This window comes from Ruditapes philippinarum, unplaced genomic scaffold, assembly GCF_026571515.1.
Source record: "Ruditapes philippinarum isolate M1 unplaced genomic scaffold, ASM2657151v2 ctg3252_1_1_1_1, whole genome shotgun sequence".
Lineage (NCBI taxonomy): Eukaryota > Metazoa > Mollusca > Bivalvia > Venerida > Veneridae > Ruditapes > Ruditapes philippinarum.
Genome location: NW_026851837.1, coordinates 38322 through 110410, shown reverse-complemented (window position 1 = coordinate 110410; position 72089 = coordinate 38322). Strand labels below are relative to the sequence as shown.

General features: G+C 33.9%; 5 protein-coding genes and 1 long non-coding RNA gene across 7 annotated transcripts in view; 3 read left to right on the top strand and 3 right to left on the bottom strand.

Annotated features, from left to right (window-relative positions):
- The window catches only part of LOC132741014 (RNA-splicing ligase RtcB homolog), a 29750-nt gene extending 16588 nt beyond the window's left edge, over positions 1-13162 (bottom strand). Inside the window, 2 exon segments of the mRNA XM_060729093.1 lie at positions 902-1017; positions 13090-13162. Coding sequence (XP_060585076.1) covers positions 902-997 — 96 coding nt within the window. The 5' untranslated portion in view covers positions 998-1017; positions 13090-13162.
- Positions 5500-9036, top strand: LOC132741063 (uncharacterized). Its single transcript, XM_060729151.1, has 2 exons — positions 5500-6431; positions 6769-9036. The coding sequence occupies exon 2, from the start codon at positions 6809-6811 to the stop codon at positions 8588-8590; it is 1782 nt and encodes a 593-aa protein (XP_060585134.1). The 5' UTR covers positions 5500-6431; positions 6769-6808; the 3' UTR covers positions 8591-9036.
- Positions 13163-40456: 27294 nt separating the features above from the next.
- LOC132741073 (protein qua-1-like) lies at positions 40457-40970 on the bottom strand. The gene is made up of 2 exons (XM_060729161.1): positions 40784-40970; positions 40457-40698 (listed from the first exon to the last, which is right to left on the bottom strand). The coding sequence occupies exons 1-2, from the start codon at positions 40968-40970 to the stop codon at positions 40457-40459; spliced, it is 429 nt and encodes a 142-aa protein (XP_060585144.1).
- Positions 40971-42679: 1709 nt separating this feature from the next.
- LOC132741051 (kelch-like protein 10) lies at positions 42680-48792 on the top strand. Its single transcript, XM_060729140.1, has 4 exons — positions 42680-43991; positions 46379-46570; positions 47209-47328; positions 47952-48792. Exons 1-4 carry the CDS (start codon positions 42707-42709, stop codon positions 48242-48244), a joined length of 1890 nt encoding a protein of 629 aa, XP_060585123.1. The 5' UTR covers positions 42680-42706; the 3' UTR covers positions 48245-48792.
- A 1375-nt stretch (positions 48793-50167) lies between these two features.
- Positions 50168-58034, bottom strand: LOC132741032 (protein SPEC3-like). 2 transcript variants are annotated; one of them, XM_060729114.1, is made up of 4 exons: positions 57852-58034; positions 56421-56608; positions 54339-54524; positions 50168-51944 (listed from the first exon to the last, which is right to left on the bottom strand). In XM_060729114.1, exons 2-4 carry the CDS (start codon positions 56551-56553, stop codon positions 51568-51570), a joined length of 696 nt encoding a protein of 231 aa, XP_060585097.1. In that variant the 5' UTR covers positions 56554-56608; positions 57852-58034; the 3' UTR covers positions 50168-51567. The 2 variants fall into 2 exon arrangements, with proteins under 2 accessions (XP_060585097.1, XP_060585104.1); XM_060729121.1 differs by having other exon boundaries at positions 56421-56603.
- A 303-nt stretch (positions 58035-58337) lies between these two features.
- LOC132741047 (uncharacterized) lies at positions 58338-67469 on the top strand. The gene is made up of 4 exons (XR_009627234.1): positions 58338-58455; positions 64219-64336; positions 65666-65769; positions 67297-67469. It is a non-coding gene; the product is annotated as an uncharacterized LOC132741047 (long non-coding RNA).
- The last annotated feature ends 4620 nt before the right edge of the window (positions 67470-72089 follow it).

The following is a 72089-nucleotide window of genomic DNA, read 5'->3' as shown; positions in this document are numbered from 1 at the left end:
CGTGATATCCCTTAATAACAGATTTAATAGACACAAGCATAGGTGTTGCCATAATTCAATATGTTTTGTGTATAAGATATGTATACATGTATAAAAAATAACCATTCTGAGATGCCAAAACTCACGCGCCTATTTCATTACGTCAGCAAGGTCAACGTGCGTGGTTCAATGTATTGGGGCCCAACATGGGATATTAGTTCTGATTAAAATTTTTTTGAACAATAGATGATTGTCTTTTTATATCAAAATCCCACATCAATCCCTTTAGGAACATATATGCTTGTGTCAGTAAAATCGGTCAGAACTATTCTTACTTTTTTTTAACAATTATATTGGCGGGTAAAAAATGCATAATGATCGGACTCAAAATATTCCATTGACTTTTTGAATTGTATAGAACATCCCAGATTACAGAGTAAATTGGTAACCTTACATAAATATTTCGTTGGGAAAAATCATAATATTTTTGCAGTCAAAATGCGTGAGGCTCATTTTTCATCCCGTGCTCGGATACCGGACTCTACATGCACGGTATTAAAGTGCGGAAAAGAACAGACTTAAGCCGTAATGTTACGATACCGAAATCGACTTTAGCGTTGTCTGCAATTATAAATCAACATCCGCTCTATCTTCGGAGTTCTTTTTATAGTTATGAGGGGTGAGTGGATTTATAAAGCCTTGCTTAGAAAATTAGATTGTCTTATGAAGATGCGTCTCCAATTAACGCCCATCCCCAACTTTCGAAAAGTCTATGATTCTAATAAAAGCCCGGGCGCTAAATAGAATTATTACGGTATATGTCATTTAACCCGAGCCTGCAGCATTTGTGTAATGCAAACTTAATCACTCTTTAATAATACAAGCTAAAACAAGATATATGTAACTAAACTTATTGACTTACATTCATGTTGTCTACAAAGCCTTTCTTTATTCTCCATGCACAGTTTCCAACCTTCTCCAGATACTTCAGTTCATCCTGGTAAGTCCTTACTACCATTTTGTCGTCTCAAAAAGTTGCTGTCAAAGAAATAATTTCAACTATTAATCAGCCCACAATATATTATAATGGTTATTAAGGTATGTTATAAAATTAGAAATTCTGTTTGCTGTTATGTTTTATCATGCAACTGCTATGGTAACTGCCCGATAACACTTGCCTGATAATTATTTTTGATATCAGGTCAGTAACCTAATAACAAAAATAAGCCCCGCCCATTTTAACGGACTTTTTTCAATTGCTTATATTCTTATTTTCATCAGCATGTGAATTCCACAATGTAATCTCATACCCTTACAAGTCTTGAATCAAGACGCGATATTTATTTTTTAATTATTTCGATTTCTATTACGAATAAATTAGATAGCGAATAGTTTTAGCACCAACTAAATGAAGTGACGTCATAATTTATATTGCAAATGACATCATCGATGTTCACGTCATATTATACATGTAATCATAACAAACAGGCTGGACGATTTTATTTGAGAACTTGTAACTGTTTACTTTATTTTGCCGGATTATTATTTAATAAATGAACAAATTGTTTTGTTTAAAAAATAAGACACATGTTTGTGTAGCTTGTGTTTGATTGCCGATTTGACTTTTCTTTGATGAACTTTTGAATTTGACAATTCAAGACAAATATTGCAGTAAAGTTTAGTTTATCATCAAACTTTATGTGATTCTAAGTGGATTTTTGGATGGATGTTTAAATTAAAGGTAAGAATTTTATCGTATTAGGCCTACATTCTGTTGCATCTTTTATCCGAGTCGAAAGAAAAAATGGCGGCCATTTACAAATTCTAAGTTTCAGGGGTGGAGGAATTTGTTTTCAAGAATTATTTCTTTGAACAAAAATCACCCTATTCGCTATTTAAAAAAAGATTTTTTTGTAATTTTTACAGTTATTATGTAATACATGATAAATAGAAAAACATGCTACTGTCTTTTGATATCAATTTTATCAGGCTCAGCTGATATGGGCAGAAAGGGCTCGGCAAGCCTCGCCCTTTCTAGCCCATATCAGCCTCGCCTGATAAAATTGATATCAAAAGACAGTAGCATGTTATTCTCTATGTAACAGATTTTCTTTAATGTAGATTATTTACTACATGTACTTTTTGGTAGCTATTAAAAACATTATTTAGTATTTATTCTTGCTATTCAGTGGTTTATAGAAATAAATCAGTGATATAAAACTGGTAATTTCACTGTTTGAAACAGTGAAATTACCACTTTGATAATTTCACTGTTTTGAATTTAAGCCCCTTACGTTGTTTCAGTGAAATACCAGCGTTCACAGTACTGGGTACCAACTTAATGACGTGACGTCGTAAATGACGTCACGTTGTATTATTATTTGGCGTGCTTTTCATTCAGTATTAGATTTAATGTCTTTTTAAAACGTTTCTTTGCATCTTACACTGAACTTAACAAATATCCTCTATATATTTCACCTTGTGAACACCAAAAGTTCATATTTCACTCGTGGCTGCGCCACTCGTGATATATACCTTTTGGTGCTCACTCGGTGAAATATATTCCGATCTAACACTGAACTAAACAAATATCCTCTATATGTATTATATAGAATTGAGAAAGATACATGTAAGACTGAAATCGAATAATGTATTATAAATACATCAGAAAAAGTTCAGAAAAAGTTGTGCAATCCAGATGGAAAACAAATAAATTGTTGATAAAGGTAAAGCACTGACGGCACCAATGTAGATTGGTACAATAAAGTGGTCAGTCCCAAAGTTTCATAAATTCATACATTTTTAAATAAAAATGTTTTTATATAGTCTATTTAGTTTAAAACCTTTGCTAAAAGCAAACTTCAAATAAATTTTATATTAACCAATCAACATCAGTAGTGAATAATACAAGAGCATTAATTTTATGATAGATAACATGTGTTGCCTGATGACAACCAATTGTATGTTGTAGCTACTGTGTAGCAGGAGACACAAAATATATAAACAGGCCAAAACACTTTTTAATTCAAGGGCCATAACACTATAAACAAGCAATTATCATAGTATTGCAAGCAATCCATAAGTCCCCTACCGGTAAGAGCCCAAGCAACATTCTGAAGGGCCATTGGCCATTCACTTATGTTCCTATTTTAAGTAAATTTGTTGAAAAAGTTCTTTAAAAGTGATCACAGGAAACAGTTTTTATGTACAGACAGACGGACTGAAGGACACTCTAAAGTTATTTTTTAAACATCCCTGTTATCAAAATATAACATATTAAAAATCCTATCATGATTGAAGAAGTTGGAGTAAAAATTACCAATTTCTCAAAAAAAAAAGTTCAAAAGGGGCATAATTCTGGAAATAGTCTTGCTAGAGTATTGAACACTCACAAATGTTGAGTGATAATAAGAAACATTTATATGAAGTTTGAAGTAGATACATTCAGAAAAAGAGGTTATTAAAATAACAATGTTTTTTCATGAAAATTTTAAGTTCAAGGGAGGTAATTCTGATAAATTTGTGCTAGAGTTGTAAACCTTGTCACATATGATGTGGTTGATTACAAGCAACTTATATTTAAAGTTTGAAGAAAATACCTTAAGAAATAAAATACTTATAGTGAAAAAACTTAAAAACTTAAGAATCAGAAATCTTGAAATTCAGTCTATTTGTTGCCATAGCAACCAGAATTTTCAACATAGGAAGAAAAGAAAAAGACGTGCATAATCTCCATACTGCCATCTATCCATATATCAAGTTTCATTAAAATATTTTCAGTACTTTTTGCGTTATCGCGGGATCCAGTTTTGTGGACGGACGGACTGACGGACGGACAGACGGACGGACTGACGGACAGGACAGACGGACGGAGGGTAAACCTAAAGTCCCCTCCGGTAAACCGGTAGGGGACTAACAAGAGCTGTCCGTAAGACAGCGCGCTCGACTTTTTTATTGCTTGCCAATAAAAAAAGTTTTTGCAGTAAAAGGCAATACAAGAATCTCTGTATTTTTAAAGTGAACAATGGCCATGAGCATTAAGATATTTAGTGAAGAATTATTTTACTGAATTGTGTGATACCCTTGAACACTGCAGCAAAGTTTGAAATGTTTAAGTCAAAAGAGGGCTGGTAAGAAAGAAAAAAAAACTGAGTTGAGCCTTAAATAAATTTAATAGTATTAAACCCACTTTGAGAGAATAAGGTATTTTTACGTCACTCAGAACACCTTGGTAAAAACTTAACCAAGATTCTAAGTCGATAAAAGGCCTTAATTTTTAAAACAAATCCTTGACAGAGTTACCTTCTCTTGCGTACAGATGGGGGTAATGATGTGAAATAGCATTAAAAGTTTCAAAGCAATATCTCAAAGGGTTAAGGCAATAAGTGGATTTTACCCATATTCAATGTATTTTCTAAGTCAAAAAGGGGCATAATTCTGTCAAAAACCTTGACAGAGTTATGTCCTCTTGTCTGTTGATGAAGGTCGTGATGGTAAACAAGTATGGTCAGTTTCAAAGCAATACCTCAAATGGTTTTGAAATAAAGTGAGGTGGTACAAAAAACTTAACCAAGCTCAATACACTTTCTAAGTCAAAAAAGGGCCATAATTCTGTCAAAAACCTTGACAGAGTTATGTACTCTTGTCTGTAGATGGAGGTTATGATGGTGAACAAGTATGGTAAGTTTCAAAGCCATACTTGTAATACTTCTGAAATAAAGTGGGGTGGTACGAAAAACTTAACCAAGGTGTGACGCCAACGCCGACGCCGACGCCGACGCCGGGGCGAGTAGGATAGCTCCCCTTTTCATAGAAAAGTCGAGCTAAAAATCATTCAACTGGAAAACCCGTTAAATATGTGCAAGAACTTGAGATACCGATCAATCCTGTAAAGTTTCATTGAAATTGCTTGAGAGAAGTCGTCAGGACAAAACCTTAAAAAGATATAAAAAAAAATCATTAAAGGGCCATAACTCAACAAGAGCTGTCACAGGAGCCAGCAAAGCTCGACTAATAAAATACTGGACGCAGTAAGTGAAGGAGGACAAAACTATGAAAGAAAATCAATTATGTATAATTATGTATTAAGTTATAGTAAAAAAACATTTGTTAACATAAATTCCAAGATCAAGGGGAATAATTCTAGAAATTGTCACACTAGAGTTATGAACCTTGTCACACAACATGTGTGTAATGATAAGAAATATATATTTCAAGTTTGAAGTAGATACCTTAAAAAGTAAAGAAGTTATAATATTTCTTAAAGAAAATCCTAAGTTCAAAGAGAGATAAATCTGTAAATATTGCTTCAAGAGTTATGAACATTGTCACATAAAATGTAATTGATGATAAGGAATAAGTATTTGAAGTTTGAGGCAGATACCTTTAAATCTAAAAAAGTTATAGTAAAAAATAATATTTTTTAAGCAAAAATTCTAAGTTCAAGGGGAGATAAATCTGAAAATATTGGTGCTAGAGTTATGAACCTTGTCACATAAGATGGGGATGATGATAAGGTACATATATTTGAAGTATGAGCAAATAAAGAAGTAACAGTAAAAAATAGTATTTTTTGAGGAAAATTCTAAGTTCAAGGGGAGATAAATCTGAAAATATTGGTGCTAGAGTTATGAACCTTGTCACATAAGATGAGGATGATGATAAGGTACATATATTTGAAGTATGAGGTTGATCCCTTAACAAATAAAGAAGTAACAGTAAAAAATAGTATTTTTTGAGGAAAATTCTAAGTTCAAGGGGAGATAAATCTGAAAATATTGGTGTTAGAGTTATGAACCTTGTCACATAAGATGTGGTTGATGGTAAGGAACATATATTTGAAGTTTGAAGTTGATACCTTAAGAAATGACAAAGTTATAGTGAAAAATATTTTACTGCACCAAAACTTTAATCTGAAATCTGGACGCGGACGCCGACGCCGGGGCGAGTAGGACAGCTCTCCATATACTTCGTATAGTCGAGCTAAAAATCATTGACCCAGAAAATGTAAATGATAGGCACAACAAAACTTGGTACCGATCATTCATGAACTGCACCAGTAGTTTTTAAAGAGTAGTCTGCTACAATTATGTCAAGGTTATAATTTATACCACTTTCCAATTTTACCTGGGGTCAACCTTTAACATTGTCAGTTACCTATGGTAAATAATTATGTTCTGTTCACACTACATTATCTATATACCTTCATAAATCTTTAACTTTTAATATTAGGATCAGTCTAATATGTTAAAGAATTCCCCCGGAAGAAATATTCAGTGTAAATATGCTTCACAGTAACAGATCTATTTTACCCAAATGTTTTAAGGAGATGGTAAACATAAAAGATTTGCAACATGTAATTAAATAACATTTGATCGTCCCAGTAAAATCGTAAATTTATTGAGATAAGAAATTTTCTTTCGATTTCAAATCAATCAAGTTTTGTTGTCAAGGTAGGTGCTTTTTTTCTTAACATTTATATTCCATTTTTTTCTTAAAGAAACATTATTATATGAATCAATTATTTTTCTTAATTAAGTTGAATACAACTGTTTAAATATTTAAATACTTTTACATCAGATAACAATATATACAATGTACATATATTTGTATTTGACAAGTTTAATCTTGTAAATTTGGATATTAGACTACTCTGAATGGGATCCTTGCAGTTTTTAGAAAATTCATGTCAGAAAATTTAAAAGTTTTATGTCAGAAAATATGACACTATAAAAATCACTCTAAACTAAATATTTAAACATTTCAATCATATTTTTTAAACATTTTCAGCATTAATTTTACTGGTCAATCTAAACCATAGAAGTTCATCATGGGAAATTCAAAAACCAAAGAAAAAACTGGCTGTGGGAATTGCTCTAAGATAAGGAGGGTACTAAATGTTTCCGAGTTACAAATTGGCCAACATATCTGTGAACCTGGGAGGAAAAAATGTACCTACAAGGAAAATAGACACAGTCTGAAAGCTCAATACTTTCATCATGCTATAATTGGTGAAATAAAACACCGTAACGATTACAAAGTTACGCTTGTCCTAATACACTATACTGATGTAACCGGATTGAAGAAGGGGTCAATAAAAATAACAGAGGAGAAAAGAGATCTGAAATATGATGAAATATACATTGTCCAGTATACATATCCAAAATATTCTGCTGAGAAAATAGTACAAAGAGCCAAAAAAGAAACAAAAAGAGAAGTAGAACAGGAGACCTATTACGAACAAGAAGAACACAGATATACCTTTGGGAATTATAATCTTTTTGTAAGCAATTGTGAACATTTTGCAACTTGGTGCGTTCTGGGAAATAAGGAGTCTTTCCAAATTGATCAGAAATGGAGGGTTTATTTGTTTCCTTTTAAGATAAGTTCAGGAGTGGCAGGGATCCTTTCACAGCTTCTCCTAGAAATATTAAGATTTTTTGCTTCTTTTGTATCTGACAAAAATATGTATGGACCTGGTTTTTCAATTTTTGTCATTGGAGCATTTTATTTAGTACTTCTATTTGGCAGATACCGCCACCTTTACAATAAATACTGGAACTACAGAAGGGTATGTCAACATTGTTATGAAGAAAAACAGAGCATCTTAGCAATAAAACTATTTTGGTTCATATTATCTGGAATTTTATTTTATTTTATCACAGATGCCTGTGCGCCACGGTTCCCGGCATGGCCAGTGACAATAATACTACATGTGATATTCACCTTGCTTAGCATTTTTTTCCGTCGGTTATATGGAGAACTAAAATCCCCGTTTCTGCGTTGGTCTACTAGAGTCAAACAATTGTCAGAAATTAAAAGAGGTCACGTCATAACATTTAGACATTTTGGATTTCAACACTTTGCCCTTATCACAAAAATTCACTCAGAAACAAGTGAAATATCCATAGTTCACTATAAAGGATTTTTCAACATCAAACTGACCAGAGACAAAATCTGTTTGTGTAAAAAATCAATTAGGCGACTAAGACTGACAAAACTTTCAACATATAAAACAAACAAAAGAATCTCAAGGATTGAAAGCAGGTTGGGTGAGAGAAAATGGCATTGGCGTTGTAATAGGTCTGACCATGTATGTTATTGGGCATCAATTAAACAGAAACATTGGGAATATTATAAACCAGTACACAGCAACGAGACATTAGATCAAACAGAGGAGGACTATGTTAAAAAGAGTTCACTGGAAGTTGAAACTATTGTTGTCAACCTTAGAACTGAAATCGAAGAAGGTGATGTGATAGAATATTATATCAACAGTAGAAAAAAAGAACATGGAACAGGGATCATTACTGAATTGAAGAATACACATGAAAGCGAAAATGGAAATGATCGCATCTTTACACTTGTTGTGGTTACACAGAAACATAGAATTGCTGAAGAGGCTGAGATCACTGTAGATTTGAACACAGATACTATTAAGGTAAAAAAGTTTCATCCAGTGCACTGTCGTAGCATGCAGGAACGAAAAAAACAGGCGAAAAGGGCTCAAGAAAACAGAGAGCAACACAAAGAATTCAACATCATGAAATTTTGTGTTTTAAGGGAAAAACAAACAAAAGAGCAAAAAGACATTGAAAAGAAAGAAAAGTGATTAACTTTTGATTCATGTGATTAAACCTATTAAAACAAAAGAGCTAGCCTTTACTCAGGAGTTTATGGAGTTCATGAGCTTTTAAATTCACTTGACATGCATAATTTGATAAAACACATCATTTACACTTTTATAATCTGTAACCTGTTCTATTAAGTCTTTGTTAGACTCTGTAAAATTATCATCAGAATATCAGACTTACAAAAGACTAGTTGTGGGTAGTTACAGAGATGCAAATATACAAGAAGTATGTCACCAAAGACCGCATGTACCTACTGTGTGTGAATGTCTCAGAATATGTTGTGTAATCCCAGTAATCAGTGTTGCTTGTGAGTGAGGGTTTTCAACCCAGACTCCAGATTGAGAACCAACCTCAATAATGTAACTGAGAATATCTGAGGATGGGCCATCCCTAAAAAATTTCAATATTGAAAAGGATGTCATAGCCTGAAAAAAAGTAAGAAAAATGTTGAGCAAATTGACTGTTGTTGATGAAATTCAGTGACTGAAGTGTTTGTTAATTTAATGTAAGAACTATATTAAGTATGCTGTACTTGACTACTATGTGCTCATGATATGTGTTGTTGAGATCTAATGATTGTTTCATCATTGTTATATAAAATCTATAAGTGATGCTGTGCTTGATTATAATAATATGGGTATGATGTATTTTGTTGAGGATTCATTGAAATTGTATTTAATAATTTAATTTAATATTTAATATATATGTATCATAGAGATGTTTAAGAACACATTTTCTTCATTTTATATGCCATACATATTTTTAGCTTGATTTGATGAGATGTTACACGGAAGTATCACTTCTCCGTAAATTTCAAAACTTCTCCCTATTTTTCCTGAAGGGAGAAGTGACTTCTCCCTAAATTTTCAGTCCAAGGTAGTCCCTGGTATACAAACAGAAACAAGATTGCATTTGTAAAAAATGCTATGCCACTGCATAAAAACAACACTAAAATAGTAATGTAGGAACACATTTTTTTTGTTTTGACCCAAGGGCTTTAATTTGAATAATCTTGCTAAAGGTTCACTACACAATGTTTACTGCAAAATGTCTCACCTCTAGCCTTTGTCAATCCGAGAAGGTGATTTTTTAAAGTTTTTGCTATATACATGTAAGGAAAACCTATGACCCCGGGGCAGGGCTAGTTTAGACACTAGAGGCAAAATTTGAACAACTTTGGTAGAGTACCTATAGATGATATCATATACCAAATATCAAAGCTCTAAGCCTTGTACCTTCAGACAATAAGATTTTTTAATTTTTTACTATATGTACATAGTGAAAATCAATGACCCCCGGGGATGGGGACAATTTTGACCCCAGGGCTATAATTTGTTCAATCTTGCTAGAGGTTCACTACACAATGTTTCACGCAAAATATCTAACCTCTAGCCTTTGTCAATTTAGAGAAGATGATTTTTTAAGTTTTTACTATATACATATGATGAAAACCTATGACCCCCGGGACAGGGCTAATTTTGACACTAGAGGCAAAAATTGAACAACTTTGGTAGAGTACCTATAGATAATAACACATACCAAATATCAAACCTCTAAGCCTGGTACCTTCAGACAAGAAGGTATTTTAAGTTTTTACTATATGTACATATAGTGAAAATCAATGACCCCCAGGGCGGGGCCGATTTGGACCCCAGGGATATAATTTGAACAATCTTGGTAGAGGTCTACCAGACAATGCCTTATGCAAAATATCTAAGCTCTAGGCCTTTTGGGTCTTTACAAGAAGATTTTTCAAATTTATTCTTATAATTCCTTTTGGTTGCCATGGCAACCAGAATTCTGCATGGAATGAAATTCTTTGAACAACTTTGGAAAGCCTTCACCCAAGGAACAATCCTGCCAAGTTTGGTTGAAATTGGACTAGTGGTTTTTCACAAGAAGATTTTTTAAGTTCACTATATAATCTATATAACACACACACACACACACACACAGGTGAATCGCTATATGCCACCGCATCGCAGATGCTGCGGCGGCATAAAAAACAAAACAAAATCATAAGCATACCAGCTCCTCCTTGTACCATTCTGTTAAGATGTATCAACAGGAATTCATGTGCTGTAACATGTGACAAGTGTCAAAGATTGCATCATATTAAATGTGGAAACACAGGTATGATTTGTTTTAGAAATTAAGTATTATACTTACTTTGGTAAAAAGTAATTGTGAAAATGATTTAATAATTATGCTTTTTTAATATGTTAATTGTTTGTTTCTGACCTACATACATAAACTACATAATACAAAAAAATATTATTTATAAAAAAACATGCTTTGTTTAAGGTTAAAACATACTTTTTTGTATTATTCAGGTATCTCCGAGCAAGACTATGATGCAGTCATATAAGGAAATCTTGACTTTTGTTTCATTTGTGCGATTTGTTGTTTCGAGGACGAGTCTATCATCTATTGATGTAGAACCAATGGCAATCGACGATTGTGAAAATGTGACGTTAAGTAAAAGCCATCTGGACGTGCTAGAAACACTCTGTAACTCAACTGTCTCCATGTTAGAAGTGAGTGATTATGTTGGCGCCGACAACACAGATACATTTCACGTTCCAAGACCAGAGAGAGATATTGAACTTGACTCAGTAGAGAGTGATATTCTGGTACATATGATACAGTTGTGGAGGTACCATCAACCTCAGAAGTGACTTACCAAGTAATATAGAATGGTACAGAAAGAGGGAAGTGGAAATTGGTTACATCAGATGGTTATTCCTAAGTTATTAAAATAGAAAATTCAAGTCTAGCATTGTAGAATGGCAGTGTAGTGTAAGCAGAAAGGACTTAAAAGTGTAGCGCAACTGTTAAGCAAAACAGATATGTTTCAACCATAAAGTGGTGGTCACAGTCATTCATCCAAATGTGGACTGAGCATGTCAGCTCAAGTGAAAAAGAAGGGCTTTTTTATCACCAATATATTCATTTACACTGATTTCAATACTCACAAATTTTCTACATCAAAATCAAAAGCTGTAATTACAAATACTTGTGAAGAACGTGACACTCACAGATTCACTACAATTAAGACGTAAATCAACCAGAAGCCTCCCAGACCTCATGCATATCCCGATAATTATGGTCCTGTATAAAAATGTTGTATATATGTATCTATGTATGTATGGTTGATCCTGCCAGTAGTCATATGCTTGTCTCAAAGATTAAGTCATTTTGGTAATAAAATATGTTTGTTTTCATGATTTTTCTATTCAATAAAAGCTGTTTTTAGTATAATTTTCCAGTTTATCTATATAATTAATGAATGTTAACTAATTTACAATGTGTTATGTAATTTTAGTAATAAAATATGTTTGTTTTCAGTTGTTTATATTCAATAAAAGCTGTTTTTAGTATAAATTTCCAGTTAACATGGAGAAGTCAAAGGCTTTGGCTTGCCCGGCTATAGACTTCATTTGTATATTTAAAAGGAAATCAAATAAAAAAAAATTAAAGAATACATAGAATTCTATACCTATCAATGAAATTTTATGTGTAAGTTCTAGTTGGGCACCGCCATTTTCAAAGTAACTCAAAGATAATAGGCGGGGTATTCCAATAACAAAACAGTCGCAACCTTTCCAATAAATAGTAATCGTAGTGTTCAGAGTGAAAACGGAAGCGGTCATTGGTGCATTAAATACCAAATGACTCCTTTAAAAGGATAAATGAACGCTTTTTTAACCAACTTCACTATTCATAGGCTTTGCCTAATTTCATAATAATTTATTATTAATGTGATTAACGGAGATTAACTGATTTAAAATGTGTTTTGGATTTTTAGTAATAAAACAATATGTTTGTTTTCATGTGTTTTTATTAATTAAAAGCTGTTTTTAGTATTATTTTCAAAATTAAATGATATAATTACTTAACGAATGAAATACAAAATGGAAAAAAAGGATTTCATCAACAGTTTGAAAATAGGCGTGATAAAGACTAAAGTTTGCATTTGAACATTGTGGACAGTGTCAAATTGTTACTTAACTGTGGTGAATAGTTATTAATTTGTGGTGAATCGTTACTGTGGCGAATTGTTACATTACCCTTCCTTGGATTCATATTAAAAGAATAAATTTACACAGTATCAGTTCACAGGCTAAAGCCTAAATCATTGAACTTGATTGAAGGCTTATCTTGTGTTGTTTGGGTTTGTTCATCATAATCTAAGTCTCTTGTAATTTTGTTTTCGGAAAACACTTAATGAAAAAAACAATTACAAAAAAAAATGTGTAGGCAAGTTAACGTAAAGCCAGATCGACTTGGGACCGGAGTGTAGTTGGCGCCTGGTTTGAATGTTTCCTATCCGAAAACTCTTCCTTTTAGCTTCAATAATAAATGGTTTGTACATCTAGGAAAGAAAAAATATTGCCTTGACAACCGGTTATTTTCTTAGCATATGTCCTTTTGTTTAATTTAAAGGACTTGAGCACTAACTGTAAATTCAACTTACCTAAATATTATAGAAAATGTGCTGATAATGCGCAAATGCCGACTGCGGCACCGGTGTTCGTAAGAAAGTAAAAGTCGTAGAAATTACAATCGATACGACTGGGACATTGTATATTCGTATGTAATCATATGTCCCATACGGTGTGTTTTTGGCCACGGTATAGTTAAGTCATGGGAACGAGTAACTATGTCGTGGCCACGAGTTACTAAGTCGTGGGCACGAGATAGTTAAGTCGTGGGAACGAGATACTATGTCGTGGTCACGACACGAGATACTATGTCGTGGCCACGAGTTACTAAGTCGTGGCCACGAGACAATTAAGTCGAGGCCACGAGATACTATGTCGTGGCCACGCCACGAGATACTATGTCGTGGCCACGAGTTACTAAGTCATGGGAACGAGATAATAAAGTCGTGCGCACGAGATAATTAACCAATCAGATTACACTATGATTTTTTTAAACTTAGAAAAAATTCTGTTTAAAGTTTCACATGCAACATTTATCAGTGCATGTTCACTTTAAACTTAATACATGTCTTAGGATCACCTTCTAACGTCCATAAATCAGACATTAATTTTGACTAAGTTATAGCCCTTTCAGGCTGATCAGTTTGTACGTACAATGGCCTGTTAACCTTGTTTATACGATAACTTGAGAAGGAATTAGTCCTGGTTTATTTCATTTGGTAGGGAAAATGATTATACCCATGGACAGTAGATAGCCCATAAGTATGTTTGAGGTCAAGGTAAACATTACACTTCATGTAAAATCCTTGTCAAGGGGCAGGACGTGAAGTGGTTGCACACTTGGTTCAAGCGAGCGAATTGGTTGCAAACTTGACAAAATGGCGAACACGGCGTGATTTTTTGAAACGGGTGAACGAATTTTTGCCAGGCAAGTGGGTTTCTTTGTTATTTTGAAATTCATTAGTATGTCTATTCCATAATGCAATATATATGCCACACTCGGTTAAAGGTTTCAGCATCCTAGATTCTGTTTTGATGAAGTTATTGAAGATATAAACTGATCATGTAGATATTTTAAAATTTGACATGTGACTGTTCGGGTTGGTTTTTCTCCTAATTTATTCGAATTTGTAAGTTTTGAACTGCATTTAACAATAACAAAATATGTTTCTGTCAATGCTGTACAAATGGTTTAGTTCGCAAGTCCGAAGATAACGTTCAATACACAAAAATATCTTGTTCAAGCACATTTTGGTTGCAGACTTATACTTCAAGCATTTTTGGTTGCAAACTTTTGTGTCAATAATGTGGCATGCATATTTTTAGCGAGGAATAACTAATCATTTTTTTTTAAATAATTAGCAATATTAAGGCAATTAAACCCGTTCATCTAATAAGAAATATATATACAAATTGTGCATGCGTGCAGATATATCCTAACACAGGGTCTTTCAAATAGATATAAAACACAATATGCTAAATTGAAGTTCAGTTGTGTTTATCTTCATCATTTTTTCTCCTCGATATACTTCTTTTCTTTTTACAAAGTCTTAGGACTTTTTTTATATCTTGGCATGACTAACTGTAAAGGAAAAGAAGAAAAAAATAGCAACAAACAGCTTTCATTATTGTTATATATCACCCTGTGTTAGGATATATCTGCACGCATGCACAATTTGTATATATATTTCTTATTAGATGAACGGGTATAATTGCCTTAATATTGCTAATTATTTTAAAAAAAATTATTAGTTATTCCTCGCTAAAAATATGCATGCCACATTATTGACACAAAAGTTTGCAACCAAAAATGCTTGAAGTATAAGTCTGCAACCAAAATGTGCTTGAACAAGATATTTTTGTGTATTGAACGTTATCTTCGGACTTGCGAACTAAACCATTTGTACAGCATTGACAGAAACATATTTTGTTATTGTTAAATGCAGTTCAAAACTTACAAATTCGAATAAATTAGGAGAAAAACCGACCAGAACAGTCACATGTCAAATTTCAAAATATCTACATGATCAGTTTATATCTTCAATAACTTCGTCAAAACAGAATCTAGGATGCTGAAACCTTTAACCGAGTGTGGCATATATATTGCATTATGGAATAGACATACTAATGAACTTCAAAATAACAAAGAAACCCACTTGCCTGGCAAAAATTCGTTCACCCGTTTCAAAAAATCACGCCGTGTTCGCCATTTTGTCAAGTTTGCAACCAATTCGCTCGCTTGAACCAAGTGTGCAACCACTTCACGTCCTGCCCCTTGCTTGTATGATGAATGATTAAGAAGGAATAAGCCATGGTTTATATCACCTAAAAGATCATTGCACCTTATCAGTAGATGACATCTAATCATTTTGAGGCAATTGGGTCAAAAATCTATCTATCTATCTCTAGATACTGCCAACCCTCTTACGGGTGTTATAGGCAGGGATTTAGTGCACGTCGGATTGTTAGTAAAAGGTGAAAAGAAAAGTCCAAACATTAGCATGCTTGGAAGGTGAGACTGAAAATGTATTCTAGTCATGGTTAAAATGTTAATAGTGAAACAAGATGATAAGTGATAAAATAGTTTAAAAACACTGGGAGTAAGACTAGTACTGTAAAACCCACCACTGCCTGTTTGAACTGACTCAAGTTGGGCAGGGTGACAATGTTACTAGGAAGTTTATTCCATAGTATAATGCTATGAGGGAAGAAAGAGTATTTATGGTAGTCGGAGGATACCTGTATTTAGCGTAGGGATAAGGGGTGCATATGTCTGGTTAATCTATGTGGGGTTTGAACATATGGTGGGAGATTAATTGCAACTAAGTTATGGTATATTTATAAAACATTATCAGTCTACAGTCCAATCTGCGATGTTCAAGGGATCGCCAGCCCAGTTCTTCCTGCATCGCTGTGAGAGTAGAGTGAGGGGAAGTAATCCATTTTAACCCATCTTATCGCACGTCTCTGGATCTAGTCCGAAATATTTAGCATTTGTAACAGACTCTAGGACTTGGCCATGGAGCATATATTTGTGTTTAATTATGGTTTTATTTTGGTGATATGGATGACTTTGCATTTTGAAGGGTTAAACTCCATGTCCGACTGCTTCTCCCACAGAACCATATTGTCTAGATCATGTTGGACAGTTGGGGGGTCTGAGGAGGAATTGATGGTTAAGTATACAGCAGTGTCGTCTGCAAATAATCTGATTGGGATTTTAGGACAGAAGATGGTAGCTTGTTGATATATAGAAGGAAACAGAGGGCCATAGGACTGAGCCTTGGGGCACTCCAGAGGTAACTGGAACTTCAGATGAGGAGTCACTATCCACAACTACTGTCTGTCTACGGCCAATAAGGAAGGACTGTATCCAGTTTAGAATTTGAGGACAAACACCATGTTCTTGAAGGGTATCTAAGAGTTTAAGATGGTTTACTTTATCGAAAGCTTTAGAGAAGTCAAGTAGTATGAGATCTGTTTGTTTGCCATTTGAAAGAGTTTTCACAAGGTAATCAGTAAGTTCAATGAGCTGTGTCTCACATGATCGTCTTTCTCTGAATCCGTGCTGAAGATCATAGAGTATGTTGTGGGTGGTAAAGTGTGAGGATAGTTGAGAGGCAACTATGTTTAAGGATTCTGTATTTATCTATTTTACAGAGGATGCAAGTAAGAAGAAATTGGGCGATAGTTTGCTGGATCACTTGTATCACCTTTTTTGTAGACAGGGCATACGTTTGCACTGGTCCAGTCATTGGATATATTACCGGTGGTCAGGGATTTTTGGAAGAGAACTGCAACGATGTCAACAATCTCTTCTCTCAGCTCCTTCAGGACAATTGGTGTAATGTTGTCAGGGCGGCAGCTTTGTTGGCATTGAGGTTGGCGAGGAGCTTTAGTACACATGCCCTACTGACTGATGATGATGTCATTTATTTATGGGTACTGACAATACTTTTTGTGGGATCCATGAGTCTCAGTTTTTGTATGCATTGATCTTTAAGTGTGAGTGGTATAATTGGTGACAAAACTGATTGAAATTGTTTGTTAAGAATGTTTGCTTTTTCAGTGTTATTAATTTTGAGAGAACCTGAATTTTGATCTTTTAATGGAGACACACTTTGTGAATCTGGTTTAGAGTTTTTTTATAAGTGTGTATAGTTTTTTGGTACAGACTTTAATTACTTTGTGTGTTAGTTTTATCATCATCATCTGCAAGGTCCAGGATGTTTTCTAAGTAAGACTCATATGATTGTTTAATTCTGGCTTTTATTTGCGATTTATTTTTTTTAAATTTTAGCCATTGATCATGGTCATATTTATTTTTTATTTGTTTTTGGTTTTTTAATATTTTTGTAGAGCTGGTCTCTTTTATGTATTAATTTTTTTAATGGATTTTGTTATCCAGGGCAAAGATGGTTTAGCTGTAATTCTTTTAGTGGGTATGAATTTTGATATGCCATCCTCAAGTGTGTGTTTGAACTGCGCCAAAGTTCTTCAACAGATAATGATTCAGCTTTTTGAAGTATTTCAGATGTTGAGGTTTTAATGAAAGTTTTCAACTCAGTCCAATTTGCCTTTTATACTGGGTCACAATGACGCTAATTGTAAAATCATTTTACCAATCAATAACTTGTATAAATGGCACTTTTACAGGCAGGTGAAGTAGAGGCATCCTTGTACTATAGCACATGTCTAGTTAGTTAGGAAAATTTATATAAATATTGTTATCTGATTGGGTAATTTTTCTTAGTAACTCGTGGCCACGACATAGTATCTCGTTCCCACGACTTAACTATCTCGTGCACACGACTTAATAACTCGTAGCCACGACATTGTATCTCGTTCCCACGACTTTACTATCTTCGTGGCCACGACTTAGTAACTCGTGGCCACGACATAGTATCTTGTGACCACCAGATAATTAAAAATATACACATGTCACCTTTGTACCACCGTAGTCCCAGGTTTAGGATAGATTCTATAATTATAAGAAAACAATTTGTTTCAGACTTCAAGTGCCTTTTTTCAAAACATTGATTTATATCTGGCACGTACCTTTTTTCTATTTTTACATCCCTGCTGTACATTATTGTAGAACGTGTTTACAAAACTTTCAATTTAGTTATAAAATTTATTTACATAAATTTAAATAAGTATTATATTGTTTCCACAATTTCATGGTCGATTTTCGGAAGAAAAATAACACAGAATGTTGCTGTCATTTAACAGGCATGAATATTGTACGTAAACAAAATAATATGTTCTAGAACAAAATATGCCTAACAAAAATACATCAACAAATTATATCAAAGTTGTAAATAAATCTGGAATAAATCATGTTTTCCGATTTATTAATACAAACTGTTTATGATTCACTAAATAAATCATTAATAAATTGAGGATTTACTGGAAAATTAAGCCCCCATTTATTATAGATTTTTTACAAAATTTAGATTTATAAACCATTCATTACCAACATGAATTGTGATATAGTCAATACAATATATTACAAAATCATTACACTTGTATTGTACTTAAATGTATACAATTTGTTTATGATTTATTGGAAATATAACTTTTTTTCCAAATTCATTTAATACAATTTATTACAAATTCATTACACTTTAATTAAGATATAACACACAAGTTATTCATGATTCATAAAAAACAGAGATTTTCTAGGATTTATCCAATACAAATTATCACAAATTCATTGTACAGTAAAAACCCGCTTTTATTGATAAAAACAACTGAACTTTCATGAACTAGAACCTATCGACTGAACAAATCAACTTTTTAAAAATCATTTTTTTAATTTTCATTTTTCTCACTACCGAACTTGTTTGGAACCAGCCACTGGAAAACAAATAGTTTCCGAAATTGGTAAAATGAATAGCTCAAGCTACTGGCAGCAACAGAGAAACATCTGAGAAAGTATACTGTATGAGTTTTTGGCTCCGTCCACTTTCATATATTTATTTTTCATAGTTGTTTTTTTCACAAATATTATATACTAGTATATTTGACTGATATAGCACCATATATTTCATTAGTAAAATTAAATAAAATTTTATACAAATATCTGATAACTAATTATTTAAACTTTAAACAAACAGACTTTCATTCAAATAACTGTTTAAAATCTTATTTCACATACGACTCATAATACAAAACAATGATTTATACCTAGCCAACTAAAGATCTAAACAATTTATGAGACTGCAACAACAAAAATCTTCGAAATATAAAACATAATGTATCAAATTACCAATGATATAATTCATAAATATGAGTACTTCACAAAAAAATGTATGAAAAAAAAAAACAAACATGTTTGTATATTTCCGTAAGAAGGAATGGCGCATGCAGGAAATCATTGCTTAACACAGCAGCATATATATTGTCTCGGAACATTCCATTCTGTTTACGCACATTTTTATGTGTGGTTCTATGTAACAACTCATCATCATCATCATCATCATCATCTTCAGTAATCGCCTCACTCTTCATAGAGCATAATCGCGATGAAACTAAAACTATGTGTACATGCGCAGCAATTGGGTTCCTCTTTACAGTGAAAAGTAGTTTATTTACATCTTCTTAAACTGGTAAAAACTGGCAATGTGTCTAGTTGGCGGTAGTGTGTTTCATCAGCGCCGACTTGAACCCTCCAAGGTTGGTTTCTCAACAACTTGTATGGGTAGGCGATTCCAGAGGATGATGGTGGCCGGAAAGAAGCTGTTCTGGTACACAGATTTCCTACATGTGAGCTTGCTGAGTTGCTGTGGGTTACCTTTCGATGTTCTTGCATTACGTAGCGGGGGATCTGGTGTGACATCTACAAGGTCATGCTTGATCTTGTAGAGCATGGTGACTCTTGCCATGTACCGTCTCCAGTGAGCTTACCATCTCTGTGACACTGCTCTGGTGAGGTTCTTACGCGAATCGGTCACATAATAATAGAAGAAACATAATTTTATCATATTTATTGTGGGTTTAAAAAGAATCATTAGATTGTACTTTAGAAAGTTGTATTGCACATAATACTCGAAAGAGGGTGTTGCAGTATAAATAGATAGATATATTTCATATGCATAACTTTATTAAGTGAAATATGTACTACATGTATTAGTCCCATATTTCTTTTTTCTATCAATATCCAGTGAGTGATGTACATTGTACATTCTATATAGCATCATCAACATATCGCTGTTAAAACCGTATAATAATTTTCCGACAAATAATTATTAATATAACGAGAATCATTAAAGTATAAATGATGTCAAAAAGAAATAAATTTGTTTTTAATCGGTAATTAATATTTTCTTTTTAAGATGATTCGTTTTTCAATTGAGCTTCAGAGCAAATATTTATTTTCTCCCAGACATAGTAATTCCATATACCAGAGGCTTCAACTGATTTGTATTTTTACTTTCAAAGGACTGTAAATATACTTGTTTCACATAGCAAGTATAAAAAATCAGGAAGTTGAGAAATAACATCAACAAATGTGCATCATTTTTTGTAGTTTTGATGCAGCAAACGGATATATTTAGCAGCAGGTGAAACGAAAATTGGCTTAAAGTGCGTATGGAAAATAACGAAAATATAAAAAAAGTCTAGACTTAATATTACCGTTTAAGCCAATTAAATGGAAAAATGTAAAATGCGTGGAATTTAATTGATAGGAAGAAAATTATTTGGATATTAAACGCCTTATTCTTTCCACTTGCCATGTTAAGAATTGATATTATTTATGATTCTTAAATAAGCAATTAAAGTAATGAAAAGATAAACCAAATTTGAAAATATATATAGCTCTGTTTTCTCCCTCAAATTTGACGTCTTTGTAAAGGTTTGTCATTACTTATAGTTAAGTTATATCAAAATTCAAGCAAGTATCTTTTACAAAAAAATGAAAATTACATATGGCGCAGATGGTGTATTAGTAAAGATTAAATTTATTGTTGCTAAGTAAATTAATTAAGTTTAAGCACTTCACCAATTTTAAAACGTGCTTTCGAAACTTAATATAATATGTCTGAATGTATTTTTGTAATTAAACTTCAGAAATTGCCTGTAATGGTATTATGATAAAGATCTTTATACTGGTAAAATCCAACCTGCATGGTTACACGAAGAATTCCAATTATTAGTTACTTGCCAATATTGCTGACAATACCGATTTTCTAAGATGACGCATTGGTATGGAGCTGTTTATTGGTCGAGTGGTATTTTAATTTTATTGACCAAGTTATTTTACAATAAATTTATTAATGATTAAATAAGATACTTGAGTAAGATACTTGAGTAAGAATAGTCCACCTCAAATGCATATGTTAAACTATTTGTTTTAAAATGATGTGCGTTTTTTTTTTAATTCCATACGTATTACAAACCATCATTAATTATGCCTTATTAATTAACTTATGCTTTAACTGAAAATATGGTATGTTCTTATTATTTACATTTACGTTAATAAACATTCCTGCTGAAATTGAACAGACTACTAGCTCTACTCAAACCTATATGAGCCGCGTCACGACAAAACCAACGACCAGCATGGATCCATACCAGCATGCGCCTTTACGCAGTCTGATCAGGGTCCATGCTGTTCGCTAGCAGTTTCTCTACTAGCAATAGGGCTTGTAAAATCCTGAACAGATTGCGCGGATGCGCAGGCTGGTCTGGATCCATGCTGGTCGCAAACCCATTACGTTGGTTTTGTCATGACGCGGCTCATATGTTAGTTTTGGACTGTTAATAAATCTCTTAGAAAAACTAAATCTGTAGAAAATTTGGAATCGTTAAAAAACTAAACGTCGAATATACAAAAAAGCTAAAAGAAAAGCACGGTCTGGGTTTAATGGAAAACAGAAAAAAACTACAAAATTTAGCCAAGCACCAGCCTCAAAGGTTTTAGCAAGAAATACAAAACATTAAAAACAAAAAATCGAGAGCTGGAGATATTTCTAAAGAGCATTTTTTCCAATCTTTTTAAAACATTATTTGAGGATGAATTTAACCAGAAAAGCTTAGCTGAAAATGTTATTGATCAACTTGATAAAGAATTAAGTATTGATGAGATAAACTTAGCCATTTCTTGTTTGAAAGTTCAACAAAGCATGGTTCAAATAGCGCATTGAATTGTTCAATTGTTGATAATATTTTTTCTCCATATGTTAACAGATTTCCTAAAACATAAAAATACCAATCTCTTTTAGAAAACAACAACAACAACCGGTTGTAATTTGATTTTCGGAAAGGTGAACTACTCGATTTTTCTAGAGTTTACCGACTCGCCGAGAAGTTGGAGACAGAGCATAATCGTCATTGCATGTACATCAGCACTTTTTTAAAGGTTCATTTCATTTGTGGTAAATATGTTCTAAGATTATATGGCTTAGTATTTATAAACGGCTGTAAGCATATATTAGAAACGACCGTTTATATTCGGCCATATAACATGTCAGACATCTTTAAAATTAATAACTAATTTATATCACGGTAGCATTGCTTTATTTGAAGAAAAACTTCATAAATCGATTATAGCTAAGTATATAGGTTATATGAATGTCACAATTATCCGGTAAAATCATTATTATATGATCTTAAAATAGCTGCAATCTCATTGGTCAAAACATTAGTGAACTGAACTATTTATGAAATCATATTCACTGGTTGAAGCACCATATTCACTGCCTTAATTGGATTTTCCCAATTTAAAAATAGATTGAGACTCATATTCCGTTAACTATTAATTACGCATTAATTAAAAATAATTATTGCGTCGCCGCGGTCAATATGTCATTTGCCGGTGAATATCACAGCATATTCAATGGTTTACTAATCAATGATTGTATAATGATACGCACATGACGTGTTATTAATAAATTTTTGATACTACACGATTTTATATGGCTCTATATAAACGGGCCTAGCGGCTCGGGCTATATTGCAAACGACCGTTTATATCCTAACACAGGGTGATATATAACAATATATGCTAAATTGAAGTTCAGTTGTATTTATCTTCATCATTTTTTCTCCTCGATATACTTCTTTTCTTTTTACAAAGTCTTAGGACTTTTTTTATACCTTAGCATGACTAACTGTAAAGGAAAAGAAAAAGAAAATAGCAACAAACAGCTTTCATTATTGTTATATATCACCCTGTGTTAGGATATATCTGCACGCATGCACAATTTGTATATATATTTCTTATTAGATGAACGGGTATAATTGCCTTAATATTGCTTATAATTTAAAAAAAAATGATTAGTTATTCCTCGCTAAAAATATGCATGCCACATTATTGACACAAAAGTTTGCAACCAAAAATGCTTGAAGTATAAGTCTGCAACCAAAATGTGCTTGAACAAGATATTTTTGTGTATTGAACGTTATCTTCGGACTTGCGAACTAAACCATTTGTACAGCATTGACAGAAACATATTTTGTTATTGTTAAATGCAGTTCAAAACTTACAAATTCGGATAAATTAGGAGAAAAACCAACCCGAACAGTCACATGTCAAATTTTAAAATATCTACATGATCAGTTTATATCTTCAATAACTTCATCAAAACAGAATCTAGGATGCTGAAACCTTTAACCGAGTGTGGCATATATATTGCATTATGGAATAGACATACTTATGAATTTCAAAATAACAAAGAAACCCACTTGCCTGGCAAAAATTCGTTCACCCGTTTCAAAAAATCACGCCGTGTTCGCCATTTTGTCAAGTTTGCAACCAATTCGCTCGCTTGAACCAAGTGTGCAACCACTTCACGTCCTGCCCCTTGCTTGTATGATGAATGATTAAGAAGGAATAAGCCATGGTTTATATCACCTAAAAGATCATTGCACCTTATCAGTAGATGACATCTAATCATTTTGAGGCAATTGGGTCAAAAATCTATCTATCTATCTCTAGATACTGCCAACCCCTCTTACGGGTGTTATAGGCAGGGATTTAGTGCACGTCGGATTGTTAGTAAAAGGTGAAAAGAAAAGTCCAAACATTAGCATGCTTGGAAGGTGAGACTGAAAATGTATTCTAGTCATGGTTAAAATGTTAATAGTGAAACAAGATGATAAGTGATAAAATAGTTTAAAAACACTGGGAGTAAGACTAGTACTGTAAACCCACCACTGCCTGTTTGAACTGACTCAAGTTGGGCAGGGTGACAATGTTACTAGGAAGTTTATTCCATAGTATAATGCTATGAGGGAAGAAAGAGTATTTATGGTAGTCGGAGGATACCTGTATTTAGCGTAGGGATAAGGGGTGCATATGTCTGGTTAATCTATGTGGGGTTTGAACATATGGTGGGAGATTAATTGCAACTAAGTTATGGTATATTTTATAAAACATTATCAGTCTACAGTCCAATCTGCGATGTTCAAGGGATCGCCAGCCCAGTTCTTCCTGCATGGCTGTGAGAGTAGAGTGAGGGGAGTAATCCATTTTAACCCATCTTATCGCACGTCTCTGGATCTAGTCCGAAATATTTAGCATTTGTAACAGACTCTAGGACTTGGCCATGGAGCATATATTTGTGTTTAATTATGGTTTTATTTTGGTGATATGGATGACTTTGCATTTTGAAGGGTTAAACTCCATGTCCGACTGCTTCTCCCACAGAACCATATTGTCTAGATCATGTTGGACAGTTGGGGGGTCTGAGGAGGAATTGATGGTTAAGTATACAGCAGTGTCGTCTGCAAATAATCTGATTGGGATTTTAGGACAGAAGATGGTAGCTTGTTGATATATAGAAGGAAACAGAGGGGCCATAGGACTGAGCCTTGGGGCACTCCAGAGGTAACTGGAACTTCAGATGAGGAGTCACTATCCACAACTACTGTCTGTCTACGGCCAATAAGGAAGGACTGTATCCAGTTTAGAATTTGAGGACAAACACCATGTTCTTGAAGGGTATCTAAGAGTTTAAGATGGTTTACTTTATCGAAAGCTTTAGAGAAGTCAAGTAGTATGAGATCTGTTTGTTTGCCATTTGAAAGAGTTTTCACAAGGTAATCAGTAAGTTCAATGAGCTGTGTCTCACATGATCGTCTTTCTCTGAATCCGTGCTGAAGATCATAGAGTATGTTGTGGGTGGTAAAGTGTGAGGATAGTTGAGAGGCAACTATGTTTAAGGATTCTGTATTTATCTATTTTACAGAGGATGCAAGTAAGAAGAAATTGGGCGATAGTTTGCTGGATCACTTGTATCACCTTTTTTGTAGACAGGGCATACGTTTGCACTGGTCCAGTCATTGGATATATTACCGGTGGTCAGGGATTTTTGGAAGAGAACTGCAACGATGTCAACAATCTCTTCTCTCAGCTCCTTCAGGACAATTGGTGTAATGTTGTCAGGGCCGGCAGCTTTGTTGGCATTGAGGTTGGCGAGGAGCTTTAGTACACATGCCCTACTGACTGATGATGATGTCATTTATTTATGGGTACTGACAATACTTTTTGTGGGATCCATGAGTCTCAGTTTTTGTATGCATTGATCTTTAAGTGTGAGTGGTATAATTGGTGACAAAACTGATTGAAATTGTTTGTTAAGAATGTTTGCTTTTTCAGTGTTATTAATTTTGAGAGAACCTGAATTTTGATCTTTTAATGGAGACACACTTTGTGAATCTGGTTTAGAGTTTTTTTTATAAGCGTGTATAGTTTTTTGGTACAGACTTTACTTTGTGTGTTAGTTTTATCATCATCATCTGCAAGGTCCAGGATGTTTTCTAAGTAAGACTCACATGATTGTTTAATTCTGGCTTTTATTTGCGATTTATTTTTTTTAAATTTTAGCCATTGATCATGGTCATATTTATTTTTATTTGTTTTTGGTTTTTTAATATTTTTGTAGAGCTGGTCTCTTTTATGTATTAATTTTTTAATGGATTTTGTTATCCAGGGCAAAGATGGTTTAGCTGTAATTCTTTTAGTGGGTATGAATTTTGATATGCCATCCTCAAGTGTGTGTTTGAACTGCGCCCAAAGTTCTTCAACAGATAATGATTCAGCTTTTTGAAGTATTTCAGATGTTGAGGTTTTAATGAAAGTTTTCAACTCAGTCCAATTTGCCTTTTTATACTGGGTCACAATGACGCTAATTGTAAAATCATTTACCAATCAATAACTTGTATAAATGGCACTTTTACAGGCAGGTGAAGTAGAGGCATCCTTGTACTATAGCACATGTCTAGTTAGTTAGGAAAATTTATATAAATATTGTTATCTGATTGGTAATTTTTCTTAGTAACTCGTGGCCACGACATAGTATCTCGTTCCCACGACTTAACTATCTCGTGCACACGACTTAATAACTCGTAGCCACGACATTGTATCTCGTTCCCACGACTTTACTATCTCGTGGCCACGACTTAGTAACTCGTGGCCACGACATGGTATCTCGTTCCCACGAGATAAATAAAAAAAACACATATGTCACCTTTGTACCACCGTAGTCCCAGGTTTAGGATAGATTCTATAATTATAAGAAAACAATTTGTTTCAGACTTCAAGTGCCTTTTTTCAAACATTGATTTATATCTGGCACGTACCTTTTTTCTATTTTTACATCCCTGCTGTACATTATTGTAGAACGTGTTTACAAAACTTTCAATTTAGTTATAAAATTTATTTACATAAATTTAAATAAGTATTATATTGTTTCCACAATTTCATGGTCGATTTTCGGAAGAAAAATAACACAGAATGTTGCTGTCATTTAACAGGCATGAATATTGTACGTAAACAAAATAATATGTTCTAGAACAAAATATGCCCTAACAAAAAATACATCAACAAATTATATCAAAGTTGTAAATAAATCTGGAATAAATCATGTTTTCCGATTTATTAATACAAACTGTTTATGATTCACTAAATAAATCATTAATAAATTGAGGATTTACTGGAAAATTAAGCCCCCATTTATTATAGATTTTTTACAAAATTTAGATTTATAAACCATTCATTACCAACATGAATTGTGATATAGTCAATACAATATATTACAAAATCATTACACTTGTATTGTACTTAAATGTATACAATTTGTTTATGATTTATTGGAAATATAACTTTTTTCCAAATTCATTTAATACAATTTATTACAAATTCATTACACTTTAATTAAGATATAACACACAAGTTATTCATGATTCATAAAAAACAGAGATTTTCTAGGATTTATCCAATACAAATTATCACAAATTCATTGTACTTCAACTAAAATACTGTAGAGTTACATAGATGTTCATAATTTGCTCATCACAGTAATTTTTTTATTGCTGTCTTTCCTTTGATTTTATTGATAAAAACAACTGAACTTTCATGAACTAGAACCTATCGACTGAACAAATCAACTTTTTAAAAATCATTTTTTTAATTTCATTTTTCTCACTACCGAACTTGTTTGGAACCAGCCACTGGAAAACAAATAGTTTCCGAAATTGGTAAAATGAATAGCTCAAGCTACTGGCAGCAACAGAGAAACATCTGAGAAAGTATACTGTATGAGTTTTGGCTCCGTCCACTTTCATATATTTATTTTTCATAGTTGTTTTTTCACAAATATTATATACTAGTATATTTGACTGATATAGCACCATATATTTCATTAGTAAAATTAAATAAAATTTTATACAAATATCTGATAACTAATTATTTAAACTTTAAACAAACAGACTTTCATTCAAATAACTGTTTAAAATCTTATTTCACATACGACTCATAATACAAAACAATGATTTATACCTAGCCAACTAAAGATCTAAACAATTTATGAGACTGCAACAACAAAAATCTTCGAAATATAAAACATAATGTATCAAATTACCAATGATATAATTCATAAATATGAGTACTTCACAAAAAAATGTATGAAAAAAAAAAACAAACATGTTTGTATATTTCCGTAAGAAGGAATGGCGCATGCAGGAAATCATTGCTTAACACAGCAGCATATATATTGTCTCGGAACATTCCATTCTGTTTACGCACATTTTTATGTGTGGTTCTATGTAACAACTCATCATCATCATCATCATCATCATCTTCAGTAATCGCCTCACTCTTCATAGAGCATAATCGCGATGAAACTAAAACTATGTACATGCGCAGCAATTGGGTTCCTCTTTACAGTTAAAAGTAGTCTATTTACATCTTCTTAAAAACTGTAAAAAACTGGCAATGTGTCTAGTTGGCGGTAGTGTGTTTCATCAGCGCCGACTTGAACCCTCCAAGGTTGGTTTCTCAACAACTTGTATGGGTAGGCGATTCCAGAGGATGATGGTGGCCGGAAAGAAGCTGTTCTGGTACACAGATTTCCTACATGTGAGCTTGCTGAGTTGCTGTGGGTTACCTTTCGATGTTCTTGCATTACGTAGCGGGGGATCTGGTGTGACATCTACAAGGTCATGCTTGATCTTGTAGAGCATGGTGACTCTTGCCATGTACCGTCTCCAGTGAGCTTACCATCTCTGTGACACTGCTCTGTTGAGGTTCTTACGCGAATCGGTCACATAATAATAGAAGAAACATAATTTTATCATATTTATTGTGGGTTTAAAAAAGAATCATTAGATTGTACTTTAGAAAGTTGTATTGCACATAATACTCGAAAGAGGGTGTTGCAGTATAAATAGATAGATATATTTCATATGCATAACTTTATTAAGTGAAATATGTACTACATGTATTAGTCCCATATTTCTTTTTTCTATCAATATCCAGTGAGTGATGTACATTGTACATTCTATATAGCATCATCAACATATCGCTGTTAAAACCGTATAATAATTTTCCGACAAATAATTATTAATATAACGAGAATCATTAAAGTATAAATGATGTCAAAAAGAAATAAATTTGTTTTTAATCGGTAATTAATATTTTCTTTTTAAGATGATTCGTTTTTCAATTGAGCTTCAGAGCAAATATTTATTTTCTCCCAGACATAGTAATTCCATATACCAGAGGCTTCAACTGATTTGTATTTTTACTTTCAAAGGACTGTAAATATACTTGTTTCACATAGCAAGTATAAAAAATCAGGAAGTTGAGAAATAACATCAACAAATGTGCATCATTTTTTGTAGTTTTGATGCAGCAAACGGATATATTTAGCAGCAGGTGAAACGAAAATTGGCTTAAAGTGCGTATGGAAAATAACGAAAATATAAAAAAAGTCTAGACTTAATATTACCGTTTAAGCCAATTAAATGGAAAAATGTAAAATGCGTGGAATTTAATTGATAGGAAGAAAATTATTTGGATATTAAACGCCTTATTCTTTCCACTTGCCATGTTAAGAATTGATATTATTTATGATTCTTAAATAAGCAATTAAAGTAATGAAAAGATAAACCAAATTTGAAAATATATATAGCTCTGTTTTTCTCCCTCAAATTTGACGTCTTTGTAAAGGTTTGTCATTACTTATAGTTAAGTTATATCAAAATTCAAGCAAGTATCTTTTACAAAAAAATGAAAATTACATATGGCGCAGATGGTGTATTAGTAAAGATTAAATTTATTGTTGCTAAGTAAATTAATTAAGTTTAAGCACTTCACCAATTTTAAAACGTGCTTTCGAAACTTAATATAATATGTCTGAATGTATTTTTGTAATTAAACTTCAGAAATTGCCTGTAATGGTATTATGATAAAGATCTTTATACTGGTAAAATCCAACCTGCATGGTTACACGAAGAATTCCAATTATTAGTTACTTGCCAATATTGCTGACAATACCGATTTTCTAAGATGACGCATTGGTATGGAGCTGTTTATTGGTCGAGTGGTATTTTAATTTTATTGACCAAGTTATTTTACAATAAATTTATTAATGATTAAATAAGATACTTGAGTAAGATACTTGAGTAAGAATAGTCCACCTCAAATGCATATGTTAAACTATTTGTTTTAAAATGATGTGCGTTTTTTTTTTTATTCCATACGTATTACAAACCATCATTAATTATGCCTTATTAATTAACTTATGCTTTAACTGAAAATATGGTATGTTCTTATTATTTACATTTACGTTAATAAACATTCCTGCTGAAATTGAACAGACTACTAGCTCTACTCAAACCTATATGAGCCGCGTCACGACAAAACCAACGACCAGCATGGATCCATACCAGCATGCGCCTTTACGCAGTCTGATCAGGGTCCATGCTGTTCGCTAGCAGTTTCTCTACTAGCAATAGGGCTTGTAAAATCCTGAACAGATTGCGCGGATGCGCAGGCTGGTCTGGATCCATGCTGGTCGCAAACCCATTACGTTGGTTTTGTCATGACGCGGCTCATATGTTAGTTTTGGACTGTTAATAAATCTCTTAGAAAAACTAAATCTGTAGAAAATTTGGAATCGTTAAAAAACTAAACGTCGAATATACAAAAAAAGCTAAAAGAAAAGCACGGTCTGGGTTTAATGGAAAACAGAAAAAAACTACAAAATTTAGCCAAGCACCAGCCTCAAAGGTTTTAGCAAGAAATACAAAACATTAAAAACAAAAAATCGAGAGCTGGAGATATTTCTAAAGAGCATTTTTTCCAATCTTTTTAAAACATTATTTGAGGATGAATTTAACCAGAAAAGCTTAGCTGAAAATGTTATTGATCAACTTGATAAAGAATTAAGTATTGATGAGATAAACTTAGCCATTTCTTGTTTGAAAGTTCAACAAAGCATGGTTCAAATAGCGCATTGAATTGTTCAATTGTTGATAATATTTTTTCTCCATATGTTAACAGATTTCCTAAAACATAAAAATACCAATCTCTTTTAGAAAACAACAACAACAACCGGTTGTAATTTGATTTTCGGAAAGGTGAACTACTCGATTTTTCTAGAGTTTACCGACTCGCCGAGAAGTTGGAGACAGAGCATAATCGTCATTGCATGTACATCAGCACTTTTTTAAAAGGTTCATTTCATTTGTGGTAAATATGTTCTAAGATTATATGGCTTAGTATTTATAAACGGCTGTAAGCATATATTAGAAACGACCGTTTATATTCGGCCATATAACATGTCAGACATCTTTAAAATTAATAACTAATTTATATCACGGTAGCATTGCTTTATTTGAAGAAAAACTTCATAAATCGATTATAGCTAAGTATATAGGTTATATGAATGTCACAATTATCCGGTAAAATCATTATTATATGATCTTAAAATAGCTGCAATCTCATTGGTCAAAACATTAGTGAACTGAACTATTTATGAAATCATATTCACTGGTTGAAGCACCATATTCACTGCCTTAATTGGATTTTCCCAATTTAAAAATAGATTGAGACTCATATTCCGTTAACTATTAATTACGCATTAATTAAAAATAATTATTGCGTCGCCGCGGTCAATATGTCATTTGCCGGTGAATATCACAGCATATTCAATGGTTTACTAATCAATGATTGTATAATGATACGCACATGACGTGTTATTAATAAATTTTTGATACTACACGATTTTATATGGCTCTATATAAACGGGCCTAGCGGCTCGGGCTATATTGCAAACGACCGTTTATATACGGTCATATAACCTGTCAATAATACGGGGAAGGCAAAGACCGGGCCCGCGAAGCGGGTCCGGGCTTTGGCTTGCCCGGCTATAGATTACATGTGTATATTTAAAAGAAAATCAAATAAAAAACAATTAAAAAATATATAGAATTCTATACCTATCAATGAAATTTTCAGTGTCAGTTCTAGTCGGGCGCCGCCATTTACAATGTAAATCAATGATAAAAGGCGGGGTATTCCGATAACGGAACAAATCTCAACTTTTCGGATCAATTATAATCGTCGAGTGTTCCGAGTGAAAACGGAAGCGGTACATGTAATACCGAATAACACCTTTAAAACGGAAAGAATGAAAGGAATTTTTTTTAACGACTTCCCCGTTTATAGGCTTTGCCTAATTTCATATTATTTATAACTAATTTATAATACAGCAAACTTCCCTTTTTAGAAAAAAGTGAGATTTTTTTCATAAAATGACAGCAGCCATATACATTATTAGATATAAATATTCCTGACATATCATTTGGCCCTATATAAACGGTTGTTTGTAAATATAGCCCCATTTTAAAACATGCTTTCAAAACATATGAATGGTATGTTTGTAATACATTAATCGATTTAAACTTTCGACATGAAGCTGATAAGTGATATTTATTCTATCATCTCATTAATACATTTAACATCGCCTCTGTGTCATAATACTGCTATATTGGAAGTAAAGTTTTGCGGGCATGAACAAACGTGTTCTCACAACATCACAAAACAGGCGTTACCGAGTGGTGCCTGTTGCAAACCTTGTGAATGTGAAGATATTTGTATAGAAAAGGGAACATGCTGCCGAGATAAAGAGAAACCCGTCGATGCGGACATTAATGCAAAACAGAAATGCCTTGCAGCTGCATATACATCAAATGGTGTCCCTCTTCCCGGACAAATGCTTACTTATTATACTAGAACAAGCTGCCCGATAACCTATGATGATATAGACATAAAGGCCAAGTGTGAAGTAGATAATCCTGGCACAATAACAGACATAATTCCTGTTTCATCCCGAGATGGAAAAGTGCTTTATAAGAATAAATACTGCAGTTACTGCCATGGTGAACAAAGGACATACAATTGGGATGTAACTGTACATAGAGCTTCTTCTCAAACTTGCCGTGAATCATTGCAGTCAGAAACTATAAACATTGAAACAGTATCAACAAAAATACTGTCAAACTGTATTTTAGAATTCAGACCGCCATCAAACTTTAATTTCTTGAATGTTGTGTGCTTTGTTGAATCTACTGTTATAAAACAATGCAATGTAACCGGGAAATGGGATATGTATGATAGTGAAGTGAACAACCTCTGTATTCATCAGACAGGTAAATTTTAATGTATGATTTAACGTTGAATATAAACATTTATCAATTATTTAAAACTAAACATGAAAATGACTTGAGAAAAATGCATACCTTTTTATAGACGCCAGTGATGACAGATTGCTGCATTGATGACTGAAATGTCAAATTTACTGATTGCCACAGGTAGGTTGTAAGCTTGATTGGTATACATGTATTTATATCATACAATTAAGGGCAATTTTATTGCTTTAGACTTACTGTCCGTGAAATTTCCAGGTATGAGTGGCTTAAAAACGAATCGATTAGATGCTGTTGAGTTCATTCTTTGTTTTTTCATGTTATGTAGAATCGCGTTCGTTTGAATTTGAAGTACGTTTACTGTGTGTCATTAAAAAGTGTTTCTTCTGTGTACTTATCGCATTGATAACTTTTCCATCTTGAGAAAATATTACAATGAAACTTCAAAGGCTTGTGCTAAAGTTAATTGAATAAACATATTAGCAGATTGAAATTTTTATTATAGAATTTGATTAATTTTTCAATTAGCTTAAAATACGATAATATATATTTGCAAACGGATTTTTCTCCCATATTTGATACTTATTTACTATTTTCTAATGTTCATGCTTTGCATTTGCAGAAATTAGATAATTCCTTCATATACATAAAACGAAGAGTAGAAACAACTGTTAACTCAAGATTTTCCAAGAAATACTATATGAGCTATTTAAAATTATATAGCGAACTTAAAAGAAGGAACATTGATACCTCACTCAGTTTGCGTTGCTATAGATGTATATATATATCAATTAAAGAAAAAACTGTGAAAATTAGCCTCCTTATAGATATCAGTAATGACATATATATAAAGCTTGCGCTTTAATAAATTGGCAGAAAACTCTTTGTTCCTCTCTACCATGAGAAGGGGAATGCTGTGATGCTTGCATGTGGTCTCACAGTCGGAGATCTCTGACAAAATGACAACGTTTTCTGAAGTTGCTTTTAGTACGGATGCGTCCTGGTGCCATATCTGCATCTCTTGAAAGCCTAATAAGAAGTTTGTTTTCGTTTTAATTAGGATTTCATAACTTAAGGGATAAGCCTGGCATAATAACAAACATTATGTCTGTGCCAGGCTTATCTACTTAAGACTTTTTTACTCCTAAATAGAAATAAAAACTAATTAGAACTTTGTTGCTTCCAGTTACAACTGTTGTGCAGCAGAAATCAGCGAAATTCTTTTACGAAAATATAATGAAATAATATGCATGCCATTTACTTTTAAAATTGTTATTATTATCTAAAAAACGTTTTATTAAAAGATGTCGAATTAATAATTATGTAACCGGAAGATTAAACGTGGCTATTTTCCTCCATGTCAATTCAATTGTGCTAAAAGTTTATTATATTAAGGTTTTAATGTCAATTAAGCTGTGTTGTAAAACTTAAACAAATGCACGTTATTATTCTGCGATAAGACTAACAGATACTTCTCTGTTTTCAGATACTGGCTATTTAATCTTTAGGGATGTTGGGAACGTTTATCTCAATTTATATTGCTCCATATGCAATGGTCTCTCTTATGATTCGGTTGATGCGTGCACGAATGGAATAGGAAGATTTCCAGGCCGACCGATGTTTACTCTTCTCAATTTGAACAGAATAGATCAAGATATCTCTAAAACAAAATCACGACGATGTGGGAACAGCCAGATTTTTGATACATACTTTGTAAGTATGAACATAAATTTGGTTTAAAAAATAGCATACCATTCCTGTCTGTACTTTTGACACATAATAACTTACACAATATGGAAACTGATGAGCAGATTAAAAATGAAGAAAATCAAAAAAATAATTCTGAAAGATAACAACTTACCTTGTTTTAAATATGTGCTGTTTGATATTTGATAAGTTACATATGAGATTGCAGTTAGGAAAACTATATTACTGTGGCACAAAGGTGACATTTGTGCGTTTATATTTATCTCGTGCACGAGATACTATGTCGTGGACACGAGGTATCTAAGTCGTGGGGGCGTCCGTGGCCGAGTGGTTAAGGTCGTTGACTTCAAACCACTTGCCCCCCGCCGCTGTGGGTTCGAATCCCGACAGGAACTTCGGATTCTTTCATGTGAGGTCACGGGAACGAGATACTATGTCGTGACCACGAGAAACTAATTCGTGGACACGAGGTATCTAAGTCGTGGGAACGAGATTCTATGTCTTGGCCACGAGTTACACGAGATAATTAGGTCACGGGAACTAGATACTATGTCGTGGCCACGAGAAACTAATTCGTGGTCACGAGATATTTATGTGGTGCGCGCGAGATACTATGAGATAATTTAGTCGTGGGAACGAGATACTATGTCGTGGGCACAAGTAACTAAGTCGTGAGCATGAGATAATTAAGTCGTGGGAACGAGATACTATGTCGTGGTTGCAAGTTACTAAGTCGTGGCCACAAGATAACTAAGTCGTGTAAATAGTAAATAGTATCTCGTGGCCACGAAATAGTATCTCGTGCGCACCACTTAATTATTTCGTGGCAACGAATTTCTAAATTTTCTAAGTTTAAAAGAATCATATATATCAAATTTATATATGTAGTGTAATCTGATGTAAATTATCTCGTGCACACCACCTAATATGTTGTGACGACATAGTATCTCGTGCGCACGACTTAGTTATCTCGTGGCAACGACTTAGTAACTCGCGGCCACGACATAGTATCTCGTGCGCACCACTTAATAATCTCGTGCCAATGTCTTAGAAACTCGTGGCCACGACATAGTACCGGTATATTGTGCGCAAGAGATAAATAAAACACACACATGTCACCTCTGTGCCACCGTACTTTATAGAAATGTACCAACTATTCAAGCTCAACATCTGAAGGCCAGTGGCAATTCTACGTGTCTACGGTATTTGTCACCACTTGCCTGTACATCTGGTAATTCTGGGCTGACTCAAAACTGATTTTCTGTTTAATCATGCGGACAAAATGTCAAAAAGGCAGAAAAGCGGTCACAGGACACAGCCAACGATAAAATCTTGACGCATGACTATTGCAAGCTAAAACTTCTAAATTTTATTTTTCTGAATAAAGGAAGTGTTGTTGCACAGCTTATAAAAGGCAGTTATCTATTTAATGGAATTTTATTTGTAATTCCCCGTGTAAGTATTAAGATAACAACCATTATATCGGTATAAAAATCTGCATGGTTAATGGCCGAAACGAAGGAAATTAACTTTCCCATCAATCGACGGCGACACCTGCAGCAGGAGGTAAATGATTAATGCCGCTGTAGTGTTGATCACAAACATGACAGATATTTTCATTTCTTTCAGAATACATGTCGGACGTTATACTGTCTGTGGAATTCAGTTGTCATCCATGGCGCATGCGTTATAGTTTTTGAGGTTTTAATGGACTATACACCTCCCCGTAAAGTTGCCCATTTGAAACTTTTAAATGCGAAGTTGCTTAGTTCATGTTCGCCATCTAGTCCTAAGCGCGGTGATATGTGTCCAAAAGTTAAACTCCTAAAACATGAAGTTGAAACTGTTATGAAATATCACCCAAGAGCAGAAAAACTTGTGTGGATTCAAAATAAGGAAGATATAAATGGCTCGACTTTCGTCTGCTGTAATAAGTACATCCTGCACCAGCGATCGTTAGGTTCACTGAAATATCACCCGTGCTCTCTTATGTCTTTGTTAATTATTCTTTTGTTTCTTACAAACGGGTATTGAACATTGTCTTTTGCAAAGATGACTGCAATATGTACATTAGAAAAGTTTGTGAACATTTCTAATCTCTTACTATTTGGAAAATGAGTGGAAATGATAGTGTGTTTTGTTTATGGGAATTTTCTTTTAAAAGTTTGTAAAATCTACTGTAACGGCATACTATCTGCAAGATATACATAATAAATGTTAATATGTTAACACTTGACAATTGCATTTAAACATCGTTCAATTCACGAATCCCTCTGAGATGAATAAAATATATCAGCATAAATAGTGTTATTTATTCTGGTGTTATATTTACTACAAATGGGTGCAGTTATCACGCACCTATGGCTATTGATAATTAATATGGAATTAATCATATTATAGATTTAGTTCATTTTCTATCGAAGCATTTTACAACCGGGTAATAGGGGATGTAAAGGCACCGGAAGTAAACCTATATGTGCGTTAATTTCAGAAACATGTGGCCGCCTTAATTCTCAAAGCATCAACTTGCATGTTTGTTCGGGATTGCAATAACATCGATATATATAAAGTAAATTTGTGACCACGTAGGTAAAGTATGCTTCTGACAATGTTTTTTTTTCTATCCAAAATCTATGTGAAATGGTGGCACACTGGATGGAGAGGTATTTGGTTCATACAATGGTAACTTAATTTTCTTAAGAAATAATTTACTTAAAATGCATATTTATAACTATATTATTATTTGTTTTAAAACGATGCTCTAAATCGCGTTTTTTGTATTATACATGCATATTGCTCAATATGGAACACATATCCACATATGGATAACAACATACGTTACTGTTTTTCAAACAATTGTCCGATCAAGTGTTTGAGTATATATTCATACTTTATTTTTGTCTCATTCGTATACATACATTTTTATACATATATACAAATATTCACATAAAATCTGCATACGATCAATCTATTTAAGAATTTCAAGAGACGTTATATCAATGAGAAACATATTCAAGACCTATAACAGTTACACTAAAAGCAAATAGTTCAATTACAATGTATATAAACAGAATATTAAAAGTTAGGTAACCATTGCTAATCAAAAATTAAAAACTGCCCTAAAAATGATGTAAGAAACTGAAAACTGTAAGTCGGAGCCCTAACGCGCGTCTTAAAAACATTTTAAAAGATCCATTATCATCCAAGATTATCCATTGCATGAACTGATTAGCAATGATTACCTTAACCTAGGTAAAAATACATTATCATGTTTAAAGCAAATACAATGGCATTATTTACAAAGAAATAAAAGACGACGTTGTAGAATGTTAAAACAGGTTTTGGCACAATAACGTATCATTTCAGTTTTAGTGAACAGAAATATTAGTTGTTCATTTTTTGACATTCTTACAAATGCATTATCTACCGTTTTAGCTTTATCAAATAATGATTGTCGCAAGTCATCGTACACAAAGCAATCAAAAATGACATGGCTTTCGTCTTCAATACTGTCACAGGACTGGCATTTTCGCTCCAATACGTCTAAGCCTACGTAACGCCCAGTTTTATGTGTAAAGGCGCGACACCACAACGAAATTTGCTAAATGGAGTGCGATGACAAGGAGGCATAATGAGTGTACAATACAATTCTGTCTCATATTCTGTTTTAAACAGTCGATATGTACGCAACTTTTTGCCACCACGACCAGAAGGACCTGTGACACTATTCAAAGATTCGAGCCAGTTTAAAACAAATTTTTCTTGCAATTTAGTTGTAACAATATTCACTATAGTATGTTTTGGAATGGAAATTCTTATATCACTATTGGAGTGCATTGCAGTTTTTTAACCTATCATTAACATAGAAAAACCAGTTCTTACATGACCTACTTGCTGCAGATGCAGAACAAAGTGCAACTCGTTTGTTTACTCTACAATCAAGCATATAAGACAATCTAGATAAATGAATAGCAATGGATTTCGATTTTGAGTATGTTTTACATCACTATAGATTACATAGTGTTTTGTGCCTATTTGCGGTCCATTTCTTTATCATCATGTCGCATGTTTGAAACGCCTGACCAAAAAACAACAAAACATATTTAAAAAACGACTGCATCAAACAACAAGGCATGAATTGGCAATTATTAAGTATTTTCCCTATTGAACATAGAAGGACCGAAATATTGTGTTATTTAAGAAATAATATATTCAAAACTGATTTTGCTAAAACCGTCGCGCTGAAAACAAGTACGGAAACAAATCAGGCGCAATTTAGCTTAATGTCAGGTACGGCGGCATTTATTTGTTGATGTCGTGTTCGATTCGAACTCGTCATCATCATCATCATCTTCAGTAATCGCCTCACTCTTCATAGAGCATAACCGCGATGAAACTAAAACTATGTACATGCGCAGCAATTGGCTTCCTCTTTACAGTTAAAAGTTGTCTATTTACATATTCCTAAAAAACTGGTAAAACTGGCAATGTGTCTAGTTGGTGGTATTGTGTTTCATCAGCGCCGACTTGAACCCCTCCAAGGTTGGTTTCTCAACAATTTGTATGGGTAGGCGATTCCAGAGATGATGGTGGCCGGAAAGAAGCTGTTCTGGTACACAGATTTCTTATAAGTGAGCTGGCTGAGTTGTTGTGGGTTGCCTCTTGATGTTCTTGCATTACGTAGCGGGGGATCTGGTGTGACATCTACAAGGTCATGCTTGATCTTATAGAGCATGGTGACTCTTGCCATGTCCCGTCTCTTCTGTAGAGTGGTCCAGTGTAATGAGTTTACCATCTCTGTGACCCTGCTCTTGCGTGAGCAGTCGTTCGGATACGCATCGCTACGCTCTCGTGATATAATTCCACGTATCCGAACTCCAAACAGTGCTTTTATTTAGCTATAATACTTCAAGGCGTTCAATTTTCTAAACTTGGCGACCTCATATGGGAGTTAAACCAACATACGTTTTTCTGGAATCCAACATGCCTTTTTAACTGATGCAAATTTCAGTTTCCCCGTGATTGTTGCCGTTTTGTGTTGTAAACATAGATATTTTTACACTATTTTCTATCAGAAGACAAACGCCATTTTACAATGGAATGGGAAATTTCACGAATACCCACGAGTATGGTACATTCTGGCCAGTACCCGGGTCCAAATTTAGTCCAAATAAATTATGCAATAGCAGATATGTATAAACGTTTTTTGTTGTTGTTGTTTTTTACAGATACAACTTACTTATCCTGAAATAAACACCACTGATCCTGTATTGAATCAGCCATTTTGCCGCTGAACTTTAGGCCCAAGGAAATTACAAATGTACTTTTTACAGAATATTTACCCTTATTTAATCAATTAGATAGACATTGGCACTTTCTGGAATGATTTTCTTCTCATCAAAGATAATGGCAATGTAGATTTCATTATATCACAATGCAATACTTCGTGAATTATGTCCGGCTTCAAGTACGATATATATTCAATCTTTGATGACACATAATCATGCAAAGGTTTCGGCTTAACTGTTTGTGTTATGGATTAGAAGGATATTCTTGCGACTTTTGCAGATATCTATTGTTTCCCTGTATGTACATTTGCACGTCCTAAAGAAATCTTAAAAATTACCCTCCTCAAATTTGCCTCCCTATTCAGAAAAATAAACTCTTGACTTTTCAGAAGAGGAGCCAATAAAGAGGTATTGGAAACACTGTAAAAATGTTGTTTTTTATGAAACAGAATCAGTGATTCTTAACTTAAACATCTTTATAATCAACAACATCATCACAACCACTAGACCCATCATCATTGCAATCACAACCATCATCACCGTTACAACAATTATCATCACCATTGCCACCACCACTATCATCACCATCATTATCACCATCATCACCACAACGTTCATTATCCCTAAAACCATTAACATTACCATCACCACCATCCTCATTACCACCACCAACACCACCATCTTTATCAACGCAATGATCATCATTACCTCCAACATCATCACACCACAATTATCATTTCCACCATCATCACCATTACCATCCCGCCACCACCATCATCACCACCATTATTACAACCATCACCACCATCCTCATTACCACCACAGCTGTCATCATCACCACCTACAATCACAACCACCACCATCGACATTACTACCACCACTATCACACCACCAAAACCACCACCATCTTTTCTGCCACAATTATCATCATAATCCCCATTATCATTATCACCTCCACCATCACCACGCATCATCATCATCATGATCATCATCATCACCACCTTTTTTGAGCAATAATTTCTACATCATTTGATAACTGCAGTTGAAGTTCTGAAACTGGTCAAGCCTACCCTTAATAAGGCACTTCCTTAATATTTTCTATTTGGATATACTCGTAATTTACATTTGGCACAGCTTTGGTTAGGCTTCAAAGATTGAATGGCTACACAATTTTATTAGAAGTTAGGCACTATACTTTCTCTAATGCGCTATAGATGTATTTTCACGAAAAATGAAAAGAAATTAAATTTAATCATGTTGAGTAAAATGTATCTCATGTTTCACGAAAACAGGAATCTTCAATATATTTTTTATTTAATGTTCCATGGAAAAAATGATAAAAAAGAATGTTTATAAACATTAATATATTATAGAGGCGCAGTTTAAAAACACAATTTATCGCGCCCGTTTTAATCTATGTTGAGCAAGCATAATATTTCAATTTGTGATTATAAAATGAATAACTGAAGCTTCTGGCTGTCAGAGAAGAACATCTAAGAAAGTAGTCCCTAAAAACAAATTTGACCTGACTACGCCCACTTTCATATTTATATTTAATATTTCTTTTTAACAAATATTAAGTATATTTTGACCGATATAGCACCATATTTCATTAGTAAAATTAAATGAATAGAGATTATTCCTTTAATACAGGATTTAATTTTATCGAGTGGTATGAAAATAAATATTTCATGAGTGGCGGTTTTCTATTGGATATTACAATTTGAAAGAGTTCCCCTTAAATTTCTGTATTGGCTGGATTTAGAAAAAAAAGTATATACAGTCCGGCAAGACAGCAGTGAAAATAAGGAAAATATGTTTCACTGCAGTGAAAAAGTTTTTACAAAATTTTTAGTGAAAATACGGAAAATGAAAATACACATTACCAATATGTCATCAATATTTCTCAATATTTCATTTACAAGTAAATAATAAAAGAAGATATTTTGATACGATTTTCCTTTTTTGCCGACAATATTTTGATATACATGTAATATATTAAATTATTACACGTTTAAGCATAAAATTTTACTTATATATAACGAGTCAATGGATTTCGGCAGAGTTTCGGCTATTGGAGCCAGGGAGTGACCGTTGTACACATTAGAAACGACAGAAAAAAATAATAAAATACGCATGCAAATGGCACATAACATTGTTCACCAATAAAATCATATTTTAAATATCAATGATAGCATTGTCATTCAAGTAATACCATGTGAGTTATTTTCATAGCAACAGACTCCCTACGAAAGTAGTGTACATGTGGCCTAGTCAATGCTATTTAAACAAAAAATGCATTTTTTTTGCTATTTACATTTCGTCAGAAACTATGGATGTATTTCAACTCAATATCTTTTAAACCTGCATGTTTATATTCTTTTTTAATGTAACAATGAAAGAATGTCATTTTAGGCCTACACATAGGTGTCAATAAATTTTACGCCAATAACAAACATAGATCTAAACAACGCCTCGGGTAGGAAGAAATAGCATAAAACTTTTTAAAAGTCTGATTCGTTAAGCTTTACATGATATTATTAATTCATTTGCATAAAAATATTTCAAACAATTTCTCAAGACAAATTTCAATATAAAGAAACATCTAGCGAATGTCAAGTTGCCAACTGAACGGTAATAACTTGAAGTTTGCCGCCAACGTAAAGTAGGTTGACGTCATGATATTCGACGTCATGACAACAAAACATATCAAGGAATGAAAATGGAGGATACAACATATTCAAAAGATGAGCTTGAATTTCGACGGAGTCTTGCTTCAATGCGCGAAACGGGGACATTTTGTGATGCAACGCTATGTATACCTGGGGAGGAGAAAACGTTTCCTGTTCATAGAGCTGTTATGTCAAGCTGCAGTGATTTCTTCCGTTCACTTTTCACAAATGGTCTTCAGGAAACATTGCAACACGAAGTAAAGATTCACGACGTCACATCGAAAGCTATGGAAGTAGTTATTGAATATGCTTATACAAAACAGGTTACCATAACTTCAGACAATGCTGAAGAAATATTTGCTGTTGCGGATCGTTTTAATGTTCTTGGGTTACTAAAAGAATGCATAGACTTTTTCTCTGCAGAAATTTCGCCGGAAAATTGTATAGGTTTTCTTAGATTCGCAAGATATTACAACAACAAAGATCTTAAAAATATATGCTGGGCATACATAACTCGCCATTTTAATGACGTAGTGGAGAAAAGTTTCGAGTACGTGCATCTCAATACTGATGAGCTCAGTGAAATAATTGGTGACGACAGATTGAATGTGAAAACAGAAGACGAAGTGTTCGACGCCGTGATGAAATGGATAGAGTTTTCATTCAGGGAAAGGAAAGAACATTTTAAAACTCTTCTAGACCGCGTAAGATTCCCCTATATTACAGAAGAATGTTTTCAAGACAAAATTGTCCACCGCCGTGATTTAAAACGCGGGCCTTGTTGGGACAGAATTTCCTTATCATATAACCTAGTCAAGAAGTTTCGTTCATCTAAAGATCCAACAGAGAAATCAAGAACCAAAGACCTAGCAAGGTGGATAAAACCAAGAATACCAAGTAGCATCATTTTTGTTTTGGGTGGCTGGGCAAAAGACGGTGTGACTGACTCTGTTGAAACGTACGACCGGAATACTGACCAATGGTTCCAAACTCACGAATGCGAGCTTCCACAACCTAGGGCGTATCACGGGACTATCACGCTACGTGATAACGTGTACGTTGTCGGCGGTTTCAATGGGTCCCATTATCTGAACAGTGTTATTTGTTTCAACGTATCTAAAAAGAGATGGGAGGAACGGGCACCAATGTATATGTCCAGGTGTTACGTTAGTGCCGTAGAAATGAATGGCGTCATTTACGTATGCGGCGGCTACGACGGAAGACAAAGGCACAACTCAGCAGAGAAATATAACTGGGAAAACAACCAATGGTCAATGATAAAATCAATGTACCATCAGAGAAGCGATGCTGGTGCTACAAAACATAAAGGTATTTAAAGTTATTAAAGTTAAATTTGAGGAATGCATCTAATTAGAGGACCCCGAAAGATGAATTGTATTAGCGTTCTTGCTAAGTTTTTGCGGGTAGCAGCCCAGCACATCCTCCCCCTTCCCCCTATTTTTACATATTTATTACTAAAGCTGCAACATAAAATTCAGCATAACACCTTTCGTAATAGAATAATCTAATTCGTGATTTTGATGGTACATGTTGAATATACAACATAGCATTATTCTTTTTAACATTCTGTGTCTTAACCCCTGCGAAATGGGTTTATGAATGTCATGAACTTATTCAAGAACTTCATTAACTGGTTCATGAATACCAAAAAAAATGTCCATCAATTTAGATTCATAAACAGGCGTTTATACATGAACATGCTGAATTTCAAGAACTAGTTTAAGAATTGTTGAAATGGTTCATGAATGTCAGGAAGGGTTCATGAATGTCAGGGAATGGTTCATGAATGTCAAGAAGGGTTCATGAATGTCAGGGAATGGTTCATGAATGTCAGGAAGGGTTCATGAATGTCCGGGAATGGTTCATGAATGTCAGGAAGGGTTCATGAATGTCAAGAAGTGTTCATGAGTGTCAGAAAGGGTTCATGAATGTCAGGGAATGGTTCATGAAAGTCAGGAAAGGTACATGAATGTCAGGGAATGGTTCATGAATGTCAGGATGGGTTCATGAATGTCAGGAAGGGTTCATGAATGTCAAGAAGGGTTCATGAATGTCCGGGAATGCTTCATGAAAAAATGCGGTGATGAAACTTAACATTAACTTTAAATTACACAATTGAACTTAGAATTAGACAATTGAGAAATTTCCAATGCTAGTGACTTCATTAACTCAATATTCATGAACCAGAACTTACAAGCTTAACTGGGTAAATTCTCCTACGTAATTTAAATGTTTAAAGGTATGGCCATCCTATACCATAATGCATTACCTCCTCTCTGAAGAGTACTCAAATAGTTAAATATATTGACACTAAATGCCGTGGGTTCAAGTCACATAATGGTCATCTTTTTTTTCTTTCTTTTTCTTCTTTTAACATTATTAATGTGTCTCTCATATCCCTTTTAGGAAGAAAAAAATGTTAAATTTTATTTATTTAATTTAAATACAAAATGTAGATATTTATCAGCTAAATAATGCTAAATCTTATAACAAATATAGTACCTGTTATTTTCAAAGTGCAATAAAATCAAAACTAGACGGTTAAAGTATTTGATACATTTTTTATTCTACTAGATAAACCAATATACTTCTGGAAAAAAATGGGGAAACTTTGAAAACAGGCACTCATTTTAGTAAATTTTGGGGATTTCTTTAATTAGGTTCTCCAAGTAGGAAACTGGTCAAACACATGTTAAAAATGGATGTGGTAGGGTAACATTTATAAACATATTTCATAAATTTTGAGCAGAAACAATCATTTTGCTTGTATGGATTGTTAGCTGAATGTTACTTTTTGTTTCTTACCAAACATGAATGGGAAAACATTTTTCATAAGGATGATATTGTAGATTATTAAAAGGTTCCTTATTTCTTAAAAGGGCCCTTCTTACATCCAAGATTAAATTCAGAAAAGTGGCCATAACTCGATTTCCGTACGGGCAAGTTTGTTTAAATCAAAGATGGTAATAAGTTCAAGTCCTAAATGTTACTTAGATCACAGCTTAGTTTAGTTTAAACATATTTCCATAAGCTCGACTGTAAAACTCTTACAACTTCTATTAATAATCATTTATCACACACCCAAGCCGCTTTTGCAACTCCGTAAAAATGGTATTGCACAGCCGTGCATATATTTTGACTGATAGCGTAATTTGCGTTATAAAAAGCAGCGCTAAAATTAATGTTACCGTTATACTGAAGGCGCGCATAATATTATTTTATTCAACTAGTTCAATAAATTCAGTTTTAAGTTTACACTCATTCATTATCCTCTGTATCCAAAGTCGCTTCCCGAAAAGATGTTATCTGCAAATATATAGTTGAGAGGGGCTCAAACAAACGATCCCTTGGTTGGGAGGCAAATAACTTTACCACCGTTCCCAGAATATCAGAAACAGAATGGCTAAGTTAAGAACACCCAGACTCTTAATCTAACGGTCGCGGGTTTCGTCTTTCTTAGTTCACACTGTGTTTATTGTTTATGGCACCATGTACGTAACATATGAGCATGCCTATGTACCCAAAAGTAGTTTGATATTAATGGGTCTGCTGGCAAAAAATAATCTTACACAAGTGATGTCACTGCTCGTCGGGCGGTTTGTCCCCTATATTCTTTTATCGGCGCGAACTCAAACAAAACTAAATACAGTCCTGGTAATCTGCCCTGACATTCTGTTCTTTGATTTCGTTTTCAGGGAAGATGTATGTAGCTGGAGGATTTGACGGTCAGAGTTGCTTGTTTTCTGCGGAAGTGTACGACCCTTTGGTTGACCAGTGGACGGTGTTAGCACCGATGTCTACTCGGCGCAGTGGCGTCAGTCTGGTTTCGTGTGACGATAAGATTTATGCAATAGGAGGATATGACGGATCCAGACGGCTAGATACAGGTTTGTTAAATTGCGATGAAATATGAATGAATTTTATTTTATTTTTGTGAATTTATTGTAGATTATTGAAGATTTAATAATTTTAAAGGCAACAAATACTGAAAGGCAACAAATACCGACACTGAACACAATTTGTATTATTTTCCGTACATGCAAACACTGTTCTTTCGATACTGCTTTGCAGTCTTCAAAAAATCACCATTACCTACAAATGAGCCGTCCGTTCTTTCATAAAGCAAAAGCATACAAAACGGAAACGTTTACATCACGCATGGAGTGACTTGCGCTAGATACTCTAAGGACAAATCTGAAACATGATAATAATGATGATGATGATGATGATGATTATATCATTGTTGTTATTCTAGTTGTTGATGATGATGATGATGATGATAATAATAATAATAATGATGATGAGGTTGATGATGAAGATGTTGGTGATGATGATGATGACGACGACGACGACGACGATGATGATGATGATGATTATGATTATGAATTTTGTTTTTGATGCGGTTTCAAATGAAAAAAAAATGCAATGAATTAAATGAAATGATTGTTACATAAATTTTAATCAAATCTTATTATTTGTTCTTTACCTATCTGTTATTTATTAAGTGTAAAACAATTAATTTCAGTGGAGCACTATGAACCTCAAAGAAGACATTGGTACTCCTCAGTGAGCATGATTCTTGGGCGGAGCAACTTCTCCAGTGTCGTCATGGATGAACTAATCTACGTCATGGGCGGATATGACGGTAAGTGATAGGTGCAAATTGCATGCTCTTGATGTATACTCAAAACAGTAAAAACAGAGAATATAACACTAACTTCAGCGTGCTTTTGCTCCATGTTGGTAAAACGTATATTGTATATATGATGTCACGTCAAAATATATGCACGGTCGTGCCATACCGACTTTAAAGAGTCGGAAAAGCGGCGTTTGTTCACGCTGCCACTGGTAATGCATTATATTAATTTTCTTTCTTAAAGGAGTGTTAATCATTTTATTGTAAAAGATTAAATATGCATACATAGCGATTCCTAATTCATGATGTAGGTTTTTGCATGCATATGTGTAATGCACGAACAGAACTCTGTCTATAAATAATTTAGGATGAGAAGCGCAAAAACGACTTTAGCTCGAGCCAACAGATTGTGCTACACCACTTCATGACAGACTACTCTGCGTCTAACTTAATAATCTTTAATTTCTATACAATGTCATACTATAAATTGTACATGTATACGGGACTCCATTTCCATTAGTTTACATACATCATTTCAGAACAATATTGGCAATCTCGAAAATAATGAGTATTGGCAATCTCGAAAATAATGAGTTAAGTCTTTATAGATCATTACATTGTTACATTAACAGGAGAAAAGACATCACCGGAAGTTGAGTGTTACAATCCTGTAAAAAAGGCGTGGTTCGCTATGAATGACATGAACATTGGTCGGAGTGCAGTCAGCGCATGCGCAGTCAGGGACATTTACAATGCGCGCGACTTCAGTTTTCACGGTAACGCAAGCTTGTGTTCAACATTAGAAACCAAACTGAAAACCCCGACAAAAACCGCAGAAAATGTCGAATTTGCTGGAAGATTCGCAAAGTGGAGAACGTCCCCTCATTGCAGCAGATTGAGTGATACCTTTGAAACTATGATATAAAACCATAACATATACATGTATTAAAAAGCGTATAAATAAAAGCAGAGTAACTAAATTTTAAAAAATCGCGGTATTGTATCTATCCCCCTGACTGATGTCATTTTCGGATTATAAAGTCAGATTTGTTTCTTCCGGTCACATGGATGCATATTTGCTTGTCACAAGACACGGAAAAAAGGCTATTTAATCCGAAAATTGCCGAGTTCAGGATAGATGGATTACCTTTATTATTCAATTGCAGATGATTATTAAATAACCTGTTAAATGACTTTTATTTCAGCCTCAAATATTTGGTAAAAAACTTCTTCTTTTTCCAGAAAATTGTGAAACGGAAGTTAAGTTAATGCATAGTTTCATTGTTTATATTAGAGGAGTCTAAATAATTACAAATCCACTATGAAAATTTGTAGGTATCGTACATAAGAATACTGGCGTCTTTTCGTTGATAAACATTTATGAATTTGCAAAACATTGAAAATAACAGGAACATCTTTGTATTGCCTTCAAATTAATAGCTTTGAACACTTACAACTCATAACTGTGTCTGGTAAATCACTTATTGTAAAATCATGACAGACAATTTAAGGTTTTAGAGATTTATTTAACATTGGTATATCATTTTGAATTTCATATAAAAATTAAAAAACAAAAAAACAAGCAATGAATATTAGAAAAATAAAATAATACAAGATATAAAATGTTTTGTTTGATTTATAAACATACACGTTAAACATATTTCAATACCCACTGTTTGTTTTGTAGATTTAAAGGTACTCATTAGAGCAGTGAAATATATTCTATATCAATAAAAGTTACAGTTGTAAATCACTTGATGTTATTTTTCTCAGTTTCGATAGAAATTGTGATAACATTTATGAATATTGAGAAAAGTCATTCACAGTGAAAGGTTGCTAGACTTTAATCGAGCTTAACACTTTTAGAAGTCAGTTTATACTGCTCAGGAACATATATCATAACACACATGTTCCCTAAATGAAGATCACACTGTGCTTGAACACAATATTATATTTAAACCGTTTTCTTCAAAATATATCCTTCCCGTTCCATTTTTGAACTGAGGACCTCATAGTTTAATATTGACCGAGCAGTCAGCCCGCAAACATTTAAAGGGCCAGTGCCTTAAGTCCTCAGAGTCGGCGTGAAACCAGGCTTAATCTTATTTCTCATGCTTAAGTGTAAGGAAGAAGTCCATCTCCGCCTTTCAGGAATGACCGAGTCACGGACCCCATGCGTTAGCAATACCCCAATGCTTACTCGACAATTATCTTTTCTTCCACATTACGTCAAGTAACGTGTAAGCGGAACACAGATCTATACTCGATTCCGAACCAAACGTCTGATAGTGTAAACATTACTGTTACATACATCCTCAATTCATTTACTACTAAATTCAGATCCAATTAAATAAACTGACGATCGTTTTGCACACAAGAGGGAAAAAAACATTAAAAAATATAACTGAAATTGTTTTTCCCTAGCTAAAATTTAAATCTTTGTGACATTTCCTATAGGGATTTCTTTGACAATTAATTTAACATTCAGACTATTGTACACATAAAAAACAAATGTAGACAAATACTGCTAATATAATGCAAATATTTAAAATTACACACGTCTTATAATTATAACATATTGAAAAGAATATAATTTATATAAATACATACTGGTTATATAACATGTACAAAATGAGACGTCATGTGACTCGAAAAAAAAAAGATGAATGTACATGTACTCATCAGATCTATTAATATGACGCAGACATGCTTTCATTTTAATTTAATTTCTTTAAAACATTTTATTTTTGGTTATCTTGTTGCAGTTCTCAAAATATTACTCATTTGCCATATAGAATACAGCACCTTTTGCTTCTGTTGTTCTGTTACACCGTGTATATCCAGTATCGCGGAATGTGAAAAAATGCACGATTCCTGCAATAGGTAACGCAGAATTGTGCAATAAATGGCGGATACCTGACAGGATTTCCAACGCGGTAATATATTTTTATTTAACCGAACTGAAAAAAATCAATAGCCCCATACGGCTGTGAAGACATAACTCTTTATCCCTCATCAAGATTATTTCCACGAAATTGTTTACTTTTCAAGATCATTTGTGAAAATGATGGCTTAACCACCATTTTGAGCGAGATTTTGACTTTTGTCGGTTTCTAAAAGTACAACAATGCATATTATTCCGTATAATTTCGATTTACGGTAGGCAAGTGACATAAACCTAACTTCTTGTGATATAGAAAATTGAAAATAATCTGATAAAAATCTGATTCAAGCCGTTTTAGATGAGCGATAAAGATTAACGTCTTGTCTTTGTAGCCTTATGCAGCTATTCATTTTTTCATAAATTGCACAATTCTGCGTTACTTATTGCTTGAATCGTGCGTTATTTTCACATTCCGGCGTTACTGGATATACACGGTGTGTTAGCAATTGATAAAACTATAGTGAATTAGTATTGTGTATGGAAGTCAAAATATTACTTTGATTACATTTTGTCACCTTTACGTAACATTTACTGCACATTCAGTGCTATTTTCTTTCAGTTGTTAAAACATTTAACACACTTTAAATCTACTAGTAAAACAGTTTAAACACATGTTTGACAGTTCAAAAGAATTTAAGAATATGGATTACCTAGGCATAATGTGCCTTTAACTTTGTGTGAATAAATCAAACACTATCTGACATAGTTACATTAAAATATAATTCAAATCTTATCAATGTTTTACTTATCAAATGTTGTGCCTCCTAATTCCGTGCAAGTTCATTACTGAATTTATTAAACTGTTGAATAAAATAATATCAAGCTGTCAACAGAGGCTGCATATTATAATTTTATTCAACTCGTTCAATAAATTCAGTACTAAACTTTCACTCATTCAATATCCTCTATGTATTTTACCAGGCCATAAAAAATCTAGTTCACGAGCACAAAAATAATGTACAAAAACTAAAAAAATATCAAACAAAACTCAGGAAACAATTTTACATAGTTCAACCTATAAATAAAATGACATATGCTCTCTAAAAATGATTGGACTGTTTTCTTGATCAATTTAATCTCCAGTAAACAAATATTTAACTGGAATTGTCCTGTACAATATCTAGGCCTTCAGAATGAATACATCTTACACAAGATTGCATTGATATATAGATTACTAATCAGCTAAAATCAATTAGCTAAAATCAAACAGATCTGAACAAGGCGAATAATGAAAGTTAAAACATAACATCAAAGTATAAATATGACAGTTAAATAATGACATGGTCCATTCTGCAAATTACAATTTACAGATTAACTTTGTGTTCTGGTGGCGCCGTTGGCATGGTCTCAGTTTCCGTATATGGAGGCGGGGCTTCCCCGAAACCAGGCGTTGACTGCTGGGGATTGTAAGGCTGCGCATAACCTTGTGGTGGTGGCTGATATCCCTGTTGTTGCGGGGGTGGATACCCTTGCTGTGCAGGAGGATATCCCTGTGGTTGCTGTGGCGACGGATAACCTTGCTGTGGCTGTTGGCTGTATCCAGCGTAAGTTTGCGCTGGTTGAGAGGCAGGATAGCCGTACTGGTATCCTGCGCTTCCTGGCTGCACCACAACCGTAGTTTGGGTACCACCAGGTCTGAGCACTGTTCCGCCTCCAACTGGATTATCGTGGTAATATTCAGCTGGAATAAATGATTACAAAAAATCTATACATTTTCAAACATCTATACAAATGCAAAAACAGTTTATCAAAAGAGCTGTCCTAGGAGTAGCCTTGGATTCAGGCGCTGTTATATTTTGTTTAAGAAATTATATATCCCAAACTGTGATTTTATCGTTCAATAAAATCACTGTTTGGAGTCGTGATATAATTTCTCTCATCCGAACTCCAAACAGTGATGTTACTGAGCGATAAAATCACTGTTTTGGATATATTATTTTTTAAATAGCACACACTTTCGGTTTTTCTATGTTCAATAGGGATAACTGCCGGTCAGGTTAGCATTATTCATAACATAGCGCTATGTCATACTCGTTCCTGTTTTGATAATTTTGATTTGTCGAACAGAAGCACATAAAAATGACAGACTGGAACCCAGGCTGGCCTAGGCACAGCCTGCTCCACAACTGCACATTTTCTAAATACCAGGTAAAGATCACAAAGACATTGACGTTTTGATCCAAAGATAAGTCACAATGTTGACAGAACAAATTCTACTATAGAGCAACAGATCTTATGAAGATTAACTCACATATTTAGTCTCATAATTGAAGTTATTGACCATAAATAAAAACGAACTTAATCCATTAAGTAAACAAAGGTCATTATGCCCCCACAGAGTGGGAGCATATAGCGTTGCACTTGTCCGTCCGAGTGTCCGTACGTCTGTCCGTCCGTCCGTCAGTCCGTCTGTCTGTCCGTACGTCCCGAAATCTTGTGAAAGCAACTCCTCTTAAACCGGATGGCAGATTTTGCTTAAACTTCCAGGGATGAACAACCTTAATGTGTAGATGGTAGTAAAGGAAGGAATATTTGCTGCGATTAAATTTAATAGAATTATGACCCTTTGTTGATTTTTTCACTATATACTCTGTAGAAATTTTGTGAACGCAACTCCTCTTAAACCGGATGGCAGATTTTGCTTAAACTTCCAGGGATGAACAACCTTAATTTGTAGATGGTAGTAAAGAAAGGAATTTTTGCTGCGGTCAAATTTAATAGAATTATGGCCCTTTGTTGATTTTTTCACTATATACTAATATGTAGAAATTTTGTGAACGCAACTCCTCTTTAACCGGATGGCAGATTTTGCTTAAACTTCCAGGGATGAACAACCTTAATGTGTAGATGGTAGTAAAGGAAGGAACTTTTGCTGCGACCAAATTTAACAGAATTATGGCCCTTTGTTGATTTTTTCACTATATACTATGTAGAAATTTTGTGAACGCAACTCCTCTTAAACCGGATGGCAGATTTTGCTTAAACTTCCAGGGATGAACAACCTTAATGTGTAGATGGTAGTAAAGGAAGGAATTTTTTGCTGCGACCAAATTTAACAGAATTATGGCCCTTTGTTGATTTTTAGTTTTCAACTTGTGGCACATGTAGTCCAAAAAATATTTGACCTAGAGTCATAAGATTGACAGAACAGTGGCGTGTGGGGGCATCCGTGTCCTATGGACACATTTCTAGTTTTTACAGTGATTTATGAGCCTTTGGCCTGACATTGGAATGGCAGATAGTACTCATCAAGGTGCATCTACGTACATACAAAAAAGTCTTAAGTCAATGAACTTTGCTTGAATTGCCAGTTGTACTTTTTGTGAGAATCTACTACAGTTCCCAGAAACTCACAAAAATCAAAACACCTTTGACGTTTGTTAATTGAAAAATGGATGTGGGAGGCGGAACTTATCAAGGTGTAGTCACATAATAAGTTTCAATGTAAAACCTTTTTTAATATAGAGGTTGACCATAAATGAAAACTTGACCAAATGAGGGAATGATCTGAAAACTTTCACACAAGTTATTGTTCCAGATGTACAATAAATGATACACCATAACTCGGAAAATTATTTTCAGTCACGATATGTCAAAATGCCTTAGTGGAGTCCCTTTAATAGGTCAGGATCTCACAAGTGTGACCTGTTCTAGAACAATACATGGCAGAAAAAAAACCAAAAGACCTTCCTCAAATATTCTATTCAAAGGTAACATAATGTCAATATGTCAGCACCATATTCTCTGATCACACTCCTATACATAACGAATATTCTTTTTGTCCGATTCTATTTGTACATGCCACTCATGCATTAAATAGTGCAAAATACAAAATGTATAAACTCCAAGTTAAAATCATTATATTCATAAATTATATTTACAACCCTGTTATTCAAATCGCTACATAAAGCTACATAAACCAACAAGTTGTACTTCCTTGTAAAGAGTAAGTATATCTTCTGTTATGAATTCTCTAACTTTGGCTAACTTTCTAGGTAAACCGACAAAGTTCTCCTGATAGCTTACCTCAGTTAAAGGGAGAATCTAATGTTTGTAACCATTTAAATATACACACCTGACATTCCTAGGAAGAAAACGCCCCATACACAGCTCCAGATCCACCCTATTAACAACAACACCGTGAGTAGAAGTTGTAATAGGCCTATCCCGAAACTAATACAACAACTTCCAATCTGTGACCCCGCTGACATGTCCTCATTCCTAGAGCAGCAACAAACACTGAGACCCGCTAATATTGTACCTGCATAATACATAATATAGAATCACAGACGCTTGGGGTTTGGAGCTCAAAACGCCTTTAAAATTCAAATAAAATGCATATTTGTCAATCCCAGCACATGTACTGATCATATATATCAAAAAATCTTAATATATGCCGTTTTGAAAAAAAATCATATTTCAACATCTATAATAATACACAAGATAAAAATGTTCGCCGGAAAAAATCCGCACCCCTACCGTCATAATCACCATGTATTTTAATCCATTTCCAATATTTTCACATAATCCTTTGGTCCATCGACACAGAAGATATAATTCTTCACGATGATGGTCAATTTTAAACTTCAACGGTAATATAAACAACGCAACAGCCGAAATAAACATCAATATTCTCGCCGTTTTTTTTCAACGACAAAAACTTTCGATAAATTCAATGGACCAGACGGCTATGAACGAAGCTATCCGATTACGTGGTTCCCAAACTTAAAAGCGCTGCGCATTTTGCACACGGCAAAGCTGGGGCCACATAATCGGAAAGCTTCGTTCATAGCCGTCTGGTCCATTGAATTTATCGAAAGTTTTTGTCGTTGAAAAAAAACGGCGAGAATATTGATGTTTATTTCGGCTGTTGCGTTGTTTATATTACCGTTGAAGTTTAAAATTGACCATCATCGTGAAGAATTATATCTTCTGTGTCGATGGACCAAAGGATTATGTGAAAATATTGGAAATGGATTAAAATACATGGTGATTATGACGGTAGGGGTGCGGATTTTTTCCGGCGAACATTTTTATCTTGTGTATTATTATAGATGTTGAAATATGATTTTTTTTTCAAAACGGCTTATATTAAGTTTTTTTGATATATATGATCAGTACATGTGCTGGGATTGACAAATATGCATTTTATTTGGATTTTAAAGGCGTTTTGAGCTCCAAACCCCAAGTGTCTGTGTATAGAATGGGTATCAATCAAAATCTTACCTCGCAATATGTACTAAAATATTGGTTTATATTTAGTCAAATTACCCTCCGTGAATTATTGCAGGGTGAATAACATCTTGGCAAACATACCTACCATTCACCCTTTGTAAGGTAACTACATGTTTGTATATTGATGTCATTATCTTGCAAGATAAAAACATTGAAAGTGTCCATCCACGGCAGCGATCAGCAAATATTTCAAGGAATCTCAGTTCAAAAATATTATAAAACGCATACAAGTTACTAAAACCAATTCTAAGTATCATAAAATATATGCCTAAAATGCTGGCGTTTCATCAACCGAGAGTTGTGCTTGCTTTTGGTATTTTTCTTCTATAATTGAAGAAATAATTACAGCTAAAGACCCAATATGAGTATACAGTACTGTAGAAAAACGTATCGGGGAATTACAGTACTGTGAAACAGTATCGGGGCAAGTCCAAATGGAAGGTCGAGTCCCGAATTTTTTTTATTACAGAACCGTATATCCCGTATCGAGTCGGTAACTAAAACTGTAATGGCTATACCGTCCTCATCTATTCATCATCATTTAGCAAAGACAAAATATGTATTTGTAAAATTTGAATTTTTATCTTGTCCAAAACAACCGATGAGAGTTAAGTGTTTTGTAGTCATTGTGATATAAATAACGCATGATAAAGTTATGCTTCATAAAACTGAATAACATCATCGACTCATCACCATCAACATCTTAATGTCATTCAGCAGAAAAATTTCCATATATTTACTGTATGTTATAAATTTCAGATTTGTTTTGGAATAAATCAATGTTATAATACCATGTGTTTGCAAAATACACCTGCAAGTTATTGCATATTTTAAATCTATATTGCCAAAAACGTTTGTGTATTACATTTGAAATTTACTCTTATGTTTGCTTAACTTTCTGAGAACAGTTTAAAAATCTTACCTAAACCTGGTACCAGAAAGTTAAGAACACAACATAAGATAGCAAGGGGCATAGGCATAGCTGGTACAGCAACTCGCTCCGTCTTTCCACGCGCCATTCCCATCCCGAACCCCTGACCTTCTCCAAAGCCCATGGTGGTGTTACTTTCGCCTCGATGCACACCAAATTAGGCTCGAAGGAAAACTGAAGTGTATGCATAAAAAAACGGAAAAAGTATCAATCATGTATCAATTAAAGTAATATTTTGTAAGTTCAATTGCAATTAAAACCAGACCAGTTTTGGCAATCTATATCAGTGGGGTGATGCGGGGTGATCGATGTCAGGTTTATGCTATATATAATTCTTCGATAACACAAAGCAGTAGGCCCCAGGGCCGGCAAAATCAATTACCCGTAACGCCCAGGTTATCCCACAGTTTGTACGGACAACGGAAAATTTCAAGAATTAACTATGTAAATATCACATGGACGAGTTAAAATTTGCTTCACATAAAAACGTCAAAATCAGATTTTGCCGGCCCTGATCTGGCCTATAAATTGTTTTCCGGAAGGTAATTTCTCACATTTTTGCGAAAAAACTTTTTTTGGATTGAATGGAATGGTTAATAGATGGCTTCCAACCATATTGTCACATGAAAGACTCGAACTCGTGAATCCAATGTAGTACAATCAGTGCTTTTATTAGCAGCGCCAATTGTTACGGCCTGACCGCGCATACTACTAGATCTAGTGTGGAAAAAAAACTCGGTATTGATTTATGCTCTGAAGTTCTGAACTATAAAAAAGATCAGAAAAGTTAAACATTTTTAAGATCACACTGACTGGACCGCAGTTATATACAATGTGTACACATATATAGCCTCGGGGTAATGTTCACTAATTAAGCTTAAAACGTAGACATTAAGCCATTCAAAAACGTAGACATTAAGCCATTCAAGACCCTATAACATCAGCTGTCTGTCTGATCGATGCATCATGCTTAGTCCAAATAATTAGCCATAAAAAGCATTACTGGTATATTTATCATTGTGACATTTTACTTTTGATATTATCAAGGTTTTTTTCAACGTAACATGGAAAATAAAAAATGTTAAATATCAGATTAATGAAGTAGTCTGAGGATGAAATAGGTTACGTTAATTAAGGCCTTAAAATAAGGACTAATCGATGCAGTGTTTATACAAATACACAAACAAATATGAATGTACATATAGACATGTCATAATCTAAATATTGTAAATTAACTAATGCACATCTTGAATAGATCTATCTTAAACTGTTAAAGTAACTCATAATTATATTAATAGATCTATTACAAACTTGTCAGTTCATTGGTGCAGAACCGAAATCAATTACGGTTAAATAAGTAATAGAATATTATAAATACTGTAGTTACCGTGTCCAAAGTAAATGTATTGAGTTAGAAAATACCTGTTTAATCTAGATTTGTACGTCTGAAAACCACATCATATTAAACACTTAACAACCCTCAAATTCACTGGTATAATCCGAGTTTCGTTTTCGTTCGTAGTACAAACTGTGTAAACATCAATGTTTATATCAATAACTACACGGACATGCAATGTGTGAGGAATTTATGTCATACTGTGTTGTATTTATAAATAGAAATGAAGTAGTAATAAAGGGAAGTAACCTGTGTAATGATATCACTTCAATAAATGGCGGGAAAATCACTTTTACACGCGCATTTTACGTGCATTAACTGACGGTGATTTATTGAAAATTATATGAGTCATCTACAGACCAGTACAGTAGCCTCCATAGATCTAATAATTTCGTTTGCAAAAATCTTTTTCACAGAATATTTTAATATAATTTTTCTACATATCTGTAGATCTAGATAACAGTTACTACTAGATCTATATAAATCACTGGCTCATACATGATCTACAAGACTTAAATTTACATAAATTGTTCAATTTTAAGGAAGTATATTTTGTGACGTCATTAGATATTGTATGTGACGTCATGAAACATAACCTTCAATTTTACAGGGATAAGCTCTACTGTATCGGTAAGTAAAATTGAAGTTAATTGTTTGAACAACTTCAAGCCTTGTAGAGATAATGTTCTGATGTGAATTTCTGTTACATCTTAAAATATTAAGATGTCCCGTTAGGGCCACCGCGATACACTGTGTATGTGACACCTACTTGAAACAACGAGAAGTCAAAACACGAAATTACGATGACGAATAGCCGAAAAAACGAAATCACGATGGTGAATAGTCGAAAGTAGGCTACGGTATGAAAAGCTGAAAGTACGATAGTAAAAAGTAGAAAATAACAAACCACGATGGTGAAAATTCGATTTAATTTTGGACTTTCACTATCGAATCGATACAAAGTTTTCGACTTTTAAACATTGTATTGTCGACTTTTTACCATCGTGGTTTCGTTATTTCTGCTTTCTCATCATCGTCCTTTCAACTTTTTATCCTCGTCTTTTCTGACTTCATCATCGTAGTTTTGTAATTTCAGCATCGTACCTTTATATTTTCACCATTGTAGTTTCGCTGTCTGCTGAAGAGATCTTAACAATGGATGACTACAGTATATTTTTCTGTACGAAATCTGCTGTGGTCATAGTATTATTTTTACAATAGCTTTAGCTCTTGCATTTGGTTTGCTATTTCTAATCATGGTCATGCAACTACATAGTTAAGTAAAGAAGCAGGCGCTTGTTTTGGTTGAGTCTATTATGTTTTGTTTAGGGGGTGAGTTGTCATACACAAATTTACAATTTATATGCATTTATTTTTTTCCAATGATTGTTATTATCTTAAATGCTTCTGGGTTTGTTATTATCTTAAATGCTTCTGGGATTGTTGTTTTATCAATTCATTTGTAAATAAGATTGTTATATGTCTATTAACGGAATAATTTTAATGAACACGAAATTTGTTCACACCTTTATGTGTATTGATAACGTGATGGTTTAAGCCAATGAAAACACATCAATATTATTACAATCAGGCAGAGAAAAAGTTTGCAAAGAGTAAATCGATAATCTTTATGTAGCAAACAAACTTTAAATTGCAAGTATTTTTTCATATCTTTTCGGCAGGATAAACTGTCCGAGGAGGGCCAGGCATTTTCGTATCGTAAAATGGCTGCCATTTACAGTATCAAGTGCCAAGCACCATCGCGACTTTGCGCGGGAATTATAAATATAGCTAACGTCGCATAGGATGAAAAATACCTTTTTCATATTTTGTTGTAATAAATATTTTCAAACTGTGTCTCAATATATAACCAATAATGATGTTAATATGAATATATTCATATCTCAAATCTGTGACTATGACTTACAATGTATAAATTCTACCTTTAGTGTATTAAAAAGGTTTTTAATTTCCTGTAATTTTATTCTGTGATTATGCTTCAAAGCAATTGACCGTGAATTTTCTTTTCATATTTTGATTTCCTTGAAATCATTTTTCTCATCTGAAGGCATGCAACTTTAATATGATGATACATTAATTACATTCCATGAAAATGTTTAAAGATATAAAATATCTCATGACATGTTTGTTCATTTTACATTACATTGCAGCAAACATATAAAGTCTTCACAAAAAGTAGTATGCAATCGTACCTATATTACATACGAATGTATGTAATATTTTTCTTGTTTACCAAGGATTCAATTACAAAGAAATGATAATGTTATGAAGTGCGAATGCTTAACATGGAGGCAAAACTACGATGGTGAAAAGTCGAAGGTGCGATGGTGAAAAGTCGAAGAAACGATGGTGAAATTACGAAACTACGATGATGAAAAGTCGAAACCACGATGATGAATGGTCAAAAGTACGATATTGAGAAGTCACAACAACGATGTCGGACTTAATTACATTCGACTCATAATTATCCTTCCTAGTGCATGATCATTATTTTACATATAAAGTCAGGGGTTGGATGATGATAACTATAAACTACAGTCATATTTTGGGGCTCTAAGAAATATTTCAGTATTACATGTACATGTACTTCCGTTACAATTTGTGCGTGTCGAAAACTTAATATTTAGTTTAGGATAATTTTTACATCTATATGTAGACTATAGCTATTAAGCGTATGAGAACCTTTTTAGAGAAGTATACCTGTTTACAAATATATCACGTTCGTGGTCAATATACCTATCGTTTTAAATTACAGAGTAGTTTAGAATCGATACAAATCAATAATTAAGATCTTTGTTTTTTAGGCCACACTGATTGATATATAGGTAAAATCACAGCCAATGCTTTCTTCCAAGATATATGCGATATCAATCGGCTTTCTGGTGCAAAACTTCCAAAAATAAACTGATATCATACGAAATGTATTGTATACAGATTCACAGATGAATAAGCATTATATTTACAGCTTCAACATAATATACGAGATGACACTAATTTGTTCATAAAGATTGGTATCATTAAAGGCACATCATACCTCAGAAAAGAATATTTTTTATCCTTCTTTAGAAAGAATTAACATGGCTTTGCAAGTAATGGTCTTAGCATGTTAGATGCTTATCATTTAAAGAAAGCAACAGAAGCAAAAATGACTCAAGTAAATGGCCATTGAGTAACTTTTTGGAAACTATAACAGAACAACAAATGAACAAAAATGAAAAGCTGTCTTTTAGAAATAGAAAAAAAGAATTTTGCAGTACATTATGGGCCTTTAAGAAAACAAACCGATATAAAAAAACACTCCTGAATCGCATTCTGATAATCTGATAATCATGACTGTTGCAAATAACAGATAGATAAGTTAGCTAAAAAGTCTTTATTCTAAAAAGGTCAATTATTGTTAGATGGGTCACTCTAACAGCACGGAAAGATCACACAGCATAGATTGATAACATAGGCTCAGCATAGGGTGATCACTCAGCATAGTATTATCACTTATCAGAGGGTGATCACTTAGTATAGTATTATCACTTATCAGATGGTGATCACTTAGCATAGTATTATCACTTATCAGAGGGTGATCACTTAGCATAGTATGATCACTTATCAGAGGGTGATCACTTAGTATAGTATTATCACTTATCAGATGGTGATCACTTAGCATAGTATTATCACTTATCAGAGGGTGATCACTTAGCATAGTATTATCACTTATCAGATGGTGATCACTTAGCATAGTATTATCACTTATCAGAGGGTGATCACTTAGCATAGTATGATCACTTATCAGAGGGTGATCACTTAGCATAGTATTATCACTTATCAGAGGGTGATCACTTAGCATAGTATGATCACTTATCAGAGGGTGAGCAGTATAGGGTTATCACTTATCAGAGGGTGATCACTTAGTATAGTATTATCACTTATCAGAGGGTGATCACTTAGTATAGTATTATCACTTATCAGAGGGTGATCACTTAGCATAGTATGATCACTTATCAGAGGGTGATCACTTAGCATAGTATTATCACTTATCAGAGGGTGATCACTTAATATAGTATTATCACTTATCAGATGGTGATCACTTAGCATAGTATTATCACTTATCAGAGGGTGATCACTTAGCATAGTATGATCACTTATCAGAGGGTGAGCACTTAGTATAGGGTTATCACTTATCAGAGGGTGATCACTTAGTATAGTATTATCACTTATCAGAGGGTGATCACTTAGTATAGTATTATCACTTATCAGAGGGTGATCACTTAGCATAGCATGATCACTCAGCACAGACTGATAACACAGGCTCAGCATAAGACGATCACATAGAATGATGACTTAGCATAAAATGATCACTTAGCATAGAATGATCACTTAGCATTGAATGATCACTCAGCATAGTATGACCACTTAGCATAGAATGATAATATGATCAATAAGCATAGAATGACCACTTAGCATAGAATGATCACTTAGCATAGAATTATTAATCAGCATAGAGTGATCACTTAGCATAGAATGATCATATGATCAATAAGCATAGAATGACCACTAAGCATAGAATGATCAATCAGCATAGAGTGATCACTAAGCATAGAATGATCACTAAGCATAGAATGATCTTATGATCAATAAGCAATGAATGACCACTTAAAATAGAATGATCAATCAGCATAGTATGATCCTTTAGCATAAAATGGTCAAACGGCATAGAATGAGCACTTAGCATAGACTGATTTCTTAGCATAGAATGACCACTTAGCATAAAATGACAACTAAGCATAGAATGATCAATCAGCATATAAGGATCAATCAGCAAAGACTGCCTATACACACAATAGACTGATTAGACAACACAGAGTGATCACTCAATATAGATTGATCCATAAACAAGAATGGTCAATAATTATCGACTGGCGACCTAGCATACAATAGTCAATAAGCATAAAATGGTCAGTTACTATTGATAGGCCACCTAGCATATACAACTGTCAATACACGTAGAATGACTCAATTACTTTGTCACCAAGCATAAACAATGACCAATAAGCAATTGTATAAACTAAATGACCAATAAGCATACATAGATAAGTCAGAATAGTCAATAAGTATAGAATGATTAATAAGAATACTAGTAGACTGGCCTCTGAGCATGGAATAACCGCTTAACACAACACGTAAACTAAACTTATCATTGAAGATATAGCAATAATACTTACAACAGAAAAAAATCATTCCACTGCTGGTTTCAACATAAATTGCATTTGCCATACATAGATCAGATTGTAATTGTCTTTTAAGGATAACATTTTTTTTATCTCGAATTTCGAAATATTTTATTTGGTATAGTAAACATTTTATGACGATAAATATTCTTTGGATGTGATGTAAATGCAAATTCACTCACGTTATGAAAAGAGTATTCATAAAAAGTCAATTGTTCAAAAATCTATTCATCATGTTGGTTTCGTTTGACTAACCTGGATGTAAAAACATTAGTTTTCCATGACCCTTTTCTGTAAAGTAAATATCACTTAAATGAATATTATAAAATGTTATACAGCACTACAATAAATACAGCTAATCTCTCGTGTAAACTGTCTAAATTGATTCTAAATTAATTGTATTTTAACAAAGAAAGTTTAGCTTAAAGAATAACAATAGAGGTAAAAATCTTAAATATTATTTTATTAAAAAAATGTGACTAACACAAGTATTTTTATTCAATTGGCCTTCCGTGCAGACGATATTTTTCACCCTCTTCAATGTGTATTACGGTGTGCAATATAACGAAACGTTTATTGGCAATTACCGTTCTTTTTCTGGTCGATGCTAGAATATCTGATGCCATGCTAAAAACCATAATCTTCACTTCTTCAAAAATGTATTGAAATGGTTACATATTGTTATCTTATTTTTTCCTTTTGTACTGTAGTTGGTGCTTAAAGAACTTTGTAATTGTTTTTATTTTTCATTCATTGCTTATCTTTCATTCAAATAACATTGTTTTATTGTAACATTTTCAACAATTTGCATTTATAACAGTAAAATTTATTAAAAGCAACATTTACAACATTTTTTATATTTGTTCAATCAATATCTGAAGAGCTAATCTTAATTTGTTACGCCATTGTTTTCATGCACTTCAGGCTATATAACAGGGACTACGAACTTTTTTGACTAAATACCCGTTTGAATGTTGAAAAGTACATTCTCATTGATAAATCATAAAACGCAACGGCATTGACCCCAAACTCTGCAAGTATCCAACATGTAAACGGTATACAGTACCGTATGGCTACCGCTATATATCAGTGTATCATATACACCAGTGTGACAATACCCGGTTCAATAATGTGTTACATGTATTTTTAGGTTGACATTGGCAGGACTTGAGGCATATTTACATTGGATTTCTGTTACTTGCCGAGAGTCAAGAGAAACATGTGTTTCAAAGTTAAATGCGAAAAATGTGATAAGTTCACGTGGCAAGGTAGGCGTTTCCCATTTTGTTTCGATTTGTTTAAATTGTCAGGTTTTAAATTGAGATTATCAATATTCTACATGTATAAACAGTGATAAGTCATGCAGGAATGAATGTCTATTTATAACTGATTCATACCTTTGTATACATGTGTCAAATTATCGCAATTAAAAGTGTACTAATTACCACAGACTCTTGGGGTGTGGAGCTTAAAACGTCTTAAAAATCCAAATAAAATATATATTTAGAGGTTAATACTTGGTTGCTGGCCTCGGATTATGCGATTAATGGCCCCGAAGATGTTGCAATAATGGCCTGAGGCCGAGGCCCGAAGACCATTTATGGGACTCCGGAGGGCAATTATCGCAAATGCCGAGCCAGCATTTATATTACACCTTCTTCAAAAGAATTCGTTCAAAATTAACAAATAAACATTAAAATAGTTTCAAATGTGTCCCTTTGCACGTTTTATAAAAAGACCATCATCAAAAACAGTTATCATATAATGAGGCAATCTAAATTTGATATAATTTGATTGAGTTGACACACATTCCATATAGATGATAATTAATTTAAGTTTTAATATTTTCATTTACATGTATCACAATATAAATGTAGGCTTAATGAAAGGGCGGATGGACCCTTATTAAGTCAAGCACTGAGAGGACATGTCACCATTCATTTCCTGAAATGTTATTATCTTCCAAAAGGTGACCTATAAAAGTTCAATTCAGTAATTCACTAAATGATACTAAATATGTGCCAGTGAGTGTAAGTCGTTTTTTGTGATGTTTACTATTTTGATGCACGACAAGCCAATGGGACCATTATATGCATCATGGAGGAAAATAAGGTGTTGCTGCTAAAATATATGATCATGATATCTTTCGGATGAGCTTAATTTCATTTTCAATTAATTTAACAAATATACATGGTATATGAAAGAAAAAAGTCCTGAGCGGGAAATTATTTTGATATTTACATTATAATTATGCATAATAAATAGGATAACTATATATAGACGAATAGTATCTTTCTGAGTATAATTTTAAAAGAATCAAAACAATAATTTTGTAAAGTTTAAAACTACACTCTTTATACACTTAAAATAAAAGTATATAAATAACCCATAGGTTTTTGAATAATAGTAAACAGTCCCAATCATCCCCAGGGAAGGGATGTTATTTTTGTTGTTACAAACCTATGTGTTATTTATTTTGTATTTGATTACCCCGAATTGGTAAATGTTGCCTCTATATATTGAATATTTTCAGTTTACATATGCCTGATCAAAGTACTCATATGATACGAATAAATATCTAAAAATTACTTTTACAGGGTGTGGCAAGCACATCGAACAGGTTTTAAAAGATGTACCAGAGGCTGAACGATGCAAATGTAAATAGTCGTCATGTCACAGTTGCTATGCCTAGGGCGGACAGGTTTGCTCATTTTATATAGTCAAGCAAATAAATCTTTATGAGCCACACTGAAATATTTTGAATAAGAAATGATTAGAACCCGAATATGAAAAATATCATGACAGTAACTCATCATCTGACAATTTTTTCATAAAATCTTACTGTATATAATGGCATTTTCATGGTCAATCCGAAATATGAATCTAGTTCTACCCCGTCCGCTCTGCTGAAGTTTTTTTCACAAAAAACTTGTAATACAATGAAAACTGGCTACTGGACAACTTTGGTATATTTTTGTTGGATTTTAAGTCGCATCGACTCTATTAAGGTCAGCTTTTCCACCTTTCGAGGTGTAGAAAGACCTCACGTTCCCCTACGTGCATTATGTCAGGCACGAGCAGGAGTAGAACCATTGGCCCTCCGTAAGCTAATTGTATAACTTCCTCGTATGAAAGAATCCATGCCATTGACAGGAGTTAAACCTACAGCGGTGAGAGGCAAGTAGTCCTTAACCACTCGGTCATACTTATGTGACACGATAATGCTTAGTTTGATACTGTTTTATTGATTTCCCTTTTACTTTACATGTTATCAGTTGGTTTTCCTGCATTCGTCGTAAATAATTTGTTCTTCCGTTCTCGCTAATGATCGTCTTTGCAATAACACTTAAATGAAGCTAGTTTTATTAATGATGTTTTTTTCACATTTAGCGCTTGCCCAAGAGAATAAGAAACGCACGTTTACATTTCTGTATTAGATACAAACTTATTAAACATTGGCACACGGATTTAATTTTTTAAATTATACACCAACAGTACCATCAATGGTGTTAACTAGTGTGTAAGAAATGTAAAAAGATGCCCCTCATTTCATATCAGTGTTGCTATTATAAATGCACCAACTTAAGAATAGTGGAAGCGTACTGTGATGGAGTTGTCCGATAGTACATAACTTTCTGTTATCATTGTCCGACCAGCAACTTAAGAAGTAATACACATTGAAATGGGCATATTCTACGGCCAGTAGATGATCATTGTTGATTTTGAGATCAGTAGGTAAAAGTAAAAGGTCACCAAGGCCTTGTCCACTTGTCCCACCAATAACTAAAGATGTTTGTTGTCGAGGTTGGTGAAGACTAGTAAATGGCCCAGTTTGATTTTAAGGTTATCATATCCAAAGGTCAATGTCACAGTGAAACTCTGTGTTAAAGACTTGCCCGGTCAGTAACTTTAGAAGTAATGAGGCTAAGTTTGTTAATATTTGTTAGAACATTGACCATTTCCAGTAGACGACCCTTGTTAGTATTGGGGTCAGTTAAATGTTAAGGTCACCTCAGTGTTATAAATAGAGAAAGTATAAAATTAACATAAAATTCATGAATACGGACCGAATGTATTTTCATCTTGTGTTATGACATTTCTCATATTTATATAATCACTGGATTAAAATAATTCCGTTTTTAAAGACAAAAATCTTGAATATTCTGTATATACCCTTCGTGTCTTATCTGTTCTTGACAATAAAGTAAGCATACTTATGTATTTTCAGATCCACTGTCAGACATTGGTAGAACAACCGGTGATAAAGGATCATTCTTGTTTTTGTCAGCAATAAAATTTTAAACGTTCTTCAGTTTTTTCTTGCATAGTTTTTATATTTAATTTATTATGTTGTGTATTTATAATTGTTTCTTTATGTCGTAAATAAATTTTTGAACTAAGCACTTTGTTTATTGTTATTTGAAATACAGAACTTGTAAGATGTTTTATATGATATCATTGTGGTACATGTATAGCCCGTGTTTGATAAGCTACCTTAAATTAATTATGCTCCCCGAAAAATTTCGGGGGAGCATATAGTCGTCGGGTTGTCCGTCCGTCCGTCCGTCCGTCCGTCCGTCAGTCAGTCCGTCCGTATGTACGTACGTACGTCCCGAATTCGTGTCCAGCCCATAACTTTGTTATTTGAAGTCGGATTTTAAAACTATTTCACAGAAATGATCACCATATTGAGACGACGTGTCGCGCGCAACATTTGGGTCGCTACATTGAAGGTCAAGGTCACAGCATGACCTTGCAGCAAAATCGTGTCCGCCACATAACTCTGTTATTTGAAGTCGGATTTTAAAACTATTTCACAGAAATGATCACCATATTGGGACGACGTGTCGCGCGCAACATTTGGGTCGCTACCTTGAAGGTCAAGGTCACAGCATGACCTTGCAGCAAAATCGTGATCGGCCCATAACTTTGTTATTTGAAGTCGGATTTTAAAACTTTTTCACAGAAATGATCCCCATATTGAGACGACGTGTCGCGCGCAACATTTTGATCGCTACCTTGAAGGTCAAGGTCACAGAATGACCTTGCAGCAAAATCGTGTCCGGCCCATAACTTTGTTATTTGAAGTCGGATTTCAAAACTATTTCACAGAAATTATCACCATATTGAGACGACATGTCGTCCGCAACATTTGGGTCGCTACCTTGAAGGTCAAGGTCACAGCATGACCTTGCAGCAAAATCGTGTCCGGCCCATACTTTTGTTATTTTAAGTCGGATTTTAAAACTATTTCACAGAAATTATCACCATATTAGAACGACATGTCACGTGCAACATCTGGGTATCTACCTTGAAGGTCAAGGTCACAGCATTACCTTGCAGCAGAATCGTGCCCGGCCCATAACTTCGTTATTTGAAGTCAGATTTTAAAACTATTTCACAGAAATGATCACCATATTGAGATGACGTGTCATGCGCAACATTTGGGTTGCTACCTTGAAGGTCAAGGTCACAGCATGACCTTGCAGCAAAATCGTGTCAGGCCCATAACTTCGTTATTTGAAGTCGGATTTTAAAACTATTTCACAGAAATGATCACCATATTGAGACGACGTGTCGCGCGCAACATTTGGGTCGCTACCTTGAAGGTCAAGGTCACAGCATGACCTTGCAGCAAAATCGTGTCCGGCCAATAACTTCGTTATTTGAAGTCGGATTTAACAAATATTTCACAGAGATGATCACCATATTAAGTCGACGTGTCGCATGCAACATTTGGGTCGCTACCTTGAAGGTCAAGGTCACAGCATGACCTTGCAGCAAAATGTCGGCCAATAACTTCGTTATTTGAAGTCGGATTGATTTTACAACTATTTCACAGGAATGATCACCATATTGAGACAATGTGTCATGCACAACATTTGGGTTGTTTTTACACTTTGAACTTTGTCTATGAAATAACTGACACTACAAGAGGTATACCTTTCTGTGTTCAAAACCTATTCGGGGAGCATCACCGGGTTCAATCGGCTCTTGTTTCGTACTGCCCGAGCTACGTTATACCACAACCAACAGACAGAACAATTGACAATGGTAGTGCGTAGCTAAAAATGTGTTAGACCTAGAGTCATAAAACTTTTTGTAGAGTTATGGCCTTTGATTTAGTAAAATTTGCAATTTTTAACTTGTGTCGCGAGTAGCTCAAAAAGTAATTGACCTACAGTAATGAAACATGTGAGGTTGTGCATCTGGGTATTTGCTTTATTCTGTATTTGTAGAGTAATTGCCCTTGGGTGAATAATAATGTGCATCTTCAACTTGTGTCGCGCATTGTTTGTTTGATTGGGCTTTACGTCAAGCCTACACAGTATAGGTTATATGGTGACGTGTCAGCTTTTCTGGCGTAGGAAGACTTCAGATGCCCTACCGTGCATCATTTCAGGCACCAGCGGGCACCTGAGTAGAACCACCGACACTCCGTGAGCTAGCATCCAAGCTTCCTCACATGAAAGAATCCAAAAGGCCATGTCGGCATTCGAACCCATAGCGGTGAGGGGCAAGTGGTTTGTGTCGCGCATACCCAAAAAAAATTTTTGGCTTAGAGTCAAGAAACTTTATAGAAATGTTGATCAGCATGTGAAGTTGTATACCTATGGTTTCGCTTGTGGATCATTTCAATTTTTGTCAGAGTTATTGCCCTTGACTAATTAAAAGTTGGCAATATTCAGTTTGTGTCGAGCGTAGCTCAAAAAGTGTTAGACCTAGAGTCTTGAACTTTTTCAGGAATGTTTGTCAGCATGTGTAGTTGTGCAAATGGATGTTTGCTTGTGGATATATTCAGCGCTTATAGAGTTATGGCCATTGACTTAGTAAATTTGCAAGTTTCAACTTGTGTCGCGAGTAGCTCAAAAAATACTTGACTAGAGTCATGAAACTTTACAGAAATAGTGGTATGCATGTCTAGTTGTGCATCAGGATTTGCTAAAAATGTTAAAAAATGAGCATTAATTTTAATTATATACAAATGTCACGAATGATTCTTTGCGTAAATAATTTAACAACAATTCTTGCGGACCATATCGTCTGACAATTATCCTTTTTCGAGGAATTTATTCAATACATCCCACAACATTTTCAAAATTGTGTATTGTTGCGATGGATGTTCTTTTATGTGTTTATCGATTATGATTTATCGGATATACTTTGGATTTCATAATGTTATGGATGTTCTTTTATGTGTTTGATTTATGACATATATATTTTCATAATATCACAATGTTATACCTATTCAAAAGAACGGGAACTTATTTGCCGATTATAAAAATCAGTTACAGCTTTGTTTTGTTATGAACAGGCCTAATAATATCTGCAATCATATATTTAAAAGGTAGTTTTCATAGGAACTTGTAAAATTATGCTTTGTAGAAGAGTGTTTTCATAGAAAAATTGAATTGAATAATTTAATAATAGCATAATAAAAACAGTGCTCCCAAAATCGAAAGTAACAGTTTTGACTATATGTGAATTGATTGCTACAGTAAACATAACGAAACTTCATGGTTCCCAAAAAGATGTGCTTTTATTTCTATCTTTGTAAACTACCACATAACACATTCGTAACGGTACTTTTGCTCAATTTCATTCTTTTCAATAATCGAGTTCAAGAATTGAGTAATTTATGTGTTTTATGAAATGGAATATAATGTAATTATGGAACATATTGCTCACTGGTCAGCAAGATTCTATGCAAACCAATTATCTTCCATAAAATAAGAACTTAATTTGATGAATTTCCCAATCTTGGTCACATTACATGTATTCAAGATAACAAAACTAAAGATATCGAAGCTAGATAGCTGATATTATAATACAGACAGGCGTTGAAGGCCTCCTCAACGCTATCTTATACTACAGGCACCGTCAACGACCTACAAAAAAACTAGCCAGCATTGAGTGTTGCCATTGTGCCAAGATCTCATAAATGACTACAACACATTGCCAGCCTGTTTTGGGTACCCGCAGGAAACGGCAAGCATTGTTTCAGGACGCCAAAATCAAATCATCAAATGATTCTGATTTTTTTGCCTTTCGCCATTAATAAAGTTCTCATTATACTGTAATCAATGGATTTACAACTCATTTTCTTAAACAGAATAGTGTAAATACACTATTTAAATTATTTCAATATTTCCAATTACATGTACATGTATCGCGCTAATATTTCGGTCTCGAAATCGGAGTGGTCGCAAAGCGGGTTTTACTGTATAATGTTAATGTTTTGGTCTCGAAATCGGGGTGGTCGCAAAGCGTGGGTATTACTGTATAACGTTAATGTTTTGGTATCGAAATCGGGGTGGTCGCAAAGCGGTTTTTACTGTTAAACGTTTATGTTTTGGTCTCGAAATCGGGGTGGTCGCATAACGGGTTTTACTGTATAACGTTAATGTTTCGGTATCGAAATCGGAGTGGTCGCAAAGGCGGGTTTTTATTGTACCACATTACTATTTGGTATCGAAATCGGGGTGGTCGCAAAGCGGGTTGTACTGTATAACGTTAATGTTTTGGTCTCGAAATCAGGGTTGTCGCAAAGTAGGTTTTACTGTATAACGTTAATGTTTTTGTATCGAAATCGGGGTGGTCGCGAAGCGGGGTTTAATTGTATCACATTTATGTTTTGGTCTCGAAATCGGGGTGGTCGCAAAGCTGGGTTTTATTGTATCACATTAATGTTTGGTCTCGAAATCGGAGTGGTCGCAAAGCGTGGGTTTACTGATTGGTATCGAAATCAGTGTGGTCGCAAAGCGCGGTTTTACTGATTGGTATCGAAATCAGTGTGGTGGCAAAGCGCGGTTTTACTTATGTTAATGTTTTGGTTTCCAAATTGGGAGTGGTCGCAAAGCGGGAATTTACAGGATCATTTTAATGTTTTGTAAAGTAGATCTGATCTACATTCGGAGGAATCTGTTTTAATTAATATCTATGTAAAAAACCCATATAAAACAGGCGTCCTTAAGTATGTATTTTGATCATGTTTACTGTACAAAAACAAATATCATTTTT

Coding starts and splice junctions, on each gene's coding strand:
- LOC132741032 (XM_060729114.1), bottom strand. CDS start 56,553: ATGGGCTTTGGAGAAGGTCAGGGGTTCGGGATGGGAATGGCGCGTGGA. Junction 54,525..56,420: donor CTTTCTGGTACCAGGTTTAG/GTAAGATTTTTA, acceptor TGTATTATGCAG/GTACAATATTAGCGGGTCTC. Junction 51,945..54,338: donor TTTCTTCCTAGGAATGTCAG/GTGTGTATATTT, acceptor CATTTATTCCAG/CTGAATATTACCACGATAAT.
- LOC132741063 (XM_060729151.1), top strand. CDS start 6,809: ATGGGAAATTCAAAAACCAAAGAAAAAACTGGCTGTGGGAATTGCTCT.
- LOC132741051 (XM_060729140.1), top strand. CDS start 42,707: ATGAAAATGGAGGATACAACATATTCAAAAGATGAGCTTGAATTTCGA. Junction 43,992..46,378: donor TGGTGCTACAAAACATAAAG/GTATTTAAAGTT, acceptor TTTCGTTTTCAG/GGAAGATGTATGTAGCTGGA. Junction 47,329..47,951: donor CGTCATGGGCGGATATGACG/GTAAGTGATAGG, acceptor TTACATTAACAG/GAGAAAAGACATCACCGGAA.
- LOC132741073 (XM_060729161.1), bottom strand. CDS start 40,970: ATGATGATGATGCGTGGTGATGGTGGAGGTGATAATGATAATGGGGAT. Junction 40,699..40,783: donor TGAGGATGGTGGTGATGGTT/GTAATAATGGTG, acceptor ATGATGTTGGAG/GTAATGATGATCATTGCGTT.